General features: G+C 35.7%; 4 protein-coding genes across 6 annotated transcripts in view; 2 read left to right on the top strand and 2 right to left on the bottom strand.

Moving 5' to 3' along the window:
- Window positions 1-3,937, bottom strand: part of LOC145595409 (translation factor GUF1 homolog, mitochondrial-like) — a 17,839-nt gene extending 13,902 nt beyond the window's left edge. For both annotated transcript variants that reach the window (XM_081651818.1, XM_081651819.1), the window contains exons 1-2: window positions 3,542-3,937; window positions 1,348-2,098 (exon numbers count right to left, since the gene is read on the bottom strand). In XM_081651818.1, the coding sequence (XP_081507944.1) occupies window positions 1,348-2,098; window positions 3,542-3,868 (1,078 nt within the window). In that variant the 5' untranslated portion in view covers window positions 3,869-3,937. The remainder of the gene's footprint in view (window positions 1-1,347; window positions 2,099-3,541) is intronic.
- Window positions 3,938-22,540: 18,603 nt separating this feature from the next.
- LOC145595408 (uncharacterized) lies at window positions 22,541-44,070 on the top strand. 2 transcript variants are annotated; one of them, XM_081651815.1, is made up of 11 exons: window positions 22,541-22,599; window positions 28,027-28,075; window positions 28,166-28,405; window positions 30,068-30,231; window positions 30,706-30,804; window positions 30,963-31,031; window positions 31,114-31,254; window positions 31,333-31,422; window positions 41,684-41,851; window positions 43,453-43,525; window positions 43,693-44,070. In XM_081651815.1, the coding sequence occupies exons 1-11, from the start codon at window positions 22,579-22,581 to the stop codon at window positions 43,863-43,865; spliced, it is 1,287 nt and encodes a 428-aa protein (XP_081507941.1). In that variant the 5' UTR covers window positions 22,541-22,578; the 3' UTR covers window positions 43,866-44,070. The 2 variants fall into 2 exon arrangements, with proteins under 2 accessions (XP_081507941.1, XP_081507943.1); XM_081651817.1 differs by having other exon boundaries at window positions 43,619-43,881.
- A 3,250-nt stretch (window positions 44,071-47,320) lies between these two features.
- On the top strand, window positions 47,321-52,301 carry LOC145595407 (uncharacterized). The gene is made up of 5 exons (XM_081651814.1): window positions 47,321-47,645; window positions 48,515-48,564; window positions 51,008-51,131; window positions 51,256-51,363; window positions 51,533-52,301. Exons 1-5 carry the CDS (start codon window positions 47,408-47,410, stop codon window positions 52,156-52,158), a joined length of 1,146 nt encoding a protein of 381 aa, XP_081507940.1. The 5' UTR covers window positions 47,321-47,407; the 3' UTR covers window positions 52,159-52,301.
- Window positions 52,302-71,205: 18,904 nt separating this feature from the next.
- Window positions 71,206-72,000, bottom strand: LOC145594324 (DNA repair protein XRCC3 homolog). Its single transcript, XM_081650657.1, has one exon. It carries the CDS (start codon window positions 71,998-72,000, stop codon window positions 71,206-71,208), a length of 795 nt encoding a protein of 264 aa, XP_081506783.1.
- Window positions 72,001-72,089: the final 89 nt, after the last annotated feature.

The raw sequence follows: 72,089 nt of genomic DNA, 5'->3' as shown, positions 1-72,089 counted from the left end.
TCTTCATGTTATGGCTTTAAAGGTCAAATTTGAGCATATAAACTCCAAAAGGAAGAGAGAAGGGGTGGCAGCAGGGGTAGGGGTGGGGGTGGGGGTGAGGCCGTGAGGGTGTGGCTGCATTCGGCAAGGTAGGAATAGGAGCTGGGGGCAGGTGTCGGCAAGGAGTGATTGAGAGACGGAAGAGAAAATGCTAAACAACATATTATATCAATGGGAGTTGTTGTCCATTATTCTCCTTTTGCTTTCTAAAACTCATTCCCTTGACCTATGACGAACCAAATGCCTCCTTAGTATGTTCTAATATACAAAAGAAAGAATTTAGTTTGAGAGTACTAAGATACTATAGAGTATAGACCCGCAACAATTTCAATTTCCCTTTCCTCCCTACCAAGTTTCTTCTATCTATTTCTCTAAGACTTTCCTCTCACCCTTTTTCACACCATTTCTATCCATGTCACTCAAATTCTTCGTTTTACAGCAAATAACCATTTTCCAAAATTTGCCGCTCCCACGTGGATATGGGCACTCGACAAATCCTTTGGACCAAAAACAAGTCAATTTTTTTAAAATCTAGAAAGTCCGACACTTGGAATGTGTCAAGACACTGACACTAGTAGCAACTTTAGCAAGACTATGTAAAATATTTGTATCCTTTTTCTCTTCAACTCCACACTAATCATTAACTCATGGGTAGCACCTCAAACCCTTCCATTAAAATAATATGAACTGAGGATATTATTGTCAGAATGATTAATGGGAGGGGCCAGAAATCTAATATTGCAAAATATAACATAGTACAGATTGTAACTAAGAGGCCCTACAAATCTAAATGATAAAAAGCACTTTCTAGAATAATTCAATCCCACATTTTCTACCAATATATTCAAGCTGAAAGTTGGTGTGTTCCTTGAAGGAGGTTATTACTATGTCTACTTCGATTGTTAGTTGATTGTCTTGTTGAATTCCACTATAGCTTCTTGTAGAAACTCAAAAGTGAACTCCATCCCCAAAAAATTATAGATTCTATACTCTTTTGGTCCTTAGAATGATGAATAGATAAGATATAACAATATCCCCCTTATACAACATTCGTTTCCAACTCACCAAAATCTTCACTCTATTGTCCAAACAAATTACAAAATGATCACGTTCGTTCATTCTTATCTCAAATATACTAGTATTTCTTCTACAGCCCCAACTAAAAGCCTAGAGAAAAAAGAGTTTTGGATAGATTTAACTAGACTAATATTAGGACTAAGCAAACAATAGCAGGATGTCAATTGTTGTTCCTGTGCTTACTAGCAATGCAAGAACATGAACCAAAATTTATAATAAAGTCATGTTTACCTGGAAGAGGCTCAACAACAGTGCGCACATGAAACAAGGTATCACCAATGCGTGCCTCTTTAGTAGAACGCATGCCACTGACCACATAACCCACTTGGCCGGTGAAAAGCATTCCAGTAGGAACTAGCTCAGGATGCATGAACCCGACATCTGAAACTTCATAAGTTTGTCCAGTTGCAACAGATGAAATCTTGTCTCCTTTGCGCAATGTGCCATCAACTATAGCCACATGGCATATAACTCCTTTGTATTCATCATAATATGAATCCAACAAAAGCATACGTAACGGAGAGCCAGCCTTTCCAGGGGGAGGAGGTATCCGTTCTATCACTGCAGGAAGGATGTGCTCAAGACCCTGCCCTGTTTTAGCAGACGTGAGGAGGGTATCTTTTGGTTCCAGATCAAACATGGACTTAAGCTGGGCCATAACACGGTCAGGATCAGCTGTAGGTTGATCAATTTTGTTTATGACTGGGATTATTGACAGATTTGACTCAAAAGCTAGATAAAAGTTGGCAACAGTCTGTGCTTGAACACCTTGAGCAGCATCAACAACTAAGAGAGCCCCTTGGCAAGCAGCTAACGATCTTGATACCTCATAGCTAAAATCAACATGACCAGGTGTATCAATCAAATTTAGTAAAAAATTTGAGGGGTCTTCTGTACTGGCAATTGTTGTTATCTCAGGGTCGTACTTGTAGAACATAGTAGCAGTCTGAGCTTTAACAGTAATCCCTCTTTCTCTCTCCACCTAAGAGTACTCAAATGTAAAACATTATCAGCTAGGAGAACAAGGGTAAGAGGGTGAAGAAAATAAAAGGTGAGCATGAGAACGAAGGCAACTGAGTGACTGACAATTGATGATAAAAAAAAATATGCTTTTTTTTTACTGGAAAAATATGCTTTTAAACTAATCTGATCTGTGCCATACGAAAGATAAAAACAGATGATGCTTACAATAACCAATGACCACCGCAGCAAAGAAATAATATTTGACTTCCATTTGAAACAGTAAACAACAGCACAAGGCACCTTTTTTATTATTAAATTTCAGTCTTGGCTTAGCAAATTATTACCTTTCAGAAGTTATACTAGCAATTCCGTAACAGCAGAATCCAATCATGTATAGTAAGACCAAATTCGAATAATAATAATAATAATAATAATAATAATAATAATAAGCATTCCCGTAAAATCTCACTTACTCTAAAGTGGGTTTTTTTAAGACCTTAGAGACAGTACTTAGATTGGACATGCTACCAAGAACAGCATTAGCATAAAATGTCACTAACAAAAAAAAAAAAGAACTCCACCAAACCCTAAAAGTGGACATAGAAAAACACCACTGGCAGGGCTAGAAAATTTCAAATTGTATGCAGTCTTGCCCCTATTTTTTAACCAAAACGCAGGAAACGTTTAATTATAGGCTTATAGCAATGCCAGTTCTAAAGCATATCTCACAAAGCCACAATCAGGTTCCAAAATGTGCACAAATCAATTAGATAATCAACAAAAGATATATTCTTTAAAGACAATATAAAGCCTATTTGGAGAAATATGCATTTTCAAAAAGAATTTGCCCAAATCCTCATAGGAAAATTTTTTAAGTAGGCAAATACTAGTAGGTTCAAAGAAGAATTTTCTAATTATGCAATCTGTCTCAATCCAAAATGTACCCATGAAAAGGCTCCTTTTTATCATAAATCCCCAAAAACTCTCCCTACAGGTTACTCTGCGAAATGCCAAAACGCGATGCACCGAATTAACAGGGCAAATGTCATAGAGAATAAAACAAAATTAACCCCTAACACACAGAGAGTTTAGTCTCAGTAACAATGATTAGGTTACCACGCAAAATGCCAAAATTCAATGCACCATAATTACGAGGCAAAAGTCACAATGTAGAATACTAAATTGATTAGAACTTTCGAAACAATAATTCGGTTATCACGCGAAATGCCAAAATTCATTGCACCATAATAACTAGGCAAAATTCACAATGTAGATACTAAATTGATTAGATATTTAGAAGCAATAATTAGGTTATCACGCGAAATGCCAAATTTTGACACAAAACTAATCTCTAACATTCATAAAGTAGTTCCATAAACAACAATAACAAAATGCAATTACGACGAAGGCGAAAACAATAGCAACAAAGCAAGAACAAGAATGTAGAGTGAACCCCCCATACCTGAAGCTTGTCAAGGTACTGAGGTTGACCATGGCCTTTCCTAATAGTCCCAGTAAGCTCCAACAATCGATCAGCAAGGGTTGATTTACCATGATCAACATGAGCAATAATTGAAAAATTGCGGATTTTTTCAGGTGGGTATTGACTCAAATCTAGGTCATTATCTTTCTGGGAATTCCTAGATTTTGTACAATATGAACTGGTTAATTTCAATCTACTCTCTACTTCATTGTTGGGTATTCTTGTTGAAGAGATTACTGGGTTTTTTAGGGTATGAAATTGTTTGATTAATTTTCGAGTTCTTGAGAGTCTACTGATTAAACCCATTTGTAGATGATTGTTGCTGGATCAAAAGGGTTTAGGGTTTTAGCAACATGGCTTTAAGGCTAAGATGAATCAATTTGTTTGGAAACTCAACAGCAAGGTATGCAACAAAACACTTAAATGACAACGGAACAAATCTTCGATTTACTGTATTGTTCTATAATGCACTTAACCATTTTACACGAAAGATAGTTACTTAACCATCTAAGCCAATCATAAACCATGTTATAAACATAAAAATAAATGTATATAATTAATAATCACAAGGTCTAATTAAAGTAGCAACCGGTGCAACGCCCGGGCTACACATTAGTTTTAATTTTAAATTTTGGGTATTATCATATTGCATACTAGGTTAGATCCCGTGCTATGCACGGTGATCATTATAGATCATTGATAGATAAGTATTGTAATCATAAATTAGTCGAGGAATAATAAAAGTATGTGATATGTTAAATTGGTATTTGCAAGGCTAATTGTAGTTTTTAATACACAATTAAAATAAAAGTAGGCAAAAAATCCGAGCAATATTTTTTCATTTATAAAACAGATCACAATATATTTTTAAGAATACAATTTTTGGTTTATAGTTATCTAATTTTATTGTTTTAGAAAGATTTGTGAAATCTTTTTATTTTAAATATACTACATTAATATGGAATATGTACAACAAATAAAATTATTTTTGAAATTTATTTGTTTCCTTAATTAATACTTCCTCCGTTTTCTTTTACTTGCAACACACCTTTTAAGCACGCAGTTTTAGGAGATGAATAGTGAGGGTAAACGAGCGATTTTATCAATAATATTTTTACATGAAAGTTAGAACAGGGTTAAGTATCATTTGTAAAAATTATAATGAAAAATTTGTCCGTTTACATTACATAAACCCGACCTCAAAACACGTGCCACAAGGCTGTGTTGCAAGTAAAAGAAAACGAAGGAAGTAGATTTTTTATATAAAAAATAATAACTAAAGACACACCAGGAGATGACACGTGTCATTGCTGGTGTGTCTTTTAGTATATAGTATTGATGATTAAAACAGGGGTAGGGTACATATATGCCACAAAACAGGAGAAGTATTGTCTTTTTAACAAAATTCCCCCCAAAATATTACCTCCTCCCTCTAAGTAATAAAATGTAGGGAATACAACCTAAATAGTCTCAAAGCTCATTAAGGGGGTGTTTGGTAAATGGGAATAGGGGGTGGGAATGGGACTATTAGAATGTGAGAAGGGGAATGGGAATATAATCAGGGGCCGTTTGGTTCGCAAAGGGGAATCGGAATGGAATGAAAGAGAAAGGAATGGATTCCCCAAATTTAGTCTTGTCGTTTGGCTATGTCCAGGAAACGGAATGAACTACTCATTGATTCCCTTTGTTACTGTTTGGTTCAAGCCGGAATCAAAATATGAGTTTTTAATTATTTTATATTTTTTCCAAAAACCAATATACACATATACATACATATAAAATCATAAATCAAGTTAAAAAAATTACACAAAATTGTTGTTAGTGCCTATTGTTCGTACATTCAAGAAACCAACATTGGTATATATAACATGAACATTAGTATATATTAACAATAAATTAGCATACATTCAAGAAAAAAAATAAATAAATTCAACAAATAACTATTGCTTCAATACTGTTCGTCATCCCCCCAAAATAAAATTAAAAAAATAATAATAAAACTAAAAATAAAAAATAAAAAAAATAAAAAACCACAAAAGCCTTGAAAACGAACAGTGAGTATCAATTTCTAACCACAATTCAAAAAAAATTAGGAATCCACCACAATTCAACAAAAATTAGGAATAAGTGTAAGGAAAAAGGAAAAATTGTCAGGAACTACCCACTTAACAGGTGTATTTGGAAACAACTACCCACTTAAAAATTTTATCAAAAAAACTACCCCCCAATTTTAAAAGTTTGGGTAGCACTACCCCTTTCTTATTTCCGGCGAGAAATTCCGGCATGTGGGGCCCAGCAGTTAGTTTCCCTCCAAAAAGAACACCTTACAATCGTATTTATAACCCCAACCTCCCCTGCTTCTCAAAAACGCACTTCCAAAATCAAAATTTGTCTAAAAATTGCAAATTGAAGAAGGGAAAAGAGTATTAGTCTACAATTCACAGGTAAATCGCATATTTTACTCCATTATTTATGTATTTTGCAAATAGGGTTTACAGATTAGCAGAAACACAAATTTAGGGTTTTAGGGTTCTTATAAATTGGGGGTAATTTGCAATTGGGAGAATTTGTTGATTTTTATTGAAATTCGCTGTCCTAGTGTTGCTAATTGGGGGTTAATTGTTGTAAATTATGTGATTTTTTGTCAATTGCAGAATGTCGAACACTTCTTTTCACTCAGCTCACCCTTACCCAAGCAAATGCTATTGTGGAATTCCTCCAAAAATGGTGACTTCCTGGACAAGCACTAATCCTGGAAGGAAGTTTGTGGCATGTAAGTTCTACGATGCTACAACTGGAAGGCGTGGATGCAAATTTTTTGAGTGGATTGATGAAGATGTTGTTGAGTAGCAGAGAGCCGTAACTAATCAATTAGTGCTAGAGAAGAAACTGATGAAGGGTGAAATTGCCACCTTAAAACAAGAAGTCAGCTTGCTCCAGGGTCAAAATTCAAGGCTAGTGCAGCAGAACCAGAAACTAATGAAGAAATACAAGGTGGCAACCATGGATTTGAAGAATGGTGGTAATAAGATAGCTTGGGAAAAGCTTGTTTATGTTGCAATTGGATTGGTTGTTATGTATGTGGCAAAGACTTATGCAATGTAGTTTGTTTTAGGGCTATGTAATTGTAGTAGAGTTCCAGTTAAGGCCATGATTAGCTACAACTTTTTTAACCACATTTTGGCTAGCATACATGGTGTGGTTTTGTTATGTATGCTTTGAACAAAGAAATGAAAATGCAAGCTTTTTTAAGATCCAAAAGATTCTTGTTCATTGATTATATATTAATTGCAGGAAATTAGTTTTTCATTACAATTACAGCTCAAAAAAAGGGTCTCTTGCTCTCATTCACCATGTTAATCATTGTTTGTCAACACATGACAAAAAAGAAATATTTTTCTAAGTACCTAAGGTGCAACAACAGCTTGAAGTTTGACTAAATAAGACACTACAACAACTAATTAAACTACACTTTCCATTGAGGTTTGTTTTTGCCTTTAGACTTGCCAGGCAACTTTGGTTTGGGGGCTGCTTTTTTCTTCCCTGCTTCCTTCCCTACAGTGCTTGTTGATTGTTGAGTCGCAGATTGTTGTTGGGATGGTTGGGTACTTTGACTTGCAATAACTGGGGCAAATTTATTGGCATGTAGACTAGACACCACTTGTGCATCTTGTTCCTGCATTAAGAGGATATTACAGTGAGTAAATCCATTAAACACAAACACAATCAAAAGTATAACTTCAAGTGCATATTACCTTCCTAAGTGCCCTGTCTCTGTTCTTGTTCCTCCTTGCAACTGACCAGGCATCAGTTGAGTATGGCCTACCACCTAAGTCTATGTCTTTGGGTGGGGCTGGAGGATTTTTGCACTTGTTTGCATAGTGTCCTGTATTTCCACACTTTGAACACTTGTACACTCTCTTTGGCCTTTTGACAGCTCCTGCATCTGCACCTTCTCCCTGCTCCTTCTTTCTCTTCTTTAGAGAAGGTCTACCTGGCATCTTTCTCATCAGAGGAGGTAGGGGTTGAACCATGTCAGACCTTGCCCACTGTTTCATCCCTGGCATAGGTTTTATGCTAGGTGTGTAAGCTTCTAAGTAAGTGGCCTTGGTGTAGCATTCATGGACAAAGGCCTCAGGTCTTTCCCTCTTCTTTATGATGCAAGCCCAAGCATGGGCACAAGGAATACCATTCAGCTCCCATTTGAAGCATGTGCAGGTGTTTTCATTGAGGTTCACAACAAACCTGTCAGAATAATGATCCACTTCCCAAATATTCATTCTTGTTGGCACAATTGAGCATTTAGTAGCAGATTCTGCCACCCATTTGAACACCTTTGTGATGTAAGGAATGAATCTGCCCTCATGTTTCTGAGCTTCCTCCCATTTCTCAGCATTCCTTCTCATCACATATCTTCTAATCCACTCTAAACAAGTGATGACAGGTTTATCTCTTGCACTCCTCAAAACAGAATTAAAAGTTTCACAGATATTGTTTAGGACCATGTTAGATTTGGATGTGGTCCTAAATGCATGCCTAGATCAATGTCTTGCTGGGATTGCATCCAAATAATTAAAAGCATCTTCATCTAACTCCCTAATGCATGCTAACTCAGCATCAAAATCCACCTAGGTCACATGACAGATATTTAGGAAAAATGGACATGATCTACACTTGAAATACACTAACTGAAAATGTGTTAAATTAGCATGTTACCTTTGTTGTTGATTTAGCAGCCCTCCAGAAATGTTCTTTAAAAGTTGAGCCACTAAATTGGAGCTTAAAGTTAGCCCAAATGTGCCTTGCACAGTACCTTATCTCTGCTTTGGGCACAACTAATTGAAATGCTTCAAGAAGCCCCTACAAGCCAAAAAGTAGATCATGACTTAAACATGAACTGATACATCAAAACTTGCAATACAATTGGACAAAATAGTTTACCTTTTGTCGATCTGAAATAACTGTCAGCCCTTCTCCTTCTTCAAAGTCAATGTCCTTGATTAACAATTCAAGAAACCATGTCCAACTGTCCTTATTTTCTGCCTCCACCACAGCCCAGGCAACTGGGTAGATGTTATTATTCCCATCTTTGGATACTGCCACTAAAATCATCCCAGGAAATGCACCCTTAAGGTGACAGCCATCCACACCAATTAAAGGCCTGCAACCCTTTTTGAAACCAACTTTGCAAGCCTCTAAACATACATATATCCTCTTAAAAAATGGTGGAGGCCTCTCTATACCTTCTATGACAACTATGGCAGAAGAACTTGGATTGTACTTTAAAATTGCAAATCCATAATCAAAGATTCTAGCATACTCCTCAGCTGAATCACCATACAGAATCAATTTTGCCGTAGCCCTTGCAAACCATGCCTTGTAATACCCAATATGCACCCCTAAATCCTTATACACCCTTTCTACAAATCTAGCTAACTTCCAAGAAGGATCTGATCTCCACTCATCCAAGTACCTCTCAGCTAAATACTCTGAACTAACTTTACTGCTTGCATGATAAAAGCCACAAGTGTGAGTTAGGTTCATGCTCTTAATCTGCATGGTGTCTTCCCCTGGTATTTGCCTTATGCAGATCTTAAACATACACATTTTCTCAGCCTCACACATACACTCCCCCCTCAACTTTCCATGTTTACTATCCCAAGGACAACTACTGCACCTGTTTCTGCAATACACATACACTTTCTTTCTGCTATTATGCAACAGATAATAATCATATGAATTCTCAATTCTATGTGCTCTAATTGCTTTTCTAACAATATAGACATTAGGGAATTTTAGGCCTTTAGTTTACCTAACTTTAGTCTTAAAGTCAACATCTGGATTAAAAGAGGGATAAGGGTCTACCTCTTCATCTGATCCTTGCAAGCTCCTCAAATCTTCAGAGTCATAGTCAACTTCCTCAAAATCCCCTAAGTTTGCAGTTTCTTCCCTCACTTGCTCTGAATCTGTAGCCTTTTGTTTTTTGTTACACTTCAAAGCTGAGCTTGTACCCTCCTCAGGGTAGGTTAAAGCCAACTCACCACCTTCCTCAGCTAAGATATCTTCTTCATCTAGCTCAAAATTAACATCACTCACATCATCATCTGAATCAGACCACTCCCCTTCCCCACTGCAATCTGAATCTGCACCTAAACTGGTCACCCATTTCAACTTCTTTTGCTTCACTGGTTTCCCAGCCTTCCCTTTCTGAACTCTCTTCCCCTTCTGCAACCCCTTTCCTTTCTTCACCCCCTCCCCTTTATGCACTCCCTTCCCATTCTGAACTCTCTTCTTTTCTTCAACTCCTATTTCTGCCTGACCCCCCTTTACTGGCTTCACACTACTAGCTGAAGGAATGAAATTCTCTGAGATAGGGTTTTCAAGTGGAGATAGATCTGTGGAGTGAGGTGCAGCTGCAGATGTTGTGGGAAGGTTGTGTTTGAGGGGGGTTTTATCTAGACTAACATGTGACAAGGGAGGAGTGTTTAGTTTGCCTTTGTTTTTTTTCTGCCACTTCCCTCATGTGTCTTCTAAATTCATATGGGCTCACTACAACAGCATCTAAGTCATCATCTTGTACTACAGTCTTCTGTGGGGACAACCTACTGCTTCTTCTCACTGGCAACTTTTCCACTTTAACTGGATTTAGTTTAACAGGTTGTGGATTTGGTTCAGATTTTGCTATTAAGTGCTGAAACTGGGTTGGGGTTGTACATGCAGGCCTAGGTGGGATATAACTTTGGTATTTGGATCTAACACTTTGTGGGATAGTTGGTTCCACTAAGGCCCGGATAATAACCATGTCATTTAAGTCCCTACTATGTACCAAGCCCACCAAGTCCTCCTCTTTTTCAATTTTTCTCCTACCATCTGTCAAGCTTTTCCCTGCCATCTTATACCAAATACTAAAGTTCATAGGAACCCTCTTCATCACTAAATCATAAGCTTGAATCACTGACTTCCTCACAGTACTACAAGTCATAACATGAATAAAGCAATGAATTTTCATAAACATCCCTCCCCCTTTATATTCAGTTTTCCCCTTTTCACATACAAACTCCCCCAACCCATATGTTCATGTCCACGTATTCAGGAGGAGGCCTACAGTGATTGAAAAGTATATCAATTACAAAACTAAAAAAAAGCACATGAATTGAAACTCAAACTTAATTGTTTAATTACAAAGTGATTACTTTATAAATTAATTTTAGTCAGTCACATGGGGTTCTATTTCACTGTCAATCATACAAAAATAAAATCAATTTTAAATTTAGGGTTCTGAAAAAGAGGAATAAAAAATTAGGGATTACACATGCAACCACATATTTCACAAGCTAAGAGTTACGGAGTGAAATTTAAGGAATTGTACCTTGTTTTTTCCTCTTTTTCCATGTTAAATAACTGCATCTTCTGTAGCTTTCCCCTTTTCACCATCGTCCAACTGGGTGTTGTCCATTTTAGCGAATTTCAGTACCAATCACACTGACAATGACAGAAATTGGGTGGAACTAATTGAATGCTGTTGTTGTGTAAGAAAGAGAGAGTAAGAGAACTTAAGAAAAACAGGAGATTGAAGGAGAGAGATGACGAAGAAAGATGATGAATGGTGGTCATGCATGTAGAGAAAGAAAAGCAGGGGAAGGAGAGAGAAATGACAGAGGAGAGGTGGTTGGAGTAGTAAATGAAGATAGGGGTAGAATAGTCTTTTTAGGTGTTCTTTTTGGAGGGAAACTAACTGCTGGGCCCCACACGCCGGAATTTCTCGCCGGAAATAAGAAAGGGGTAGTGCTACCCAAACTTTTAAAATTGGGGGGGTAGTTTTTTTGATAAAATTTTTAAGTGGGTAGTTGTTTCCAAATACACCTGTTAAGTGGGTAGTTCCTGACAATTTTTCCAAGGAAAAATTAACATTTACTACCAGCGAAAACACCCCGTGTCACATTTACTACCCGTTTAAAAAAAATTATTTTGCTACCACACAAATCCCTAAAATATATATTTCACTACCAAATGACTTTACCGTTACTGTTTCTGTTAGTTGGGTTTAGCCACCATTCAACCACCTTGCAGTCACCCATCCACTTCACTGCCACCTCCTCCCCCCTGTTAGCGCTGACATGACCCCACCCCCACCTACGCAGCCAACCCCCCTCCCTTTTCCCGTTCTTGCTGCCCCAACCCCCACCCCGAACCGGACTTTCCCTTTCGCGCACGGGAAATCGCCCCTCCCCTTCCCTTACCCTTTCGTCCATCCCTAATCCTAAACCACCAGCCCCAAACCACCCTAAACGAGGGTTTCAATTTCGGTGGTTTGGGGCTGGTGGTTTAGGATTTCGATTTCGAATTTTAGGGTTCGAATTTCAGGGTTTTGATTGGCTGGTTGGCTACGTAGGGGTGGGGGAAAGGTCGGGGCGCCACCGATGAAGAACTTGGTGGAATTTCGCGGCGGAGGTGACGGTTAGCAGCGGGTGTGGTGACGGTTCAACAAGAAGGGGTTCGTGGTGCACCGACCACAAGGTTAGGGTGGTTGGCAGGAGGGGAAATGGAGGAGGTGGGGTTCGCCGGCTTTGGGGAAATATTTGGCCGCCAGCAAGGGGATGGTGGCTGACGCGGGATAGGGGAGGGGGGAGGGTGGCTGATGCGGGACAGGGGAGGGGAGGTGTTTGAGATTTTTTTTAAAGGTTTTTTTTATATAATTTAAATTATTATTTAATGAAATATGGGGCCCACTTAATGGAACCTTAACGGATTCTGTTTAGTGGTAGCAAGTGTTTTCGCTGGTAGTAAATGTGAATTTTTCCTAAGTATAATTTCCCCTATAATTCATGAACACACACAAAAAAAAGAGTTGATTAAGGTAGAAAACGTGAAAACAAGAACAAGAACATGTCAGAAGATTGTCGGATATCGTCACCGGAGGACGTACTATGTCAGATTCTATCGTATATAGTCGCCGATGCACGAACTCCGGTGGCTGCCGTGGTGGCCGGAGCTTCAGTGTTGGGTGACGGCTACTGGATTTGTTAGGGCTTGTGAGGAGAGAGAGAGTGATGGGTGATGAAATGGGGAATGAGAATGGAAAAGTCTTTTGGGGGGGGGGGGGGGAGGGGGAATCAATGTGGAACATATTTGGGTAAACTCAAAAACAAAAATGGGTAAAGGGAATGATAGAAATTGACAAACAAACAACAACAAAGGGAATTGGGCCTTCTATTCCCATCAGAATGATACCAAGGGGGTTGGTATTATGAGACGGGAATTGGCCGGGAGGGGTGGTAAAATAACTATCTTGCCATTAATGGAAGGCAAATTTGTCAAAAAAAAAACCTTTTAAAAGCACCATTTTGCAAAAGAAAACCTTTTAAAAGCTTTGTTGTAAAAGAAAACCCAAACACTCTTAATTTTTGTTGAAGACAACCTGGTACCTCTAATTCACGTAATTAAGTACTAATTACTTCTAATTATCCTTTAACTCTATTTGATAATAACATTAGTTTATAAATAATAAATAAAAAAAACCACCATCCCCAATTCCCCACCACCAGCCACCCACCCACCCCCTTTCCCCATCCCCTGACACTCTGACAGCATCCCCTACCACAGATTAAGCCACCTGAATCGTTGCCAGCCTCCAGAACCGATTAAGCCAACCACAAAAACCACCCCAGCCACAACCTACCACCAGCTAGCCTACTCCCGTCGTCAACCACCACCAAGAATTCCACCTTACTCCCATCACCAACCCACCACGAAACACCCACGCCCCAGAAACATCAACTCGATCCGACCACAAATTCTCTTCAATTGCAGGTCGAGTACAATAATCGTGGCGGACATGGCAGTGAAGGAGGAGAGAGAAATTCAAGGTGAAATTGAAGTCTTCAATTGATAAATTAGGGGTTTTGTGAGATAATTTAAGGAAGTTGAAAGGGAGAAGCCATTGCTAGCCATGATTGAGCTAGGAGAGAGAAAGATAAAATTAGGAATTTTTGGAGGAAATTGATGAAGAAGATGAAGAAGAAAGGAGGGTGCGTGTAAGGGGGAAAGGGAGGTGGGTCGCCGGCGGTAGGGGTGCAAGCGGCGGCTCAGTTGTGGGAGGGAATTGCTACCGAGGGAAGGGGAAAGGGAGAGGGAGAGGTGGTTGGCTGGTGGTGGGGGTGGTGGTTCTTTTTTTTTTAATTGTTTTTATCTATAAATTAATTTAATTATTATGTATTAAAATGAGAATTAGAGGTTAATTAGAAGTAATTAGTAGTTAATTAGGTAAATTAGAGATACCAGGTTGTCTTCAACAAAAATTAAGAGTGTTTGGGTTTTTTTTTACAACAAAGCTTTTAAAAGGTTTTCTTTTGCAAAATGGTGCTTTTAAAAGGTTTTTTTTGACAAATTTGCCTAAACAAAAGAAAGAAAGAAAGGTTTGGTAAGGACATTTTTGTAATATTGTTATTTAATCCCTACATATTCTCACTCAACAACTAAACAAAGACTTGGCTTATTTTTATGAATTTCCATCAACTTATTTCCAATCCCCAAACTCTCATTCCCACATGTCAAACGCCCCGTTATGGTAATAATTGACACGATACGATAACACGACCAGAATTGGTATTTTACCTATTTGGCAGTTATTTTATTTAACAACTAGCTTAAGTCTCATGCCATGCACGGGTTTACTAAATTTGTCGTAAAAAATTGTATTGCAACAATTGTGTACCTAAAAAATTACGAAGCATATTTTAAAGGAAACAAAATAGCTTGATTTATAATTTATATCTATGCCAAAGATGTCAAGATTATTGATGCAAAAGAATTAACAAATAAAATAAAATAAAAGAAATTTATGGACTATGAGGTCTTATACTACCCCTTATAATATAAAAATGAAAATTTTAGATTAGCACCCATAAGATACACATATACATGGATATACACTTCGCCCCTAATTTGTTAACATATTTTGTTCGACACAATGTTTTATGCAAATTTATTTGACTTTATTTTACTTTGTGATATTAATAACCAATTTTTTCTATTTAAAGATATTTAGTTTTCGGGCTTTTTATGTAACATATGAGTAGTATATATAAATTTGTTACATAGGTTATTGCAAACATTATTATGTTGAAGAAGGGAAGGAAAAATTGTATTCCCGACAAACTTTATGGAGTATTTTTTATAGATTAGTTAAGATTATATGTATTATATTATTATAATTTTCTTAGTTGAAAATATTTTGCAAAAAATTTTGACACATGATATTATTAATATGAAGAGTAGAAAATTAAAGAATACACATTTATATATGTTATTAAAATATTTTCTTCTTTAATTGAAATAGACTTTATTGCCAAAATTAATACAGTGGGAGAAAAAGAAAAGAATAATCATACACCTTCGTCCTTGGCTAAAAATCTATTCTAATTATATAGTTCCTTAAATATGGAATGAAAATATTATAGTTATCGAGTTTGACCAAAGGGGGAAAAAAAAGAAAAAAAAACGGAAAAATAATTAATCAGAAGATGACACGTGTCATTTCTGATTCGCCTTTAGTCTATATATATACACTAAAAATATAACCACTGATGTCGTCATTGCCTACGTGTCACTTTTTTATTTAATTTTTTCTCTCCAAAATACAAGGATGATGTCATATTTTTTTTCCGTTTAAAGCTATCCTATTTAACATAGCTTTGAAAATATATTTCATCTTAATTTTAAATTTTGGGTTTTCTACACATATTATACTATTTAGTTATTTACGAGTTGTTAACAATAGTTAATAATATAATTTAATTGAAATTTCTTAATTAACAATGAAAATTATGGAGGACCGCCAAGTTACTCATTTTGAGTAACTTGAGTTGCACGCAACTCAAATGACACGTTCATAATTAATTGCTTTGGATTTCGTACAAATTGAATACTTTAATAGTTTGTGTAAAAGTGGGTGTTTTAACGCCGTCAGTTCTTGTTTTGAGGGAGTGAGTTTTGAAAATGAGTTCTTAATCTGTTTTGATAAGAGAGAGAAGGAGAGAAGGTTGGACATCGGGAGATCGGATTTCGCTTTACACATAGAAGACATCGCTCCTTTGTCAATGCGGAGAGAGAAAAGATGTCACTCTCCTTAGTGATTGCGAAGAGAGGGAAGACGGTGTTGCGATTGTGTGGTATTTACTGCGACCGGAGAACAGCGTACGTGGTGGCCCAGTTTCTGGTAAGTATTATTCCAAAAGTTAGCTATTATACCAATCAAGAAGATGAAATTGTATGAATTTGGAAAAATTGGATTGTCTAATTTGTAATATTGCGATTGGTATGAGTTTATTGTTTCAAGTATTGTAGCTGCTCTAATGTGGTAATCTAGCTAGTATAAAGTGGTGATTTATATGAATTTGTACGATTTGTTGAGATGATCTGGTAATGTAGCAGGTCTAAAGTGGTGATTTGATTGAATTTGTACGATTTTTTGAGATTGGCTAATGATTAGCTTGTCTGATTTGTATTGGGTGGGCTTTGTATTGGTTTTGTAACTTCTAATTTGGTGATTTATATTGGTTTTGGTTTGTATTAGTTTTATAACTGCTAATGTGATTGGTGTGTGTTGTAATTGGTTGTTATTACTGGTCGTTCATTTTTGGGTTAAGCTGTAATTGCAAGGTTTGTTTTATAATTGGTTGTTAAGGTATAGTTAATTGCTTGTTAGGGTATATTTTTTTATTAGGTGTTCTTTTCATTGGTTGGTTGTTCTGTTCATTGGTTTAGGCTGTGTGGTTAACGTTGGGAAGGGATTGTTGCTATGGAAGTGATTGTTGAAGAAGGGGTTGTTGCTATGGAAGGGATTGTTGATGATTCTCCTCTGTATCATAAAATATTAGAGCTAACGTATTGTGACTATATAATAATTAAATTATTATAGTATTGTTTTTTATCATCCTACCTATTTTAATAACAACACTAGTGAGTAGCCCGGGCGTTGCCCCGGGTTGTTACTGTTGTAGAAGTGCAATCGATACTTTTTTTTAAGTCTTTTTAAAATTGTAGTTCATGGTCAAACTAAAATTGAGTATTTTTTTTAGTATTCTTTTTCTTAATTGAACCTTGTTGTTTGCACTTATATAATTTTTTTTACATATTAATTACATACTTGATAATTGGCTAAGATGGTGAAATAGTTATTGTTGTTATACGAGGTCGAGGGTTCGATCATCCTTATCCTTATGTTTTTAAATTCAATAATGTTGGTTAATTGGGTGATGTGTTGTTGTTTGAGTGATGATGTGTCATCACAATATAATGTGGCGCAACAAAAAAAGGACTACGTGGCACATCGACCTTCTTAGGAACGCCTTTTAATATATAGTATAGATTCCAAATGTATTACAATAGGATGTAGGAACTCAGCATCATGAAAATGAGAGGCCTTGATGTGGTGGAAGTGGACATTGACTTTTGTTTAAAGTTGATACTACTACATTCTTATTCTCTTATAACAATTCAAGTGCAGTGAGTATGCCTCTTATCTTTTAATTGCATGCACTGCCAAATTGTACTTGTCGATAGCAAACATCTTAACTTGCATTATATGTTGTGAATAAACCGAGTTTTTAAAATCAATTTAAGAGGTTGCAAATGAATGTGAAAAGTTCTTTCTGAGACAATAGAAATCAGCGATAAAATTATGTAGGAAACGCTTAAAAGATGGTGAAACCATTTTTAATTATTTAGCATTATGTACATGAGAATCTTACACAAACTTAAGGATTATACTAGGACAATTTTTTACTAGACATGCCTTATTATGAAGAGCATAATATTTTGAGCCAAATATGCTCGAAAGCCTTAATAATAACAACTCTTTATAGTTTAGTGAAAGATAACATGCTAAAAGGTCTTCAAAATCTTTAAACTCTCTTATGTTGTTTTCTTGGATCATCTCCATCATAGACTCCTTGAAATCTCTCTGAGGATCTAATGACGACTTAATTAACCTAAAAGGTTGAGCTTCACCCAACACCTAGCAAGTAGACTACTCACAACTCATGTTTATCAACATGCAAACAAGTATTAGGGTTCTAACTTCTTCAATAATTGGGAAAAAGTAATTAACAACTGAAATAACTATCATCCAATAACAAATAATCAAGAACTAAAGAGATTCAAGTAACATGCAAGAACAAATAAAATCAGAAATTGAATGGAGAAAAGTAGAAGGAAGTTACTAATTGAAGCTTGAAAATGTTGAATACAAAGTGCCAAATCTTGAGAATGAACCTTGAAACCAACTATTACAATGATTAATTTGATGAAAACTAAACTAAATTAGCTAAGATTAATGTTTCAAACTAAGAGGAGCTCCTAAAAACCAAGTTGTTTCCGTCTAGGTTACAAATGAACTAAAGGGAAAGTATTTATACTCCCCTAAACACATAGGGAAATCCGTCAAAAGAATACGGATTCCCAGCGAGGAGCGACCGCTCCACAATGAGGAGCGCCCGCTCCACAGTCAAGAGCGCCCTCTCCAGCTGGCTTCAGAAAATAGACAGTTTTGAAAAGTTAGGGAGGAGCGCCCGCCCCTCACAGGGTGCACGCCCGCTCCTCACAGGCCAGGGTGCACTTTGGAAGAATGTTGCAGAAGATTAGGAGCGCCTGCTCCTGAAGAGTTGCACGCCTGCTCCACCTGGAGCGGGCTCTCCTTTCTTTAATTCCTTGCCTCGAACACAATCCATGCATCGAATGCTTGCCAAATTGAGTCAATAAACCTGCAAAACATGGACAAACACAAACCAAGAAGGGGTAAGGCCGAGATAAAACATTTTCATACAAAAACGAGTTAGAAAGAGGGAAAATGAATGCAAAACCGGGTTTAAATTAACACAATAAGTGGTCAAATAAACCACTTATCACAGAGCATGTTAATTCATCTGATCAAGGGATTTTGACATTCCTAATTGAATGTCCCACTGAATTTATTATAATCTTGTGCATCATTCCTGTACCAGGATGACCCAAACGATCATGCCATGAAGTTAGCAAATTCTTATTATCTAATTTCTGGTTAGATGTCAAATTTATTTCAACTGGTTGTATATCTGTATGATATAACCCTGAAGAATATGCTGGCAATTTCTCATATATATATGTTTCTTGCCATGTTTTTCTGCCGTGAGGCATAAATATTCCATTTGATCCACTATCATTGTTTCTAAATGAAAACCATTCTGACGCACGTCTTTAAAGCTTATAAGATTTCTTCGAGATTTACTCAAATATAAAACGTCATTAATGATTAATTTCGTTCCATTTGGGAGTATTATGCAAGCTTTTCCAGAACCTTCTATTAGCTTGGCTGATCCAAAAATGATATTAACATTTGCTTGAAACATTTTTAATTTTGAAAAATATTTTCTATCCTTCAAAATAGTGTGTGTTGTTCCACTGTCCAAAAAGGCATTGAAATTTGGAACCAACTTCGGGCATATCCATATCTTCATAAAATAATAAGTATAAGATTAGTTTAAGATAATTATATTGGACTTACTTTATTAATGATGAAAATTAAAAGTACATAACTCAAACATAAAAAACTTATAAGAAAAGTACACATAAAGAAAAACATAATACATATTATAGTAATTGTAAAATTATCTAAACAAGATTATTTTCTCCAAAGATAAATTCACCACCAGTTTCAACATTGTCTATTACGAAATCAGACACATTAAGGCTAGTTTCAGGGACATTTTCTTCATTAACATAATTTGCCTCACATGTTTTTCTTTCCCTTTAATGGATGCCTGGTATAGTTCTACCAAATGTTTGGCCGTACAACAAGTACGTCCCCAATGTCATGCCATGTCACACCAATAACATATGTTTTTTCCTTTTGTGGTGGCTTGATTTTTGTCTCCTTGTTGATGCCCCTTTGAGTGTTGTTTTTAGGGGGAAATGACCTCTACCATGGCCATGACCACGGCCACGTCTGCAGAAATTTCCACGACCTCTACCACTGACCACGGTTATTATATTTTCCACGTCCACCTCTACGAGCAACATTTGTCTTGGGTGGATTTGAGCTTTCTACAACATTTGTGTTCATTGAATGCTTGAGACATAGTTGGTCTTAGGTTGTGATTTTTCAGCAGAAGATCATTATTCTTTTCAGCAACCAATAATGTAGACATAAGCTCAGAATATTTTGCAAAGCCTCTCTCTTTCACGGTATTGTTGTTGCACTACAATGTTGTTAGCATGGAATGTAGAGAGTGTTTTCTCTATCATTTGCACTTCAGTGACTGGTTGATCACAATATCTCAATATTGATACAATTCTATATAGTGATGAATTATAATCACTAATAGATTTAAAGTCATGAAATCTCATATTTGTCCACTCAAACTGTGCTGAAGGAAGGGGTACCCTTTTTTGGTGGTCATATCTTCCATTCAGGCTATCCTACAGTTCTTTGAGATTTTCCACCATTAAATACTAAGATTTTAAACTGTTATGTAAATGATGCCTTAAGAGAACTATAGCTTTTGATCTGTAGGAATTTTAACTTGAGCAGGGGCATCTTTTTCGTTTCCTGGGATGGTATTTTCTTTGATTGTATGTTCTAATCCCTAAGCCTTTTAAAATCATTTGGACATCAACTGTCCATTTAAGATAATTATGTCCGGACAAGTCTAATACGACAAATTGTCTTTTCATCAAGTTTCCCATTTTAAATACAATCAAATAGATAATTATTATTAAACCAATTAAGCAAGTGATAATTAAAGTAATCAAATTATAATCATAATAATAAGCCATTTAAAACATATTTTGCTTCTCCCCCTTGGTTATTATTGTGATTAAGCTAAAATAAAGCATGATAATTACATTAGTTAAACAACAACTACGATAATAACACCAATAAAGATAGTATTAACAATAAATACTACTACTATTACTACCTCACCGACAACAATAACGACAATAATAATAATTTAATAATAAAAATAATATTAATGACATACATTAATGATAAGACAAAAGGAACACTTATTATAACAAAATGCACTTTTTTTTTTGAAAAGAACAAAATGCACTTATAATCTACTTAGAAGACAAAAAACTTGAAGTACTATAAAGGTTACATGCATTAATTCCCTTTGTCGAAAAACCAAGCACTACTTATGTAAAATGATGAAAATCATCATTGCCATTAATAAAACTACTAGGGCCATAATTAAAACTAAGTATAGCTTTAATTTCCTTAAATATTCTTCAAAGGTAAAGGGGTTTGGTGGTTGTCAGTTGTCGACGGGGAACATGGTGTGTGGTCGGAGTGAATGGAGGAAGAAGATGAGGAAATAATTTGGGTAAAAGTGAGGAGGGGATAAGGATTGTATGGTGAAATAAGGGGGGTGTAATCCGCTTTTATAGGGAGTGAATTATCCATTTCAGTTTTACACAACTGTAAAAATATCACACAATGTTCTAGTAGACTGGTAAAATAATTATAATCAAACTACTAATATTTACAAACGTAAATAAGTATCACACTGGGATGCAAGCCGTAGTGGTCCAAGAACTCTAATCTATCCATGAGGTCAAGGGTTCGAAAACTGAAAGAAACATAAAAAGTGTGTAATATAAAATTAAATAAATATAAAGGCTGCATCATTTTCCCTTTTTTACATTCCTGTTTGTTAAATTACACGGGAATTAAGGAATTAAGAATGAAACAAATAACAATAAAACAAAATACAGTGGGAAGTGCAAAACATTAAATGATGTCTTTGAGTAAAACAAAGATAGATTAATATTTAATGATGTCATGTCATTAATCCTTTGCAAAAAAAAAGGACCAATAACATGCTCCTATTGGAAAATTAAGAACCAATCATATTCATCTAAATTTAGGCACAAGGATTGATGAAGGAGGACTGAGAATATAAGAGTGAGAATATAAAAGTAAGAGTGAGAAAATAAGAGTGAGCATTAATTACAATACAGAAAAAGAGAGATAATTTGGAATATTTGGAAAAAAAAACTTATTTAAAAAGGAAAGGAGGAATGTAATTTTGGAATACCCAAAAAGGAAAGGAGGAATGTAAAAAAGGGATGGAGGGAATACTTTCTATAACCATGCATGAGAATAGCCAAACTAAATATCATAAATATAGTATGTATTGATTTCCTCCTTTTTACCAAGATGACTGATTTTGTAGAAAAATATATTATGAGATTTTGTATAGAGGATTCCGTATGTGCAACTATAAAGCATATTCATCAAAATATATTTTGTGAAAGAAATTGAAATCTTTGTAAAATTAAATAATCGGTATAAGTATACCTGATTGAAGATGGTGCTGATAACGTGTTATGAAATATATAGAATTAGAGGATTAAGAGAAAAAGGTAATAAGAGAAGTAAAATTACTACTTATATACATTACTCTTGGTAATATTTTTGTGTGTATCATACAAGTGACATAACTATCTATAGTAGTAAGAATTACTATTACATTGTGAGCTATAAATTTCGAGGGTGGCAATAAGGTTGGCTACTACATTAAATGCAATAAAGAAATTAGAGTGTGAACATTTACACCAAAAGTCCAAAATTGATGACTTGTTTGGCATCATTTTTGGTTTTCAGTTTCCTGTTTTTTTGAAAACTAAAAACCAAAAACATGAAACAAGAAAAAGATGTTTCCACTTTTTTGTTGTCAGTTTTCAAAATTATTATGATTTTAATAAGTCTAAATATTTTTTGATCCATTATGTGACATATATAATATACTTTTAAAAAACAAAAAACCAAAAAACAGAAAACCACAGCGATGCCAAACGGACCCATTAATTAACCCTTAATAAAATTTAAATAAATTAGATATTAAAAATATACACGATTTATAAACAAATAATATATTTTTAATTGATTTAAAAATATACAGGATAGAAAAATATCTCGGGCAAAGAACTAATTCAGTGACTTTTCTATCCTGCAAATTAAAAGTCTCAAAGATATGTCTTTCCCGTTGTGCGCTGATACGACTGGACAGATTAAGAACTTGATTTAACCTCTAAATTGAGGTCAACACTAGAAATGGTGATTTCAGTATTATCAATGAGATTATTCAGAAGGGAATTAAGAGAAGAGAAGAGAATAGAGAGGGAAAGAGAGAGAGAGAGAGAGAGAGATTAAGAGGGAAGGTGGTATTTTCATTGATATCCCATCCAAGGATTACAGGGTGTGGCTTAAATAATCAGCTCACTTAATTACAACTAAGCATAACAAAATAACAACTTAGAGAATAATCTGTAACAGAAATATTCCCTCATACATTCCCTTTTCCCTCTTCCCCAAATAACAGATTCTTAGAGCTTGCCAGCTCAGCAATGCCAATTCCTTCCTCCAGCTCACTAGCCATTGCCTCCATAGTTGCAATGTGCATCATATTTATCCTTGTGCTTGTATCAATGCCCCCTTCTCGAGAGAATCCTTGACCCCAAGGATCAAAATCAGGGAATCTCTCTTCGATGACAGCTGCATCTACCCAAGTAGCATCAGCAGGGTCAGAGTCAGACCAATGAATAAGCCATTGAACCACAGCATGATTGGACCTTTTAACACTTCTCTTGTCAATGAGAGCTACAGGGAACTTATCAGCAGACTCAGTTGGAATACTAGGAACTGTACTAGTTGCAGGAGGAACAGGACCTCTATACTTTTTGAGCTGAGAAACATGAAATGTTGGGTGGATTTTGGAAGTTGCTGGTAACCTGAGAGTGTAAGCTACCTTACCAACCCTTTTAATCACCTCAAAAGGCCCAAAATACTTTGCTGCAAGTTTTTGATTAGGCCTAAGAGCAACAGATTGTTGTCTGTAATGTTGGAGTTTCAAATAAACCCAAGCCCCAACCGAGAATTCCCTGTCACTTCTATGCATGTCAGCTTGTTGTTTCATGCGGTTTTGAGCTTTAGCCAAATTCTGCTTTAGTAAGGTGATTGTCTGCTCTCTTTGATGCAGACTTCTATCAACACTATCAACAGAACTTAACCCAGGCAAATAAGGAATGTGCACTGGTGGAGCTTGACCATATAAAACTTCATAGGGGGTGGTCTGGATTGCTGAATGGTAAGAAGTATTATACCAAAATTCAGCTAATGACAACCATCTAGCCCAATCTTGAGGAATCTCAGTACACATACATCGAAGATAGGTCTCTAAACATCTGTTCAGAACCTCAGATTGACCATCTGTCTGAGGATGATAGGATGTAGAAAGTTTCTGCTGTACCCCTTGCAACTTCAACAGCTCACCCCAAAAATTGCTGATGAACACCTTGTCCCTGTCAGAAATTACAGCTTTTGGAAAGCCATGTAGCTTAAACACAAAATCCAGATAAGCTTGGGCAACTTTTATAGCAGTGTAAGGATGAGCTAAAGGAATGAAGTGAGCATACTTGCTCAATCTGTCTATAACCACTAAAATGACTTCTTTGCCCATGGATTTTGGTAATCCCTCGATGAAATCCATAGTCACCTCTTCCCACACTCTCTGGGGTATAGGGAGAGGCTGCAGCAACCCAGGATAGGCACTATTGTCATATTTACACCTTTGACAGGTATCACACTGTTGTATGAACTCAATAATGCTATTCTTGAGGCCAGACCAATAGAAAATACATTTCACTCTCCTTAAGGTAGCTTCAATACCTGAATGTCCACCCACAGCAGAGCTATGCAGCCAGAATAAAATTTTCTTTCTCAAATCCACATTGTACCCCACCACTAATCTTCCTTTCTTTCTCAGCTGTTCATTACTCCATGTGAATTGCTTGTGAGACTGAGAATCTCTTTCTAAATCTTCAATTATTTTTTTGGTGTTTGGGTCATCCTGCCAAGATTTTTGAATTTCTTCCAGCGGGTCAGAGTGAATAGTGGAGACCACCATATTCATTAATTGAGACTCACTGACCCTCGACAATGCATCAGCCACCTTGTTCTCAGCTCCTTGCTTATATTCAATAGTGTAAGTCAGTCCAGCCAATTTAGATAGCCATTTCTGATGAAAAGGTGTGGCTATCTTCTGATCAAGGAGATGCTTGAGGCTCTGCTGATCAGTCCTTATTATAAAAGGAAAAATCATGAGATAATGCTGCCACTTCTTCACTGCAAATACTAGAGCTAACAGCTCTCTTTCATAAGCAGACAAGTGCAAGTTCTTTTCTGATAAGGACTTGCTTATAAAGGCAATGGGGTGTCCTCCCTGCATAAGCACTGCACCAATTCCCGTGCCTGAAGCATCAGTCTCAATGACAAAAGGTTGCTGAAAATCTGGAAGTGCCAGGACAGGTGGAGTTGTCATGGCTTTCTTCAGTTGATCAAAGGCTAAAGTGGCTTCTTCTGTCCAAGAGAAGGAATCTTTTCTCAAAAGATTAGTGAGTGGCCTGCAAATTTTTCCATAATCTCTCACAAACCTTCTGTAATATCCAGTCAAACCTAAGAATCCCCTTAGTTGCTTCAAGTTCTTAGGAAGTGGCCAATCTAGGATAAGTTCTGTAGTAACCCCTGCCTTTGAAATAATATGACCCAAGTAATTCACCTGAGTTTCCCCAAAGGTGCACTTCTTCAAATTTGCATGAAGAGAGTTATCTTTCATAATCTCCAAAACCAGATGCAAGTGATGCAGATGCTGTTCCCAGGAAGAGCTGTATACCAAGATGTCATCAAAGAAAACCAGGATGAACTTCCTCAAGTATTGCTTGAATACTTGATTCATGAGAGACTGGAATGTAGAAGGAGCATTAGTCAAGCCAAAAGGCATAACTAAATACTCAAAATGCCCAAAATGTGTCTTAAAGGCAGTTTTGGGGATATCATCTTTACTCATTCTAATCTGGTGATAACCAGATTTCAGATCAATCTTAGAGAAAAAAGCAGATCCTTGCAATTCATCAAGCAATTCCTCTATTATTGGAATGGGGAACTTGTCTTTTACTGTGGCTTTGTTCAAAGCCCTGTAATCCACACACATCCTCCAGCCCCCATCTTTCTTTTTGACTAAGACAACTGGAGCAGCAAATGAACTCTTGCTGTTTCTTATCATTCCCTGATTCAACAATTCCTGAACCAAATCTTCAATCACATTTTTCTGGGTGACAGGATACCTATAGGGTCTAATATTGATGGCATTAGTACCCTCTTTCAAAGGTATTTTATGGTCAAAATGCTCTCTGACTGGAGGAAGCCCATTAATTTCTTGAAAGACCTCAGGATAAGAGTTTAACAATTTCTGAATATCTTCAGAGTTAATACTCTGGTTCTGCAGCTTAGGTGTCCAATCATTGGTGGATTGTACCACCTGTAGCATGGATAGCTCACCTGAGTGTTGCATAATTTTGGTCAGTTGCTCAGAGTTGATTTCTCTTATTCCCTTCACAGCTGAACCTCTAAGTTGCACCTTCTTCCCATCATGCTGAAATTCCATAGTGAGATTCTTAAAATCCCATAATATAGGTCCTAAAATAGAAAACCATTGAATTCCCAATACTACACTACTACCACTCAATGGTAATAGCAACATGTCTGCTTTGAACATATAGCCCTGCATCTTCCAAGTAAAGTTTCTGATCACAGCATCACATTTAATTTGTCCACCATCGGCTACTTTTACCCACATAGGGGTGACTTGCTCCACCTTACACCCAAGTTTCAAAGCAGTAGTGGTGTCTACAAAATTATGTGTACTACCACTATCAAGTAAGATGTGCAAGGGATATTTTCCATGTTGCCCTCTCAGCCTCATAGTATGGAAATGGCAGTTTCCATCTAAGGCATGTAAAGAAATTCTGGGGTCATCTAACTCATCAGTACCACCATTAGCTTCCAACTGCTCACTGACTTCCTCTTCCTCCTCCAACTCATCTTCCACCTCAATATGAAACACTTGAGGTTTCTTTCCCTTACACCTATGCCCAGGCTCAAATTTCTCATCACACCAATAGCAGAGATTCTTAGATCTTTTCTCATTCATTTCTGCTGCAGTGAGGGTTCTTCTGTTTGTGTTTGGTTTATAGGTGTTTTGTGGGTAATTTCTCCATGGTTGTGAATTTCCAGTTTGTGGTAGAATGTGTTTTGGGGTAGGTAAAAGAGGTGGTAAGGATCTGGGTTGTGTTTTGGCTTTTCTAGCTTTTAGAGTGGCTTCCTGCAATTTGGCTAAGCAATGAGCCTGTTGCAGAGTGGTGGGATTAAACATTCTCACAGATAGTTGGGTTTCTTCCTCCATTCCTCCAAGATAACAACTCAGCAGATACTCCTTAGACATACTCAGTCTGCTAGCAATGCTATCAAAGGCATCATGATACTCTTGCACAGAACTAGTCTGTTTCAGAGCTTTTAATTCAGCCATTGGGTCATCATATAAATCACCAAATCTACTGGTAATATCCTGAACATATTGACTCCAAGTTCTGGGTGAATTAATTTTAACATAATTTTGATGCCATAACAATGCCTTCCCTTCCAGATGTATAGCAGCAAGTTTCAGTTTCTTACTATCATCAATATCATCTAGCTCAAAAAATTGGTTACACTTATATAACCAAGACTTCAAATCATCCCCATTGAACCTTGGAAATTCAATTTTAGTCAGTCTGGTCGAATAGTAATTGTTTGATTTGTTCATTTCACCAAATTTCTCAGCCGACTTCTCATTAGAAGCTCCTACCACTACTAGATCATCATTAGTTTTGCTTTTATCTGCAACTAACTTAGTGATTTGTACAGATAATCCTAGCAACATATCATTAAGTTCAGCAATAGATTTAGTATTTTGAGCAATACTAGCATTGTTATGAGCATAATTTTGAGTAAGTGTCTTACTCTGTTCTTCCAGCAAGCTCTTAAGAGTTGTTTCCAGCTTCTGAAGATTTGCAGCAGATGCTGCTTCAACCTCCTCTGTATGCTGATCGGTGTTCTTCTTAGGAGGCATCCCGGCCGAGGATCAACCTGGCTCTGATACCAATGATACGACTGGACAGATTAAGAACTTGATTTAACCTCTAAATTGAGGTCAACACTAGAAATGGTGATTTCAGTATTATCAATGAGATTATTCAGAAGGGAATTAAGAGAAGAGAAGAGAATAGAGAGGGAAAGAGAGAGAGAGAGAGAGAGAGAGAGATTAAGAGGGAAGGTGGTATTTTCATTGATATCCCATCCAAGGATTACAGGGTGTGGCTTAAATAATCAGCTCACTTAATTACAACTAAGCATAACAAAATAACAACTTAGAGAATAATCTGTAACAGAAATATTCCCTCATACATTCCCTTTTCCCTCTTCCCCAAATAACAGATTCTTAGAGCTTGCCAGCTCAGCAATGCCAATTCCTTCCTCCAGCTCACTAGCCATTGCCTCCATAGTTGCAATGTGCATCATATTTATCCTTGTGCTTGTATCATGCGCTTCCTCCGTTCAAATTCTAAAGTTTCTCCCACTTCACTCTTCCATCTCAAGTAAGCTACTTTCCCTTTTAGTTTCAAATTCAAATTTGTTAACGCTTTTTAATTGATTTTTAATTCCTGCATTTGGTCAATTAATCGTAGGAAAATGGGAAAATTGCAGATTAAAAACTGGGATTTTCTACCCATTAAACAATTACTCCAGAAATTGTAAGAAATTCAGTTTGCAATTGAATTGTTGTTCAAAAATGGGTTCAAATGGAGAATCGAAATTGGTTTGGATATGGACTGAGAACAAGCAAGTAATGACTACTGCAGTTGAAAGGGGATGGAATACCTTTATTTTTGATGTCAATTCTAAAGAGCTTGCCAAAGATTGGTCTTGTAAGTTTGGTTTTAATCTTGAATCTTTCTACATTTGCTATTTCGTATCGTAATTGGTTAATTGTAAGTTTTACGGCCCATTTGGTAGGCGATAATAAATGGTTGTGAGTATTATTTTGTTTGGAGAGCCTCATGCCTAATGGGTTGTTAATTGTATTAGTGGCTTGCAAGTTGTAATTGTGATTACAGTTCGTTAGTTTTTTTTGTCTGAATTTGGTAAATTTATTGGGATTTCTGTTAAAAGCTTGGTTTAGGTTTTTAGGATATTGAGGACACCATTTTTTTTTTCTTTTTTACTTCTAGTGTTTATATAATGACAGAATCAATTATTAATCGGTTGTTATTCGTATGGATTATAACGAATCTACATAAATTGTGAATAACACGGTCTAATGATTACTTGTAAAACAAGGTGAAAAACATCTTACTCTAAGGAGAGAGTCGATATACTCCAAGAGTTGCTAATTGCACTTATCTTTGTTTGTTTTAAATTGGAATAATGTTAATTTCTAGTTTGGATTTTTGTCAAAAAAAAATTTCTAGTTTGGAGTATGTGGGAAACAGCATTTAGATTATGGTGATTTTATCTACTTACCCCAAATTTAATAAAGCAAAACAAACCAACCTTTCTTTAAGACTGTAGCTTTGTGCAGTGTGCACAAGATTGATGTTTCCCCTTCTATGTCCCTTTTCAATAGACAAGTTTCAAGTGTTTGAGAATTAATTTGGGAATTTCATGCCATTGTTTGCACTTTCACGTACTGCTAATTCTGTGAGAATGACGCTAGGTTTGTTTCTGAAATCACTTGTTTAATAGGTGTTGAAATGTTGTCTCTTCTGATCGCACATCAAATAGTTGTGTATGTACCTTGAGTTCTTTAGTATTGAATAGTTTAGTGGAAATAAAGTACTATCGTATAAAATTTTACATCAAATAGAAGACACAAAAAGTGCAGATAATTTGGAGCTATTGTCTAAAATTGATTAGGAATGTAATTGAAAGATGAAAAATGTAAAAAAAAGAGAACACTGAAACACTGCTTTACAAAAGTAGGAATCGTGCAAAAGTTAGGTATATGGTTGTAGAAGTTTACATTAATCTTAAGTGAATAGCTTTAAAAGTTAATTATATCAATTATATGTTTGTGTATAATTATGGTGTGATAATTATACAAAAATAAGGGCAATCAGTATAAAGCAACATGAGAATATCAAGTGTCTGAAAGAAATTATTCCTCCATCATAGGTTTTTTATCTTAAATATTATCAGTGCAACAAAGGGCAAGAGGGCTGGTAGTTGAAGCAAAGAGAGTGTATATTAAAAATTGCTTTCATGGATTGAATCTTGATTATGAGTTAACTCATCAGTATTGGGAATGGTGGCCTGAAGGGGCAATAAAGAACAAGTGTCTCGTTTTTGCATTGGGTAGATCTAGGTCTACATGTTCTCATAAGAAAGCCTATGTTTTTTTTTCCATCTGTTATCTCATTTGTTTAAGTACGAAGCCAAGTTGGTGAACCACGTTAAATTTGCGTATGCTTGCATTTTTGCTCTATTATATCTTTTCTCACAAAGGAAACATACTTTAGCTTTCACAATTCTGTTCATCTTCTGACTGTTTTGATGATTACTGTTCTAAGTCTTGCATATGTATCATGCAGCAATTGCATTGATAAATCCTGTGTACGCCAAAGACGGAGCACTGTTAGACCCAGAAAATAGAAGTGTAGCTTCATTATTGGAGATACCATCTCCTCAACAGCTAGACCAAATGCTCCTCACAGATTTGTCAGAGAACACTGTCATTCATTTACTAGATTGGCAGGTATACTCACTACTACATAACGTTAATAGCTTTATATCTATAGAACATAGATCATATGCAGTTACTTCCTGATTCTCTAGGACTCTTATTAGTGGGTGCGTAAGTGCGTTGTCATCAATCTTATTAGTTATTGGCATTTGTTAAAATTTAACATTGTAATGCTTTAATAAGGGCATCTGCCTGTCTGGACTCCCACCTTTCCATTTGTTATATCAGATGATTACAAAAGGAAATTTATTTCAACCCCTCTTTTTTAATAATTGATAAAATGAACATGCAATATAAGATCTCTATTATGAAGGGTTTCTAACATATGAATTATATTGGAATTGTGCACCCTATTGTTAGCACTTTGCTACAATGATTCTAGGATGCAATGGTTGATTATCTCTGAATTTCAGTTACTTGACTGTCTTAACTGCTTATGTTACCCTGATTGATTTTGTTTTTAACCTAGCTGCTTTGCTTCTTTAGGTGATACCTGCGGAAAATATCATTGCAGCTTTCCAAGGAAATGACAAGCGAGTTTTAGCTGTTGCCGAAACTTTCATAGAGGCCCAAAATTTCCTAGAGGTATAATGCCAATGTTCTACAAAGTCAATGCTTTGTCTTGCAATACTCATCCATGCCTTCAAAGTGCAATTAAATGATACTTCTGCTGTTTATTAATCCTACTTTTTATTTTTAGAAAAAAAGAAACTTAACTCGAAATTATTGAATGTGATTTTTAGGCACTAGAACATGGTCTTGGTGGCGTTGTCTTAAAAGTTCAGGATATTGACCCGGTTCTCAAATTGAAGGTAAGTTTGCTAGATGTAGCTGCAAATCTGCAATGCTATCAATTGTGTATTTTGTACGCAATATCATAATAATAGTTGTCAGGATTATCTTGACAGGAAAAATGAGGCCAGAAATTCCTTGACACTAATAAAAGCAACGATAAATCAAGTACATATGGCTGGAATGGGGGATCGTGTTTGTGTGGATCTCTGTAGCCTTATGAAACCTGGAGAAGGACTTCTGGTCTGTTCTTTTTCTTGTTCTCTTGTTTATTAATAGTTTTGCTTGACATTCATACTATGTTCTGAAATTTTGTCTTAGGTGGGTTCTTTTGCTCGAGGACTTTTTCTTGTGCACTCTGAATGTCTGGAGACTGATTACATTGCTAGTCGGCCTTTTAGAGTTAATGCGGTGAGTCTTGCATAATTGCTTGTGGTAGTACATTATCAGTATTTGCAATTTTGCAGTCTCTTGCTTTTTTTTTTTTTTTTTTTTTTTTTTTTTTTTTTTTTTTTCAGTCATCAAACTTCATGGTTATTAGTAACGATAGGATCTTGCAATTTTGTTAAAAAATACAATCTAAGATATGCACGCTATGCGTGTACAGTATAAGAAATATACTAATAAATTATTATATGTTCTTATGAAAGTTGAAAAACCAATTGTCTAAAGCTAAAAACACACTACTTGTACATACTTGGAGATAATGAAATGATCCTATGAAATTAACTTTGCAAACATTATCCTTTTGAAACGACAAACGTATTTTTGCTGCTTGCACTTTTTTGGTCTTAAAAAGATTTTATTAGTAATTTAAGGCATTTATAACAATAGCTATGAAATTAGGTTATAATAAATCTAAACGTTGTGTATGTAGAACATTAGGGAAAATAAGGTAAGAGAACTTCTTTATGAACAACATATATAGTGAACTTCTCAAGCATGCTTTCATAGGTAGGCATGTAAGCTCTAAAGTCCATCGACTAAAGAAAATACTAACAAATCGTCACAATCAAGAAACAAGCTATAAGAAAAGTACATGAGAACAGTCGCTCATTCTCATCAATGACTTTTCAAATTTTAATTTCTTGTTCATTTATTTGAAACTTCCTTTACAAATTTGTTAAGCATTTTAGATTAACCTAAGGCTAATAACCAATTTGTGACGCCCCCTCCCAAATTTCCAATTTTTTTAAAAACATTCGCAGAAGCATAAAATAGTAGATTAGGGGTATTAACACCTCACTTAGGGCCTGTTCTCATTGACTGAACGGAACTGAAATGAACTGAAATGAATATTTTACAAGAGAAGGAAATTAGAAGATGAACTGAACTGAATTTCAACGTATGAGAACAGTCCCTTAGACCACATTCTTAAGTGATAAGGTTAACTTTATATAACCACTAAACCAATATATTCAAGAGCCATGTATGCATCATAATTAAGTCGTAACTTGATTAAACTAAGTATTACAAAATGTCTAGCTTTGATCTTGTGCGATTGAAGTTGAACTAATGCCATTGTGTCACACTCCGACATCGGATCGTGCGGCGCGCTCTTGTTTATTGACGATAAGGATGCAAGCCTAACGCGGAAAGGGTACGTGAGCACACAGCAACACGGACCAAGGTTATCTTAAGGGAGCACCATAGTATGAAAATGCGGTTTCGGTTTCGGTCGCGATCGCGGAAACAATCACGTGATTCAGTAATGGAATTGATGCATTGATCGCGGAACTTATCGCGGTTGTCGCGTAAGAATTTAAAATAATATTAAAATTTTAAACTCTGTATTTTTATAATGGTTTTTCTCTTAAATTTTTAAAATCTTATATACTTATAGATGTATACTGTTGTATTTCCCTTTTTACTACTCCACTATGTATTTACACTCCTCTTTATTCGTACTTAAAATTAAAATCTTCTTTTTAGTGTGGGGCCCTAGTAGTAAATTAGTACATTAATTGAAAAAAGGGGAAGAGAAGGGGTGGGGGGTCAGGGGATGTGAAATAAGAAAAATGCAGAAGGATAGAGAAGTAGTGGGGTCAGGTCAATTTCAAAAGGGAATAAAAAGTGATGTCTGGTAACCGGTTGTACCCCATTTTATTTAAAGAAAACTCGACTTTTATGGAGAATTCAAAACCCCTCACTACAGAGCTTTAAAACTCGGTGTTTTTTCTTCGGAAGTTGTTGGTAACGTTTGATGTGGCCAAATTTTACTTTAAAACGGTCGTATCGGCCTAAATCGCAGAGTATTGTAAAGCAGCGTGCTATACCGTTAAATATTGGAACGACAGCTTCAAAATCCGTTACGTCTCGACAGATTCGCGACGTAACGGTCGAGTTTTTGAACCATGGGAAGCACACGTCAACAACGAGTGTAGAGTCGGGGCTTGTGATGATCGATATTAAAGCGGGCACAAGTAGGACCGACGACAATGTTTGTCTTTTGAGGGTCTCTTGGTTTGGAGGGGATGCTTTTAAAAAGCACAATATCTATAAAGGCTTGAACAACACATAAGTCTTAAAGCAATAAGGAACGAGGTTAGGAGCTTTCGGCCTTTCGCTCCTTAAAGAGCTTTATATTGAATACATGAGAATTACTAGTAAACACTAAAACTACAATCACACAATAATTCTACCTAGAGCCTAGAGAGTATAAAGAAAGACTTTAAAGACAATACATAAGGGAAAATACAAGTAAAAGGGAGAAGAATACATAAGAAAGGAATTGGATTATAACACATTGCATCTCGGTACTTTTGATTCCTTTATCTTGGACTGTCAACAAATTAATGTAATTTTTCTTTTTAACATTTATTGTAAGTGATTTTGGGTTAGTATCTTCCATGATACATATATAAATTATAACTAAAAATAAAATTAGAAAATTGTTTGTACAGATCTACTTGGATTGAGTTCTTCCGCATCCAAACAATCTTGTTATGGTACCTAGATGGTCTTGAATCCATCTAAGTTATTGTCGACTTTAAATCGTCGGAATAATCACCCTGCTTTTTAAGATGATGGAAATGACTTGTAGACCTATGCAATAAAAGGCATCTCCATAAATGTGTTCTTAAATAATAGAAAACTATTAAGATTATAGAATAATATATCTCTAAATATAGAATGCTATAATTACCTTAGATTATTGAAACTATATAGAATTGCAATGTGTTCGATGCGGTCTAAAGAAAACAATAAACTATACTTATCTTATATCATAGAAGACTATACTTTTTTTTTGAAAAACATCATATGTGTTATTCCTATTAAGATTAGATTGTACACTTTCGAAATTCGATTATGACTAACTTCATACTTATTGAGTTATTGTCCATTGCTCTTTTAGCTAACTATTACTTTTACCTTGCATCATCGAGTAGGGAACTATTATAAAGCTATGAGTTGCCTGAGATAGATGTATGCACATGACATATTTGGTTCTAATTTTGCTGGATGATCTTGTCGACACTTATTGGTTGATGCCATTTTCATATGAAAGTCGACCATTATTCAGTTACTTTATTGCCTTACTCATTGTTTATATTAAAAATTCATTATAATGTAACTATAATTTACCAAACCCCGAATCATTTTGGGACTAAGGCTCGACATCTCAATGATTAGTACATCTCCATATGCTTATGAACCAACTCTTGCTAATGATTAGTACATCTCCATATGCTTATGAACCAACTCTTGCTAACGACAATGGCCTCAACTACTCTCAAAATCACCATATAGAACTAGAATATCTATTACAAGGTCAAGGCATAAAAGAAATCTAAGATTGTTTGCAATTGAATCCTAGTTTGGATATATTACGATGAAAATTAACCTAAAGAAAGGTTGTACCCATGACTTAAGTTACAAACAAAACAAACTCGAAGCAAAAATGTACCCACAAGCATATAAATTTATTTCCCATGGGGTGGTCATCTATCATTCTTTTGCCTTTTCTTTTCATTTACCCTCTATTTTTTTTTTAATAGAGTATTCGTATAAGATGCTAGTAATTTCAATGAACAAGGAGGTAAATGACTAAACTAAAAGCCAAAGAGCCTTTAACTTGCTAGCTTGAAAAGTTATCATACAAAACAATCTTTATTTCTAAAATTAGTTTAAGCTGCAATCATGGGAGTTTGGACTCAAGTTCTCGATCTAAGCACTTAACCAAAGCCTTGCCACTCATTCAACATGTAGTCGGCTATAAAAAATATAAATTCTCACTTATGAAATACTGTGGGATCAATTACTACCTTTCAGGGTTTAAATTATTTTGAGATGAGCGACTCCTTACCACAAACTCAGACTTTGGGTTTCATAAATTTGGAGAGGTTATTTTCACACTGATCTAAACTTTTTAATTCTGTGTTCAATCAATGGTATATATTCCATCCTCAAAATCTTATTGCCAAAAGAAACAAAAATTCATCCATATAAAATTTAATATCATCATCGAGGACTTCTTTATAACAAAAAAGGGTTTTCAAATTTTAATTTTTCATTCTTTTTGCTTTGTGTGTTTGTGTGTGACTAAGGAATACAATGTGAAAACAAGCATACAATCCACAATTTTAATTTTTTTTTTTTTTCCATGAGAAATAAATACAAGATTGTGGAGGAGAAGTTACAATTGACTTTGGTGTAGTGCCTCTTAATTGTTTAAGATGGTAAAAGAAGATTTGTTAGTATTGAAAAGTATTAATGGAAACAAACATGATCATAAGTGAATCTCACGAATAAGATCTCGATCTCATTACACCCTAGCGTGATAATTGCAAGCCGGTACTTATGAGCTATGTTACTCGGACTCGGGTACCCATGTCCGACACGAGTACGTGTCCAAGTGTCCGACTCGGCTATTTTGTGAAAAAATTCTATGATTTTCAACTAAAATGAAGTGTCCATGTGTCATACCCATGTCCGAGGGTCGAGGGTCCGACACGGGTACTTGAGGTAAAATGAAGAGTCCGAGTAACATAGCTTATGAGGGTGTAGCTAGGTTCAAGCTCAATAAACATTAGATTCACATTAGTAAGTTTTAAATCATCGCTTTTAACCACAATTTAGAGCTCTTAAGAGTCAACCAATCATTCCACAACCCATCCATGTACTAAAGTTTGCAAAAACTTAATACAATTAAACTTTATGCTCAAAATCAATTCCAATTTTACCATTGAAGGACAATCATACCACCATCAAAATGACTATCAAAATGACTATCAAAATAAGCTATCACTAGAGAGGAAGGGAGAGAAAGGAGTAAATTAACAATATAAATTTTGCATTTAGAGTTTTAGCTTTCAAAAGAAGCAAATTTGGATTCAATGGGAGCAAAACCATCAACCAAGGATCAAACATGCACTCACCATCAAGAACTGCCAACCATAGTATACCCAAAATCCAACCCTAGGCAAATGGAAGGATAATGGAAGAAACCTACCTATTCTCCAAAAGACTCTCAAACCCCGACAAATCATGCACCTAAGCCCATATATAGTTGAATTAACACACCCCTCAAACGGAGCATCGTCCTCAGAGATTGAAAACAAGAATGGGGGTAGGGCCAATGTATAAAAATGCTTAAGGCGCACTGAAGCGAGAGGGATTCTACCGTGCCTAGGTGCGTCTCTTTGGAGCGAGGCGCACTACATGGCCATTTGAAGAAGTTTGCTTCAAGTGCGCCTCGTGCGCTTAACCAAAAACGCTTCGCTTAAGCGCATACTCCTCTCGTTAGCCTCCCTACAAAGCCCCGTTCCTAGTTGAATTGGGAATTACAAACCCACCTACCCGTAGTGGTGAGGGCCCTCTACCCAAGTTAGAGCGTCATGTCCTTCACAGCCTACAAACTATCAAGTTCTCGGCAGTGTTGACTATAGGGGGAACCCGAATCACTTTTATGACCCAAGGAACTCATTGTACTTTCTGAGTGGTTTGATCTTCCTTCTGAGTGGCAACACGACCTAAGGATAACTAGGCCTTTGGGCCTACCCCCTTTCTTATTTGCATAATTCCGTACCAAGGATGTTGCCCGGTTCTGCTTTGAGGGGCGGTGCTCCATTTTTTGGGCTTAAGTGCATGATTAGTTGGTGTTTGGGAGTCTTGTATGCTGAGTAGGGTTAAGTCTTCTTCCATTATTCTTCCATTTGCTTAGAGTTGGATTTTGGGTAGCTTGTGGTTAACGGTTTGTGATGGTTAGTGGATGATTGATCCTTGATGGTTGGTGTACTCTTTGTTTTTCTTTAGTAATTTTATGATGTTGGATGATGAGATGTTGTGTTAATGCTTTTACCTCCCTTTGAATCCAAATTTGCTTCCATTGAACCCTAAATACAAATTCTCACAGTTAGTTTACTCATTTCTCTCCCTCATTCTCTTGTGATAGCTTATTTTGATTGTGGTATTAGTGTCCTTCAAATGTAAAATTGAAGTTGATTTTGAGCATGAAGTTGAACCGTGTTAGTTTTTGCAAACTTTGGTATATGGATGGGTTGTAGAATGATTGGTTGGCTCTTTAGAGCTTTGGATTGTTTCAAAGTGATGTTTAGAACTTGCTAATGTGAATCTTATGTTTGTTGAACTTGAATCTTGCTACAACTTGAATAAGAACCAACTTACAATTACCACGCTAGGTTGAAGTGGGATAAAGATGTTATTTGTGAGAATCACTTATGATCATTTTTGTGTGCATTGTTTGTAACAAATTTTCTTTGACCATCTTATACAATCAATTGACACCAAATCAAAGTCAGTAGTACCTTCTCTTCCTTTAAATTCTTGTATATATTTCATTTAGAAAAAGAAAAAAAATATGTGGCTTATATGCTTGTTTTCAACATTGTATCTTTTGGCTCTAAGGATGTGGGTACTATATTGCGGAATTTCACAAATTTTATTTTTTCGACCTAATGAGGATCAATATGCACAACACATAAGAATTACATAATAATATTTTTGAGGAAATTTTGCATTAAACCACCTTTTATAACCCTTTAATTGCAGGAAATCACCTTATAAATTTTTTTTTTGCAAAAACACACCTTAATCATAAATTTTTTTGCAATCACACACCTTTTCCCGAAAAATACCCATTGACTTGGTTTTCAGGGGTTGACTCGACCATGAGACGCCCTAAAACCGCTAACCCTCCCTTTTCCCCAGCCACCCACTTCTAGTGGCCGGCGACCACCTCCCTCCTTCGTCGCCGACGACCTCATCCCCTCCCTTTCCCAATTCCCCTCCTTACACCCAACCCTCAAGCCCTAAACCCAATTCTCGTACCTTCGTGAAGTGCAACATCCATGGCGGTTGACGAACAACGGAATTTGGGTCTGGGCAATAAATCGAACGATGACGCTTTGGGAGGAAGAGGAGGAGAGAGAATTTGTGGGCGGCGCTTTAGGAAAGTGGGTAGTGGTGGTGGTGGATCTTGGGTTCGGGTGGTGAGAGTGAAGGAAGTGATGGTGGTTAGGTGGAAGAGGAGGAGAGAGAATTCGTGGGTTGGGGGAAAGGGAAGGGAGCAAGAACGCCGGCGCTAGGGTAGGGAGGTGGTCGCCTTCGCCGGCAGTGGGGTGGGGAATTTGGTTGGCCGCCGGAAAAGGGAGGGTTAGTGGTTATAGGGTGTCACGTGCGAGGCACGTGGTCGAGTCAACCCCGGAATACAAGGTCAATGGGTATTTTCCGGGAAAAGGTGTGTGATTGCAAAAAATTTTACGATTAAGGTGTGTTTTTGTGAAAGTTTTTTTATAAGGTGGTTTCCTGCAATTAAAGGGTTATAAAAGGTGGTTTAATGCAAAATTTCCTATTTTTGAAGCGTGAATTCTACGTTACGATTAGCTATGAATTTAGGGAGAAATAGAGCCCCAAGCGTTGCTCCTTTACTTGGCACACTGGCTTTCAATTGAACATCCACCAAAACTATATAGGTTAGGTGAAAAAGGCAAACCACCACGATCACCACCTTTGATAGACAACCGGCCACCACTAAACCACCACACGCGTGTGAGGACGAGGGAGAGAGAGATAGAGAAAGCTAGGTTTCGTGTTTGCTAATTAGGGTTTGTTGAATGGTCACTTAATTCCAACCTTAGACACCTAATCTATATATAATCATATTATATTTAGATAAGGAGTAACCCCAAAACCCATCAAACTGCTCTATGTGGCCAACCACCTAGAGGGAGGGCCTATAATGGACATTTCCTCTTATGTTCAATCTAGGCCTCATAGTGTGACCTTATAGGATTTGTTCTAATGGGCTTTGACCTATTATACTAGCCCAAAGATCATTGAGACCTCTAGTTATGACATTACAACGACCTAAAAGAACAAACTTAATTATCTCCATAATTCGATCCCATATATATCTAGTAATTGCACTTGACGAAAACACAATTCCTTCATTAGGCACTCAAAAAAAATTGAAAAATGAAAACCCTTTTTGCCTAGAGTGGTTCCCAATGATGATATTGATTATTGTATTGTATGTGAATGGATTTTTGCTTTCTTATAGTAATAAGATTTCAAGCATAGAATAGATATCCTTAATAAAACATCGTAGCAAGTTAGGCTAGTGTGAAAATAACCTCTCCAAATATATAAGATCCAAAGTCTAAGTTTATGGTTAGAAGGGGTTGCCTATCTCAAGGGAATTTGAAATCCGAAAGGTATTACTTGATCCCATAATGTTTTCATAAGTGAAGTTTTATATTTTTCTTGCCGACTACATTTTAAACGAGCGACAAAAGGACTTTGATTAAGTACCTAGATTAAGAAATTGAGTCCCAACTCCCAAGATTGAGGCTTAAACTACTCGTAGAAGAGAGTTTTGTATGATACCTTTTTAAGCTAACAAGTTTAGGGTCTTCGAATTAGTTTTAATGGTTTACCTCCTTGTTCATTATAATTACTAGTATCTTAGCTTTATGCTCTCTAAATAAAAAAAGAAAAGAAAAAAAGTGATCAAAAAGAAAAAAACAAAAGAATGATCAATAACCACCATCCTTTCTATGCCTTAACCTTGTTATAAATCTTCTAGTTTTGTATGGTGAGTTTGAGAGTAGTTGAAGCCATTGTCGGTGACGGAAGTTGGTTCACAAGCATATGTAGATGGTACTTTTCATTGAGATGTTTACCTATTTTCTTCTAATTCTTTCGACAAGTCATGAGATGCTACTAATAGGGGAAATTTAAACTTCAGTAGGGAACACAGTAAGATTGGTTGAATGTGTCTATGTCGAGTAATTTGTAGGAAGGTTGTCTAAGATAGTCATGCCTGTGGTTGATCTTAAATATTTACCTCATGCTTGATTTTTATTGCTTAAGGGTTGTTATATTTATGCATCTGGTAAAGTGGAATTATGAGAATTACAAGGCACCAAAGTGGAATTATATTAAACCTCATGGCACTTAAGTGAAAATTTTCCTAATGACCAGATATTTAAAGAGAACACATGAGAAATGTGATAGGTTTTTGATAACCTTCACAAGTAATATACCATATGAAGTAAATTTCACTTACACAAATGTTTTCCCTTGAGATCGTAAAACCAATTACACTGCTAAGCATAAGTTAAAAGAGTTAATGTTGTTAAGTGTATATTTAACCATACTACCCCTATTTCCATTTGATCTTAACGTTTACTATTTGCATAAATTCTAATAATATCGATGAGTGAGTCTGTGAGTGGGTGGATGCTAGAAAAAAAGTGGTTCAAGGAAGAGAGAATGTAAAAAGGAAAATTGACACTACTGACATTTTTCGTTAAAAGGCCTCAATTATCTATTAACTCATAGCGGCCCCAACTTAGGGGGATTCTTCTTAAACCAATCCCTAACTTATATAACCAGGTACACTAGTTAAAATTGTCATTTACTAAAACTTAAGTGGTTTGTTTTATTGAAAATTAATGTTTTAAAGTGAAGAGAATAAACCTTAGAGGAAGGAGAGGGGTGATTAGAGTGGTGGAGGATTAATTTTTTACGCCTAACTAACAAGATATGTGGCACTATTTACTGGTCAAACAGGTTAAATATATGTAAGGGATCTTTTAAGCACTCTCCTAAAGTTAGGACCGCCATGAGTTAATCGATAGTTCGGACCTTTTAAAGAACACCGGCCATAGTTGTCCCGGTGTCAATTTTTTATTCATGTATAAAAAGTGAACCGGTTTAAGGAAAAAAAAAGGTATAAAATAAGAGTATGTGGAAAGGTGAAAATATTGTGGGTAAAGAGGTTTAACGTAGTAAAAGGGGTTTTGCTAAAAATGGAATAAATTGAAAGTGTTAAAAAACTTTTATAGACACGAAAATGGAAAGTGTAAAGATCATCAAGAAGCATAGGTATTTTCTTGTGACTCTTGCAGCCTTGCAGGTTTAGATAAACAGGTCTGAACTACACCTTTATGATATTTTAGAAATCTTTTTCTCGAAATATTGCTTACGATGAAGGTACATATCTGAATGATTTTCCCCCAATGACTGTCCATTATTAACCAAAATCCATGCAACATAAAACAATTTATCAGATAATAGCTCTATTAACTTCCTCATAGAGGGTGCATCAAACGAATAATCCAAACTGTATCTTATCCGAACAATACAATGGCCTTGTGTATTTGATATGGTATTTGTAACATACTTAAGTGTGCACATGAATTTTTAGGGACCTGTACATGCATATGTTGCTGTACCCGGTGGAAAGACATGCTACCTGTCTGAGCTAAAATCAGGGAAAGAGGTGCTTGTGGTTGACCAGAATGGACTGCAAAGAACTGCAATTGTTGGTCGTGTTAAGATAGAGACCAGACCATTGGTTCTAGTAGAAGCCAAGGTATGTGCTTGTCTTCCATCTGCCAAGCTTTGATCCATGTGTCTTTGTAAGTTGTAGTAGTGTTTTCTCATGTCTTCTACAAAACTAGTATCATAATTGTCATGCTGTATAACTGGGAAAGGGCAACTAGAAATTTTTCAAGTAACATTCTACTAAGCCTTCTCTTCTATGTTCAATAAAGTTGACTGAGTCATCGCATCTGTAAATTTTGCAAACTCATGTTAAATTTTGTGAAGCATGGAGATGAAAGGGCGGAGAAAATGGATGGCAGTTATTCTTTCCATTTTGGTGTGCAGAGGTTTTAAACAGTTTTCTGTACCTTTTTCCTTCCACAAGCTCAGACACCTTTGGGGCATTCTGTAAAGTATACAGCTATGAGCTATCCTCCACTCCTGAACACCCTAGAAAAGAGGACTAGGGAAAATAAAGAAAAAGAAATTGATGTTAGTTTTTACATCCACAAAAGGCTCTCCAAATTGTGCGCAATCTAGTTGTTACAGGCTGTGTTTAAGGAAAAAAGGTAGCTTCTAGGTAAGATTGTTTACATTGCTGAATCCAGACTACTCAAGAAACCGAATTACATTGCATGCTCTATTCTCTCTGCCATTCTGAGTAGAGTATTTTGAAGTACTTTACCTGGTGGATAATGAAGGAGACTACATTCTCTATTTTTATAGTTCCCATATTGACTTTTTGCAGTATTCATGTAATCCACTTTGACCATATATTTATTAACTATATATGAATGTGATTGTAATCATGGAATACGCTATTTATGTTTATTATATAATTAAATAAATAAAATCAACTTTTTAGTGTTTACTGTGTTCTACTTGTAACCTTATAGGTAGCAAAAAATATTACTCCGTAATGATTCAGTAGTACATTGACAAACATTTGAAGACAACATGATAAAAACTAAAGAAAGCGGTGGAAGTTTATGTTATCACTGATTACATCTTTTGCCATTTCAGTGTGGCATCCGGCAGAGATTGCTGAGATAGGTGAAATTGCTATCCTTTGTCAAAAATGAGCTGTTTTGCACTGACAAATACACTCTAATTTTTTCTTGCGCATGCTGTTTTTGCTCTAGTAGAGAGTATCAAATGATTATATTATGCCGAAAGGGGTACTGAATAGGGGAAGCTACTGAAAGTAACATAGTGCTGATATTGTGTGTTTATAAATAGAGAATGCTGCTATCTTGTATTCAACAGAACACTCTGTTCACATGATAGTGATTGGCAGAAAGGAGGAATTAAAAAGTCATTGACTGAGATGATATCGACAGTTCTATCTTTATTGAAATAGGGTGTTCATCCTAAACACATGATGAGGTACTTGGGGAAAACTTCTTAGGTGTTCCACCTGACACTAATTAAAAGATTAATCTGGTGACTGTTTCAATTTTTTAGCTTGGTGTTGCAAATCTTGCAATCTTAATACTCTAATATGTCTTTGATGTGCATCTGTTCAGTTAGTGTTGATATTTTTTTTTGTTTCTTTAGTTGGATTGTGGGTAAATAATTTTATTCTTTCATCTAATCACTGTGTTCTCTACTCAATGCACTTCTGCTGATGTCTATTGTTCTCGTTTGCAGGATTCTGATCAAAGTTCTTACAGTATACTCTTACAGAATGCAGAGACAGTTGGTTTTGTTTCTCCTCATGGAGGTGCATATTCAGATTCTCTTGCTCTTATTTTCTTACTCTTTTTTTTGTATTCGTTTTTGGAGATGGATTTATCCATGGATCACTTTACTGCAGGACATGGTTGTGTAAGAACTCCAATCCCTGTGACTTCTCTGAAAGTTGGTGATGAAGTTTTGCTCCGGGTGCAGGGTGGAGCTCGGCACACTGGGATAGAGATTCAGGAATTTATTGTAGAAAAGTAAAGAAGCTGCTGATGTCCTCCTTAGGCAGTTTTCGATCTACTGTCAGGAAATTAGTACCCCTATTATGTTGTTACCTAGCAATCATGAGGTATATGTTATTTGATTTGTTATTTTGGTAAGAGCTAGTGCACCCTGCGGCCTGCACCCAGCTTGGTGTGTGTATACCACATTGTCACGTGTGTAACAGTGGTGATAGGGCATGTATACATCATGTATCACGTGTCGATGCATGAATGAGACCTGATAGTCTAATTTGGAACTTTTATTGTCTATGCAATTATGCATGCAAGGGTAAAGATATCAATAAATTGTGTTATTAAAGTTGTAAAAGATGTATTTTGTTTTTTCCTTGTAGCATTGTAGGTTGTAAATTGCACCATCGCCCCTCCCCCTACCCTTAGCTGCACCTCCCCTACCCCTCCGCCCCTCCCCTCCAAAAGCCCTCCGCGAACAATTTGAGTAATTTTGGCGCTAGGTTTTTTTAGTTTAGTTATAAGGTAATTTTAGTTCAGGACACTTTGGATATCGAGTCTGTTCGGATCAAACACTTCTAGTCAACTTTTAGTCGGGTCAAATTTGAGTCAGGCCATTTTAGGTATCGGATCAATTTCGGGTCATGTACAATAGGGTCGGGTCAGTTCAGGGTCAAGATCGGGTTTACATTTTCGGGTCGGGTATAGATTAGGTCGGGTCAACTTTGAGTTTTGAGTCGGTTTAGAATCACGGATTGTATCATTCGGGTCAGGTCATTGGGTCAGGGCTAAGACTAGCTTAAACTAATAACCTCTGTATATAATAAACTTTTAAATATCTCTTGTACAAAGTGTGTAATTATATAAGGATATTGGACATTCACATACTTGTATATTGTCTGTTAGTGGACCAACTCAACCAAAAGCTTAAGCTGATGGTTGAGGCCCAGGAATATGTTTTATACTCTATCACGCCCCCTCACACGAGAGTTCGTTTGGGCTAGAAGTGTGGATGCAGCATGGGTCTCCCTCATACCCATCGCTTAATATTCCACTTGAAAGTGGGGGGTGGATGAGATTCGAACCCGTGACCTTTGTGTCACGCTGGCTCTTGATACCATGTTAGTGGACCAACTCAACCAAAAGCTTAAGCTGATGGTTGAGGCCCAGGAATATGTTTTATACTCTATCATTGTCTTTGACAATTTTAACTGGGTTGATTGATATCTTCATTGGTTACACAACTTTGATTCAGATGATTTATATCTTTTCCATGATTATAAACTACTTAATCAAGAAATCTTTTATCATTATTGGCTGTCAATCTTGTCATAGACAAAACACAATCGATACACATTGACAACGTACTCTCGCATATCAAATGATTATATTTCCTCACATAAGATATCTTTCTTTGATATTATATTTACATTGACCATTATCTCTTTTATCCTTTCTTCTTATTGATCATTTCCTTTGAGGTCCTCATTGATTCTCAACTCTTATTAGCTTGATAATCTTAATTAGTTGTTTTTCCTAGTATGCAAGCAATGAATAGGTTCCTAATTAACAAGATTAATCATGCTTTTCATTAAATACGGAGTATAACCTTTCAAAATTCCTAAGCTTATCTAAAGGATCTTACGGACTTTACTAGCTTAGTCTAGAATCTAACTTATCTCAATTCATTGCATTTGATCTGATCTTATTTTGTACTTATCCAAATTATGAACTTAGTTTTTATAAATAAAATAAATTTGGTTGCTTTTTTTTCAAAAAAAAAATAGTTTCTTTAGTTATGATAAATCCTTTTTTTTTTTTTAAATTTTTATTTATCTTATTTATTTATTTATTTATTCATTTTTGATAAGATATTAGTTTGATAAATCTTATTTGAGCTTTAAGTACATATACTTTATTGTTGCCCTAGACTATTCAAAACTCATTTGCTACGAGTATCTTTGATCAACTGATCTTATTGGTTGGAAACTTAATTTGTGTGCTTACGAACATCATCATCATTATTTAATAATCCATCTTTGACCAACTTACACATAATAATCCCAAATTTTAATTATTATTTAATGAACCAAAATTTAGGGTATTTGTTTTTTCTAGCCATAAAATTAAGGTGTGGGGCCACATGCAAGACCATTGACGATGAAAAGTCATAGAGGTCTTGCGAACTTGGTACCAACGTAGTAATACAGTCAACTTAAGTGGCGTATTTTTAGGATAAGACATCATTGTTATCAATTTTAGTTACTAACATCTAACTGACTTTGTTAAAGATTAGCTTCATAAGTTGGAGATAAATGTACGAATGGTTTAGGGCCTGCTCTCATTGACTGAACTGAACTCAGCTGAACTGAACTGAACTCAGCTAAACTGAACTCAACTGAAATGAATATTTTATAAGAGAAGAAAATTAGGAGCTAAACTGAACTGAACTGAATTTCAACTTAAGAGAACAGACCCTTAGTATGTTTGACGTGTTATGGGCTTTATCTTTAATTAATCATGTTCAAGGTTCAACTACAAAGTTTGTTTAATTTTTTTTATTATTATTTTTTATGATTTTATTATTGTTATTATTATTATTATTATTATTATTATTATTATTATTATTATTATTATTATTATTATTATTATTATTATTATTATTATTATTATATCTAGAATTATGTTATTCATTGTCAAATGGCATTAAAATGTGAATTTTTGTGTACGCTGCTTAATTCTTATACCTAAGCTAAGAATCATGTCGTTTTATTTTTAAGTAAACTAGATGAAGCCCGTGCAATGCACGTTTTTTTTATGAGCTAAAATTTATTATATATTTAGATAAAATTTCTAATATTAAAAAATAATATTTAATATTTAATTAATTTAAACTTAAAAATCTCATTCGCCAATTTTGCTTACGTGGAATTTGAATTATTTAATTCTAAAAGAAATTAATAATCTTTTATTTAATTGGCTACTACTAAGATTTATAATCCTACATGGCGCGCCGAGAAAGTTAGATCCTACGTGACTCTCTAAAAACTCGGGAAAAACTCCCCTTTATATATAGATATTAGATAGATTAGATAAATTAGTATTTTCTAATTTATACAACTGTTTCAAGGTGTGAGTCATTTTTTAATTATAGAATTTAAGAATATTTCTAGCGGTGATATGGATAATGAATATGTTATCAGCAATGATTTGAAATAGGTCAATAATTGGTATCATTCGAAATATTTTAAATTATGCCGCTTCAAATAACGTAAACAGCTTGGACTATTTTAGTCAACCAACCCAACCAACCAATTCGACAGATCTACTCATATCTCATAATCATCCATCACATTAATCCAATGTTAAAGCAGGCAAAAAAGATAATTTCTTTCTATATAAGTCAAAGTTTAAAACAAGGATCATTTCATCCATATTCTAACAATCTTTTTTATCCTTGATGATTATCTTATCTTTTTACTTATAATAGGTTTTATCTTTCAAAAGAAAGAGCCAGAATAAATTACGGAGTTAAAATCCAAACAAAAAAATATTCGTAAGTGGGACCTATATATATATATTCTATTAAACCTCCCCATTTTTTTTTTAATCTCACATAAACCTTTAACACCATAAAAGCAAAAAAATAAAATTCTTTAAGGTCGATTCTTCAAACTTGTAGCCTCAAAATGGCTAAAAACTCTCATTTCATTATTTTGTGTTTAACTCTGTTTTCTTTGAGTTTAATAAATTCAATTACAGCAACAAATAATGAAGAATCTCAAATTTTAAATCACCAACATCAAAAAAATCACTCAAAAAGTAAGCCTGAAATTGGGGTTTATGAGCTGAAGAAGGGAAATATCTCTGTTAAGGTCACTAATTATGGTGCTACTATTATGTCCGTCATTCTTCCTGACAAAAATGGTAATTTTTCTTATTTTCAACGTTATTTATTTTTGTTTTCATGATTTTTTTTTAATTGAGGTTTTCAAGAAGTGCTTTTTCTTTCTTGTTTGGGTATGCATTGTTTTGGGTTGTGCTGTTTTTGATATGTACGAAGAGTCGTAAAAGACAATGATGTATACGAAATTTAATGATTCCGATCCTTCGTGAATTTGGTTGGGTTTTCTAAGTCGATTTTATCTTGCATTGTGAGAGTTTAATTTGTTTTACAATTGTTTTGTAAGTGGTATAATTTCTATTTTTGGTTGTGAAATTTATGAAGTGTTGTCGTATTGGTAAGAAGAGAGGAAATTTTGGTATTTGTATTTGTTATCTTGGTTTTCTAGTTGCATTGGTATCCTGGTTGTCCACCTTGACAAATACTGAAAATAATCAATGGAAAAAAAAAATGAAAATTGGATATTAGTATTATTACTCTATCCGTCTTTAAAAGTTCATTAGAGCCGAGAGAGTATATACAATAAATTTACTCCATCCGTCTTTGAAAGTTCACTATTTAGAGGCGAGAGAGTATACAATTTGTATATTTAATTTTGTTTCTATTGACACATAAAATACGAGTATTAAAATAGAATTAAATTAAGATTTTAGAAACAAATTATTTTGTTGGTCATATAATTTTGATGTAAACCCTTCCATATAAGCATTAAAAATAAATGTAAATCATGTAATGATTTTTATTTTTTTTATCTATTTTGTAAAAATTTTGGTGATATGAAATCATGTGTTGATTAGTTCTATTAATGTTTGATTCACTATTATATTAATATTTATACTTTTCAATTCAAATATTGATACTCTTTATTTATCTCTAATTATTATAAATACAGGGAAGCTGGCTGATGTGGTTCTCGGTTATGACTCGCCAAAGGACTATGTGGTACGTTTATTATTCACCCAAATCATATTTTCTCAAAATAAATCAAGTTTGTTTTTTTCAACTCACAGGCCTTCAAATTGATTTTTTTTAAGGCTTATAAATGGAGATTTGGAATTTCTACAATGACCATGTTTTGGCCATTGAGCAAGTGTGTGAATTTATTAGTCCTTGTCGATTTAAACATACAAAATATTAATTAAAAATAAGTTAAAGTATAATAATTTATCTTTCAAAAAAAAAAAAAAAAAAAAAATAAAGTATAACAAGGAGTATTTGGAATAGTGGCAAAGTTTGTAAATAAAATTGATATCAGACTCTTATGTGAGAAACTCTAAAGATGGGGATTCCTTCCACGGAGTACATTCTCAAAGGGCCTAGCCTGTTAAGTTGGACCGAGTTTAGTTATGTCGCATGTGCGGATATTAGTCTCAATAGTGTATAGCTCCTTGACTATTATTAAAATTAAAGTGCGTCAAATAATAAGAGATAGATGGGGTATCGTCTTTATTAAACCATGGACCCATTGGAAAAGAGATCTTGAGAGCAATGATTTGGGCGTGAGAACCTGACATGATTTCTTTGCATCTTTGCACGTTGGTTTACTTGGCTAAATTACGTTGTAATTTACAACTTTGCACGTAATTTGCTTGGTATATATTAGATGTATATTTTTGTCTTTTTATTTTCTTAACTAAACAACACTTTTTCAAAATATTGTTCTTAATTCTTATGCATTACCACATTTTATTGCCAAGCCCACCAAATTAAAAATTAAAGAAATACCCGTCAAAAGAAAAAATATAATAATTATTAAAGAAATAAAAGGCAGATTATGAATATTTAACCAAGTCTAACTAATATTTTGTATGTAATTTATTATAGTATATTTATCTTTATTTTTCTCGTGATTTGTGACTTAACTTTCGTAAGTATAAAATATTGTACTCCGTATGTTATAGTGTACGAGTACTCCTCATCCTTGTGCATTTTAAAAGGGTCAATTTGTTGTATTGAGAACTTGATTGTGCCTTAAACAATTTATGTGACTGGGAATATTGTGTTTCCCAATCAAGTGTACAATAATGAAACCAAATTGGCAAATATTGATTTTTTTGTGATCCTCTTGAAAATTCAAGGTCTTAGTTACTTGAACGTTGTGCCGACATAATTTAATATAGGAGTTGCGTTTAGTAATTTTTTTTTTTTTTTTTTTTATGTTTTTTCTATTTTTATTGACAACATCTATATGTAATTAATTATAATTTGATCTTCTAACATGCAATCACTAAAATATGATTGAATTTTCTAACATGCTCTTCTCAGTTCTCACCAAGGGTGGGATAGGCATAACCTAACCTATTTCGAGGATAGGCTCCATCATAGTATGACCCAGCTTTGTTGGATCGGTGATAGTTAGATTATGACCCATCATCGAACCACAAACTGGCTGCCCAACCCAATTACCCCGATTAATTTATACTCAATTGACAATGAAGTAGCCCTTAATCCCTTATGGATCAGCCCACCACTTAGCCTGGTTACTCTATTAACCAGTCTCCATCCCACCCCACCTAGTGTACCTAAAAGACCGTAATACTGCGTATGTGTTAAAGATATGAGACCTAATCAATAATATCATTGTTAGAGATATCAGTCCTATATAAATATTAGGACAACACATTAACTGGAAAGTAAGAAGATTTTGTTGGTTAGCCAAGAGTCCAAGACCAACTGCATATTTTATGGTTGATACTCTTGCAGCTCTGCATGTGTACAGCACATTAATCACATGCATTGGAGCAACAAGAAGTTAGATGTTTTTGATACTACAATATAATTAATCGTGTTCCTTTGTCCACATTGTTGTCGCATTATTTAAGAATTCAGACTTGCATAGGTGAACTATGTGTTAAAACTAAAATCCAACTATTTATGAAGTATATGAAGCTGTTAGCTGTACTCGTTTTATGTATATACTAAAAACTCAGAATGTATTTATGTAGATTATGAATAAATACTTGATAGTAGTTCTTAATGAACTTCTGCTTTTAAAACAACAGTACATCAGACCTCATGTAACTCTGATTAATTGTTCGAATATATCAGATAACCCCGTACTCAAAACATATGAATGTTGCATTTTAGACTAGCGAAAAATTGATCTAGTTCAAGGACAGCTGCGTGTTGAAACAGAACACAGTAGCCAGTGAACAAAAATAAACATCCTGATATTTCATAAGATATTTCGAGTTGACATTGTTGAAATCTTGGATCAGCCATTGTATTGTTGTGGCAGATGTTTTTAGTTGTTTGGGTGTAGAATGAGGGTGTTCAATTTCAAGAACTTTCACTTTGCATTGTAGGAATTGTCTCATTGAAGCCGCGTAAAATTTGCAGAGAAAGCTGTATCATTTGTCTGATAATTTTTTTTTTCTTAATACAGAATGACAAAACATACTTTGGTGCTCTTGTTGGCCGAGTTGCTAACAGAATTGGTGGTGCAAAATACACGTACGAAGGGGTTACCTACAAACTTGTTCCAAATGAGGGGAAAAACATTCTTCATGGTAAAACAGCCTTCTCTGTTCAATAAAAATACAGCTCATCTATATATTATTGTATTGTTAAGTTATGCCAAAACGAAAACTTACGCTGTATTTCAGCTTCATTTACATTTTCTCATTGTTACAGGTGGCCCTAAAGGATTCAGTACCGTCGTCTGGGGGGTAGATCAGTACTACCCGAAAGCTCCTTCTCCATATATTAGGTTCAGTTACTTCAGTAAAGACGGGGAAGAAGGTTAGTCGTTAGCATTTCCATCATTTTTAAAATAGCTTAAGATATGTAGGTTAACTGATTAAAGACTTTGATTGGATGGTTTATGCTTAAGACATTCAACATTATATCGGTTTGGAGCAGTCTTGTTTTTTTACATATGTAACGTAAATGGTACCACGAAAACTTGCAGGTTTCCCAGGTAATCTCAAGGTAAAAGTGGCATACAAGATTGTTGATGGAAAGCATCTGTCTGTCTCGATGACAGCAAAAGCTTTGGACAAGGCGACTCCAGTTAATCTAGCCCAACATACATATTGGAACCTTGGAGGCCACAACAGCGGCAACATTCTAGCAAACGATGTTCAAATCTTTGGTTCCCAAATCACTCCTGTTAATGATCAACTCATCCCAACTGGCAAGCTCGAGAAAGTTCAGGGAACACCATATGATTTCCTCAAATCCCATGCTGTAGGAAGCAAGATTAACGAGCTTCCAAACGGATATGACATAAATTATGCTCTTGACATTTCTAAGAAAACAGGACCTATGAATCGAGTTGCTATCGTAAAGGAAAAGAAGTCAGGAAGGGTGATGGAGTTGTGGGCAAACAAGCCTGGAGTACAGTTCTATACCGGGAATTTGTTGAAGCATGAGAAAGGTAAAGGAGGAGCCGTATATGGACCTCATGCTGGTTTGGCTTTGGAGACTCAGGCGTTCCCTGATGCAGTGAATCACCCGAATTTCCCATCAATAATGGTTTCCCCTTGTGAACATTACAAGCATCATATGCTATACAAGTTTTCAACCACTAATTAATAATCAATAATGGTTCATGTCTTACAGTGTAACTGTGTTTTTTAATTACGAATTCCTGAGCTGGGTGCCTAATGTTCATTTTGATAGGCCATTTTATTCTCCCTTCAATAAAATTGGCATTTCTAATAAAGTTCATCCCTGCATATTTTAATTTTGGTGAGGCCGAAAATAATTTGATTTCACGTATATCTTGCAAAACTATCACAGCCCTGAAGTTCAAAGACGATGTTGAGGCAACAGTAGAGCTGTCAATTCGGGTAAATGGGTCGGGTTTGAGTCGGGTTTGTGTGGGTTGGGTCACTATCTTAGCTTATCTCAAACTCACTCGCGTTGGGATTTAGGTATAGGCTAGACATGTAATCTCAGAAGTCACATAAAAGCCCAACAAAATTATTCCATAAAAGCATTACCTTAACATACCCACTAGGAGTTAATTGAATGAGACTACTAATAAAAAATCAACACTATTATTGTACAACTATTATTGTACCTGTTATTATAGTAACTATGATAATTCTCCTTTTTTATTTTAACTGGTATATTTGCTTGGGTACATGTTAGTTTAAACCTATACAAGAATATCCTATACCTTTAAAAATCATATGTTGATCGTCATTAACATTACAGGTTTCGTGGGCTCCCATTGCTGACAAATTTTTTTTTAATTTAATTTAATTTTTTATTTTAGGGAAGCTGACATTTGTTCCTATCTCAAAAAATGATTGCATATATAGGAGAATTCTCTTCTTGAAAGTCCACATTAATATATCTAAGGATAATAGGATAGATGGTACTTGTAGTTGAGTTAAACTATTGTACCTCTGTTGTAAAGTTGTCCAAATATGATTAAAATTAAAATTAAAGTAATTTATTTATTTTTTAACAGCAAAAGTAATCTATACTTTATCGATATAGTTACTTTTTTTTTTTTTTTTGTACAAGAGAGCAAACAGAAAAAAAAACAGAAAAAAAACAACTAAAAACTAAAGACAACTTAATCCGAAGACCTCAACGGAACCTTCCTAGCCCAAGCAACTCCACTCAAATCATCCAATAAAATAACAAAAAGATCCTTCGGGATCCCTTCAAGAAAAATCAACCTTTCCTCCGCACCCACCCATAATTAGCCTCTTTAAATGAATATAGTTACCCTTCTTAAATGAATATAAATCAAATCACAATGAGTGAAGTCAAGAATATTACTCCTATAAAACTTATTCCATTGTCTATATATTTTGAGATATACGAGCTTTGAAATTATTTTAAACAAGATTTGAAATGTTGCAATTATATAAGCTTTCAACGTGGTATCAGAGCAAGAATCAGTATGGAGTGATGGACCGATGAATTCATGTCTTACGACGTCAGGGCCGGTGATGAGGATGTGCAACCAACCCCACCGCACAAGACCCCAAAATTAAAAGGACCTAAAATCTAATTATATAGGCTGCATCAAAATTCCACTAAATTTGTTGTAGCGTAGTGGTAGAGCGGCACATCACAATAATGATTATCACCCACCTAGAGAAGCAGAGTTCGAATTTTTTGATGTATTAGATCCAATTAATTTTCTGAACTCTGAATATCTATTTATTTTAAACTGATTCAAGTCTTGATATATAGTATTTTTTATCTTTCATGAATTAACTATATCTCCTATCAAATCAAAATTCATCCTCGTGTATAAAAATTCACCATTATCCTTAATGCTAAAACATTTTACGGTTTATATCACATACGTAGTACTATATAATCATTTATATTAGCTCCCACCTTCGAAATTAAAATTTGATATATTATTTTATACTTATCGTATTTTATTAGCTTCTTATTTAGTTGACACGTTTCCTTTTAGAGTAACTTTTTTACCTTGCATTTACAAGCTACTACACTTGCTTTTTTCATTTTCTCTCACTCTCTCTCCTCTCCTTAATATATGTGCCTAAATCAAACGCGTCAACTAAATAGAAACGGCGGAAGTATATAGTTATTATTTTCACCCAAAAAAAATATGTAGTCATTATTTTAGAAATTATTTTTTTAATAATGTAACTATTTTCCTTTTTTTTTTACTCGTATATTTGCTCAAGCACATGTTACTTAAATCTATACAAGAATGTACTATACCTTTAAATATTATGAGCAATTCTCATCCTCAACTAAGTTGAGGCATGAGTGACTTAACTAAGGGCAAATGTGGAATTCCACATTTTGCCTCTGAAAAGCTTCAAGAAAGTGTGTGGTCCCCCACTCCCACCCACACGTTTTGTTTATTAAATAAAAAAAAACTTCCAAAAATTTTGAAAATATAACCTGTAAAAGAGGAGAGAGAAAACCAGTTACAAACAAAACCCATTGAAGGAGTGAGAATGGGAGGCGAAAAAAAAACCGCTAAGAAATTGGAAGGGAAGAAGTTCCGAATTAAGCGTCGACTTGGGTTTCAATTGAAGCAAAAATTGGAGCATTCGTCTGTGGGTTTGTGTAGCAGTTTGATTTTGTCGCTCTTTCTAATGTAAGTATGAACCCTAGTTTTATAATTTTCGAATGAAATGTTGTTTTTGTTTGCTATTTGGACATCTTGATGTTTGTCTGTGTAGTAGTAGTATTTGCTTAAATTTTTGTGATGATATTGTAAAAAGTTAGGGTTTGAATTTGTGTTCAATTTGTCAAAATTTGTGGTTTTACTTGAAATGCTGCCCTTTATTTGTCGATTGTAGTATCAATTGTTGGGAAAATTGTAATGCTTGTTTGAAATTGTTGTGGTGTTGTTTGAAATTCTTGAATTGTATGTGAAATTTACATGTTGTAAATTGTTATGGTTGTTTGAAATTGTTGTGGTTGTTTGAAATTGTTGAAAGAAATTGTTGAAATGTATGTGAAATTTACATGTTGGGAAATTGTTATCTTTTGTGAAAATGTCGAAATCTATGTGCTACGGCATTTATAGTGTTGTGTTTGATGGGTAAAAGTTTTTGATATTTTGTTTGGGGAAGTTACATGCATTTCAATTGATTTACTCATGATAAGTATGTTGGTTGATATCATAAGTATGTATTTCAACTGATTTAGTCAGGATAAGTATGTTTGCTTGAAGTTTAAGAATTTGTTGAATTCCTCTTAGAATGTATTATAAATTGGTTGAAATTGGTTGAAGATGAAGTATTTGTAGTTGTTTGGTTGTTTGTTGATACCAAATAATCTGTTTTTGATACCAAAAGTTTATATGTTTGATACCATTATGAATAGACTTGAGATACCATGTTGTTCCTTGTTGGTACTTATTTGGACGCATGTATAAACCATTTTGAAGCATTTTGATACCATTGAACTTCTAGGTTTGGTATTCATGATGAATTTGTTTGGTATGTAGCTACAGAAAGATAAAGAGTTTTTTTCCCTCCAAAGTAGTACATTGATTCAGGTTTTTTTGTCTGCGTGTGGTGTAATGTAGTTAGTGATGTCGGAGCAGTTGAATGAGACTTCTGTAGGATGCAGAAGTAATTGGGGGGTATGTAGTTAGCATGTGGTTGATTTCAATTTAAGCAGTATATATGTAGAAGAAAAAAAATGTATTTAATTGGCTGTGTGTTGTATGGATTTTGCAGTGTACTCTGAAGCATATAATGAGGACTAGAAGTGGTACGCCTGCTGCTTCATCTAGTAAACAAGCAGAAGAACAAGTGGAAAGCAAGAAAAGGAAGCTGAAAGCGCCTGTTGTCGAGGATGTCGATGATGAAGGAAATGACTACGACGAAGTATTCAGTGGAGGGGGTGATGATTCGAATGATGCAGACTATGAGGTGGAAGTTGAAGAACAACAGTACGCTGAGGATGATCTGTTTGGTGGTGACTATGAGGTGGAGTCACAATATTTTGTTACTGAGCACACTGATAAGAAGCGAAAAATCGTTTCACAGAGACCCCCTCTTAGACCCCCACCACCCCCTCAGCCTAGAGTTGTGAGAAGAGTGCAGAGGCCTTTAGTGATTGAAGAACAAGATGCTACGATGATGGATGAGGTAATTGAAGAGTTATTATGTAAATGATTTGTCCTGTTACTGTCAGTTGGGCTGTCAGTTGGTTACTTTGTTTTTTTTTGTTTGTTTATTTGTAGTTTGTTGTTGGAGGACAAACGGGGCAGACGTTAGGTGAGACTGCCCAGAAAAGAGGGCTGTTAGTTGCAACACAGCTGAGGAATTGCAGTTGGAAGGTAAAGTTTATGAACGATTTAATATGTTATTTAAATATATGCTGGAATTGTGGTTGTTGAAGTGTACTTTTCCAAATTGTTGCAGCCAGCAAACTTCAATTGTCGAGTCAGTGCCTTTGTTGATCTTATAAAGTCAATGAAAATAGATGAGAAGTAAATAGAGTTGTTGCAGGATTGTGGGTTTGGGACCTTGGTGAAGCTGCCTTCAACCAAGATTGATCGGAGGTTCTGTTACTGGCTTATGGGAAGGATTGATCCCGAGAAGAAGGTTCTCACTGCGGGAGATGGAAGGGAGCTACCGTTGTGCCCTGAACAATGGAGGTGCATTTTTGGGCTTCCTCGCGGAACAAACCAAGTTCCTGTTAAAGTAACAAATGCTGTCATGCAATCGAGGGTTGACGCGATAGTTCAGCACTATGGTGAGGTGAAGACAGATGGTTCATGTCACATTAAGATCCAACAGGCAGTTGATGAGCTGCCTTTAATGCAGATTAACACTGAGCATGAGAAGGATGAGTTCATGAAGGCGTTCTTGGTAGCGATGTTGGGACTACTGATATGTCCGACAACCAATGGTCAGAGCTTAGCTACTTCATTACTGCCCGATGTTTCAATAGGTGATGGTGCGCAGTATTTTGATTGGTGTGCATGTGCACACAGTTGGTTGATGACTTGTGTAAGAGATTTTAGGAAGAGGCTTAACAAGAGAGGGTTTTCTGCTGGTGGTGGTGGATGTGTGTTATTCCTCCAGGTATTATGGTATATAAGTTAATTGTAAAACCTCCCTTGTTTTTCTATTGTTGTTTAATGTGCATATTTTTATTGCAGAATTTTTACTTGGACCACCTTGCGTTGCCTCCTTTGAGTTGGGGGCATTTTCCTAGATCGGAGGTGTGGACTGAGAAGAAGTTTGTTGCTGCAATCCAAGCTGATTTGCCACCATCACTGGACTATGGGAAAGTGAAGGTGAATGTGTTATATTTTCAATTTATTTAATTTGCAATTGTGTTGTGTGAGCAATCTGTTTAATAATTTTATTGTGAATTCATTGTAGACTGTTGATGTAGCATATGGGGAACGGCATCCAATGGTTGGAAGGGACTCATGCCAGCCGCTAAAAGTTCGTGTTGCAGATGAGGTAAACATTGTTGCTGTGTTTGGTTATATAGTATGATAGTTTTGTTTGTAAACTATTGTTTTTATGTTGTTTTGAAGGTATTGGATATGATCAGGCTGATGTATGATAGAATGGAGAAGAAATTGGAGAAGAAAATTGAGAAGATCTTTGAGAAGAACATGGAGAAGGCGTTTGAGAAGTACATGGAGAAGAATATGGAGAAGTTGCTGGAGAAGAATATGGGGAAGGTGATGGAGAAGAATTTGGAGAAGATTTTGAAAGCAAGCAACAACGTACCTACGTTTAGGGGTGCGCCGAAGGAAAGGTATCCTGTTCGTAGTTCCCGTTCCCCTAATCCAACCGGCTCTGGCTTAAGCTCAATCTAAGAGCGAGAGTTGGACAAGGGGGAATATGGAAACTCTGTTTCTGGTACTTTTACTAAGTTGGATGACTTTGTTGCTGTTGGGACTATGTCAATGAAGGTTTCAGAAGTGCTTGAGGGTGTGACCTCTAAGGTGTGTTATGAATTTATTGATGATGATGATGATGATGATGGGGGGAGTGGTGGGAATGGGAGGGACAACACTGTCCTGGATCATAATGACGGGGCTGTGCCTAAAGCTACTGCAGATGATGATGGTGGGAAAGAGAGGGACAACACAGTCCTGGGAGAAAAAGCAGGAATCATTGGTAAAGAAAGTGAACCTGAATCTTTAAATGAAGGAAAGAAAGTTGAAGATTTTTTTGATGCGGAGTCAAATGAACCCGAAGATGATTTTGATGGGCAAAAGGATGATGGGGCAAAGCAACGTAACCGTAGTGACAACAAGAGGACATTGAAGCCTTCGCTGAAGGTCATTTCTGGTGAATTTGTGGGGAATCGAAGGGCTAGATTGTCTAAGCTGAAGGCACCTAATCTGAATCTTTTGAAGTAAATTCGATTGGGATCCTCTGGAAGTGCCAGGTTTGTATACGTTGATAATTGAAGGAGTTATGTCTTCGTCGTGTGCAATTACTAGATATATAATTGGATCAAATTATGGAGATAATTAAGTCCGGACATTTGGGTCGTCGTTTTGCCATAGCTAGAGGTACTTACGATCTTTGGACTAGTAAAATAGGCCAAAGCCCAATTGGACGGATCCTATAAGGTCACACAAAGGGGCTAGATCGAGCATTAGAGGACGAGGCCCATCATGGGCCTCATCACTCTAGGTGGCCGGCCATGTAGGGGCTTTAAGAGGCTATTGGGCTTCGTGCCCTAGTCTAATTATAATGAGATTATAAATAGACTAGGTGCCTAGGTTTGCAAGTAAGAAGTTTACTGATCATTTAGATCAAACCCTAATTAGCAAACACGAAACCAACCCCCTCTCATACTCCCTCTCTGAAGTCACTCTCCTCCTCCCGGCGCCGGTGGTGTCTCGTGGTGGTGGTGGTTCGTGCGGTGGTCGGTTGTCCGAAAAGGTGGTGATCGCGGTTTTCCTCAATCACTCGACCAATCTAGTATTGGTGGACGGCTCGTTCGAATCTCGTGGACTAAGTAGAGGAGCAACACTTGGGGCTCTATTCTCTCCCTGATTTGCCTGTCGAATAGCTTCGTGGAATTCACGCTTCAAAGGTATGATTATGTGTCTTGTGTGTTATGCATGTGATCCTTGGATTAGGTACTTTATTGAATATGATTCATATATGTTATTTCCGCTGCGTAGTACCTATAAACTCCTACAGTGGTATCAGTTAGCCTCTTGCATGAACGCGCTAGATCATAATAATACGATTATTTGATGTCCACGTTAATTTTATAATCAATTAAGAGGGAGAAATTAATTTAATTTTGGTTCGATTATTATATTTAATGTGATTAAAATTTTGGAATAGATTAAATGCGATTTAATTATGCTCAAATAGCCATGAAGAGGACCGAATTAAGCCCTAATATGCTCGAAAATTTCGAGCCCTAGATCCCTAATTTCGAATAATTTCGAAAATTCCAAGCCCTAAAATATGATTTTTGTGCTTGATTTTGATTTAATTCGATTTGTTTTATGTTTCATAATTTTAATTGGATTGATTTATGCATAAAAATGTTTTATGTATGATCATAGATTTAATTTTAAAAGTTAGAATTAAATTGGGATTAATTTTATGATGAACCCTAATTTTAGAGTTGAATGTGATTTAATTTTAATCTTATGGACTGATTTAATTTAATTATGATAACTGTTATTTTAATTAATTTAAAACACACAAAAAAAATTATTTAAGGTCGGCAACCGCGGCTGGGTGGCGCAGCCACGGCGGCTGTCGACTAGGTGGCGGTCCAAGAGGGAGGGGAAGGGAGGGCGGCGGTCTAAGGTGACTGTGGGCAGCAGCGTGCAACTGTTGCACGGCTGCTGCCGCGGCTGCCAGCTCCGATGTGCTGCTGCCTTGCGCGGCAGTGGCTGCTGCAAGGCAGCCAACCACCGTGGCTAGCCTCGGCTGGCCACGCATGGTGGCCTGCAGCCCCAGCAGTAGCAGCTGCACGCTGCTGCCCTTGCGGCAGTGGCTACTATCACGGCAGCCAGCCACCGTGGCTAGCTTCGGCTAGCCAACCACGGTGGCATGCGTTGGTGGTTGCGGTATTTTAAAAAAAAAAATTCTGTTTTGAAAAATTATTTCAGGATAATTACGAATTATTTTGGGATAAAATCGGTTTTATTTTGGATAAGTTAAAATATTTTCAAAATATGATCTTTTATTTTAAAAGATAAAGTTGGTTTTATTTGGATAAAATCTTTTATTTTAGGATAAAATCAAATATTCAAAAGTTGGTTATATTTGATATTATCCATATTTATGTTGTTAAATTGGTAATTATCCTAAATTAAAGTGGTTAATTATGGATAAGATTGATTAGGATATTCTGAGCATATTCCAAAAGGATAATAATTGATTTAAATAATGTGATTATCCCATAATTAGATTAGGATGTAATTGATTTTAAAATTATTTGATTGACTAGTAATTAGGATAGAATCTCCTAAATTAGTAAGGATAACCATGGAAGATTAAATATGATTTATCTTTCTAGATTAAAATATGATTTGATTCTATCTCATGACTAAATTAAATATATGATATTTTATGAACCGTCATGAATAATATATGATATTATCTAATTATGATTAAAATATAAGATATTTTAGGAAATGCGTTGACTTTATTATGAACATTCGATGTTGTAGTTTAGACAAGCATGTTGAGTGATTTATTATATGGCACTTTTCTAATATATGATATTATATTGCTATATATTGACTAGTATGGCCCATAGATTCTTAAATACAATCTGCGCATCGTGATGTATTTTTGTAATCTAAATACGGTCTGCGTACCGTTAAGTATTTTTATAACTTTTATTTAATGTAAATAGAATAGTTATTTAAATGGTGTTAGCCCAAAAGAAGCCCATGAAGTGAAGGCCCAAAGGAGCAAGGTGGATGAAGATCCATGGTGATTCAAGTGGGAGCATTTTTCATTTCTAGTTTTCTTAGGACTAAGGGGCCATACTACGTCATGTTTATTTTATTGCATTAGTAGATTATGCATGTTTAGGTTTATTTATGTTGATTGATGATGCGCTAGAGTTCACTAAATAATCGCAACATAATAAATCTAGATCCCAGTAATATTGATGCATCTTTTCCAATTGAAAACCCGACGAAAACCTTGATCGTTTATGATGGGTCAGCCCTCAGCAGAGCATCATAATATATCTTGGGGAAGTGGGGGTAGGACCGCATATCTACACTTTTAATTGGTTATGTTCAACAAGGTTACCTAAAGCGTTTAGAACCTTGAAGCTAAGAGTAATAATTAAACATGCGATGGTTAATTATTCAACCAAGAGTTACAAGAGTTGTAATCAGTAAAGAGTTTACTCACCTTGAAAATGTAATGGTTGATTGCAGGGCCTCACTCTGGTTAATTATTGCACAAATAAAGGATCTTGGAATCACTTAAAATTCAATTGGGATCATTTAACTATTGAATAAAGTGTTTTAAAGTTACCAAATGAATGCGTTTTATGGTACTTTAATTTTATTAAACATAATTTTTAAACTTTGCCTTATTTTGACATAGATGGGTAGCCGTAACAATGATGACTATAATTCTTTACCACCAACGATGACAACAAGGCTTAATTTTCTTAACTTCAACGATTGGGAAGGCGAACTTAGAAGTGTTCTAAGGAACGAAAATCTTGATTCTCATTTAGACTTACCAATCGAGGGTAGATCTAGTCCAAGCATGACTCCTGAGAAGCATTTGAGAAATGTTTCAGATTCTAAGAGAGTCGCGCATGTGATGTTTTCCTCTATCCCAGAGGATTGGGCTAGAAGATTCATGGACTATGAACCTTATCTCTTATTCAAGTGCTTACGTAATGTTTGCTATGGAATTCTGAATTCCCATGTTGATGGAGAAATGGATGGAAACGTCATGGAAATCATTAATATGGTTCCCAAGAATGACGACTCCTGGACTGGAAGTATTAGGTTTGAAACCTACAGGCTCAATGGTGAGATAATTTCAAGAAAACTCTTGCCAGGCCAGTCAGTACAGATTAATGTGGATACGATGGTTGATCTATTTGACCGCATGAGTATGTTAGGGAGACCATATAAAGATCAACATGTTCATGATATAATTCTGCATTCTCTACATGATGGTTTTGACCTCGAGAAACTTTGTCAAGATGATGAAGATTCTGCAGTCAAACTAGTTGATTTACTCAAGAATCATGCAAAGGATTACCTGAAAGAAGAATAAGCCAGTGCTTGAACAAGGATGTTCCCACTACGATAAGTAATAAGGTAAGAGTTACCTAATACTATATGAACATTTTAACTTTCACTAAGGTATGTGATACCAAGTTGCAGAGCTTAACATTATGATGTTGCGCAGGAACTGCAAACAAGTGAAGCTAGCATGGAGATGGAGCTTGAAGGTGCACTAGGAGTATTTAAGTGGCCAGAGATAGCTTCATAGTTTTATTTTATGATTATTTTATCATGACATTTAGAACAATTTCCAGTTTTTTGATGAGACAATATTTCGGTTTTCTTGTTTTGAATACTGATTTGTTTTTACTTGGCTTGGACAAATGTTGATCCATGACCAAGGTAATAAATTGTTTTCATTTTGCTAGATATGAGTTAATTTATGACATTGATATAAGTAGATCACAAAAGTAAACTTAGATGATTCAAAGCAAACTTACTTATAACAAAGTAAGGTTAGGTCACATAAACCATTTGCACATCCAAAGTTATGGATGGACTCTTACTCTTATATGATTATGAATCACTTGAGAATTAGAAGTCATGCTTGATAAGGTAAAATGACCAAGTTACGTTTTAGTTGAAAGGGTAAAAGAGCTAAAATGACCTTTTGGAACACAAACATATGATGTGAGTGTACCATAAATTCAAAATTAGCAAGAGATTTAACTATTTCATTTCTCTTATTAACGATTTAAGTAACTATGTCGATAATCACTTAATGAAATAAAAGCTGGAATCATTGAAATGTTCAAAATTCCAAAATGAAATGTAAAATCAAGTTTGAGATTAAAATTTAGCACCACAATATGATTGTTGTGATAAATATTTAACTCAAAACAAATGATCATCTAAAGGAATTGTTGAATTAGTTCACAATCCAGGAACATTACAATTAATATGTATGTATAAAGTAGGAATCAAACTTTGCTTGCCATGGTTCGATCCAAGATTTAATGATTTACAAATATCGTTTTGAGGATATGCATTAGAACAACAACAATTGCGAATATACTAAACATAAACTTAACCAAAGCAGTAGAAAAGATGTCATAAATGTTATGGATTGGAAATGTTCCAAAGTAATCTTTTCTAAACAGGATTGAGGGAGTATGAAATCTATGTAAAATGTTTACAAAGATGACATAATAAACCCTAAAATCAGAGGTATTATTACTACAATCGCGTTAAAACAAAATGTTTGTTGCTCGCGATAGTGTCTTTATAGAAAGAAATGTCTTCCTACAAAGCCAAGTGGGAGTAAAGTTAGATCTCGATGAGATTCGAGACGAGCAACAAAAGGATGTGGATAACACTACATTAGAGACGAATGCGCATGAAATCAGATAATTTGATAAAACATGTGTCGAAGCAAGCTAATTCAAGTAGCGAGACTTCTATCGTCCTACTAGAATGAAAGGCTTCAAAGAGTTGAAGAGAATAATTCTATTGTCGCTCATACCTATCGTAGGTTACTTAGGATTAAAACAAACAGTTTGTTGGAATTCTAGTAAAAGGTGGATTCTAAAATTTTTCTATTGGAATGGTTGGAATCCATACCTACAAGCAAGCTTTGGACAAGTGCCAACTCAGGAAGTGGCTTAAAGCCAAAAAATCCAGAATGGACTCCATGTCTGTAAAGATGTGCTAGTCCATGATAGTCTTACAAATAGGGTCAAACCTATTAGTCATGTAAGCCTATTCGGATTATTTCTAGTTATGGAAATCAAAATCACTTTCATGAAATGTTCTTGATGGATGATATGTATATGATACAAGCTTAGAGTTTTGAAATCTAGTAATTCCTAGAAAGTTTTGCAAACTTCAGAAATTCATTTATGGATTGAAGTAAACATCAGGGAGTTGGAATATTCATTAGGAAATCAAACAGTTTGATTACCTTGGAAGAATGAAAAGGAATCTTGTAGAGACAAGAAGTTTAGTGGGAGCAATTGGTCTTCTTAGTCTAGTGTGTAGTTGACATACAGTTCATATGAAATGATATATCAATGCTTGAATAAGTTAAGCAATGGTTAGAAAGATTGTTTATATATGGGAGACTTAGGAGATGTTGAGTACATATTGGGAATCAAAATCCACAAGGTGAATCTTGAAGGATGACTGGACCTAATCAAGAGACTTATGTTGATAAGTTTCTTGACAAGTTCAAGATGCAAGGTTCTAAGAGAGGATCTCTTCCCATGTCTCATGGTTTTACACTCAGTAAAACTCAGTGCTTTAAAAGCTAGTAGAGTTGAGTTGTAAAGGTAATGTACCTTATGCTTTTGCAAAAGGGTCCATTACATGTGCCATGAAATGTACAAAGCAAGTTGTTACATATGACTCGTGCATGTGTAGCAAGTTTCAAGCAAATACAGAATAAGCATACGGAAAGTTACCAAGAACAAATCCTTGAGTACTTGAGAAGCGCTAAAGGAATTTTTCTAGTTTATGGTGTTAAAGGTAAACAAGTTGTCAAAAGGTTTTACAAATGCAAGTTTTCCAAACAGGCAAGATAATTCTAGACTTTGATCTAGATGCATATTTTGTCAGTATGGAGAAGTATAGTGAGCTTGAAAAGTTCAAAGCAGAGCACTATTGCATGCTCAATGTCAGAATATGTATATTAAGCTATAGTCGGATAGTTTTAGAGGATGTTCGGATTAAAATTTCATATGACTAAAGGGTCACCTTTTCCCAAGAACAAAGGAGCCAGGATCACATCACAAATCCAAACAAATGGATATGAGATATCGCCTCAGTTATGAGATCATTGACCAGCGGAAGGTCACGTTCTGCAAAGTTTTATTATGAGTGAGAAATCACTAAACCCCTTCCATAGACAAAGGTATGAAAGTCATATTAAAGTCTTGGATTGAAGCAAATTATGTAAATTTAAGTTGTGTATGTTTGTGAAAACATATTACATAAGAAAATACATCAATTTGCAGAATTATGTTTAAAATAGAAATTATTATTTCTCTTATTTAATTATGGTTTTGAAATTAAATAAAATGTCCAAAATAATTATGAATTGATGGGCTCACTAGGTTGATGACCTTTTGAATGGAACCCCACAGGTGAACAAAATTCATATATTATTTAAGTTCCTAGTTCGAAATCATTAAAATGGACATAAATGATTTCAATGAATGGACTAGCATGTAAGATTGATTGGATAGCGCAGTTTCATGGGCTATAGGGGCATAGTGATGCTCGGTCAATCACTTGGATATGCATGAATGATGCATGATCGAACTATTGACCTACTTTGAAGTTCAAGTATAGAGCTTCTGTATATATTAGTGGATTCCTTTGACATGAGTGGAACATTGTTTTCATTCAATGGATGTTATGGCTGTGGTACACTCAAACGTCTGCCCGTAACTGGAGATTATAAAGGGTGTTTCCCGGTCATTTCAGAAGTTGAGTGGGAGGATTGTTGCCACAAGATTGGATAGAGTCTACCTATTAAATTAGGAAATGTGTCATGGCCGCTTGAAGAGGGAGAATTCAGAAAATACGTGGCCGCGTTCAAATGCATTACTCAGTAATCATTTGGTTTTGTAATTCTAACTCAGATTTCAAGAAACGATTTGTAGATTAATATGATCTCGACATGTGATGCAATCATATTATCAAATCGACATATACATTGACTTAAGGAATTTGAATATTGCACCCTTGTCTCAGACAAGTGGGAGATTGAAGGAGTTATGTCTTCGTCGTGTGCAATTACTAGATATATAATTGGATCAAATTATGGAGATAATTAAGTCGGGACATTTGGGTCGTCGTTTTGCCATAGCTAGAGGTACTTACGATCTTTGGACTAGTAAAATAGGCCAAAGCCCAATTGGACGGATCCTATAAGGTCACACAAAGGGGCTAGATCGAGCATTAGAGGACGAGGCCCATCATGGGCCTCATCACTCTAGGTGGCCGGCCATGTAGGGTCTTTAAGAGGCTATTGGGCTTCGTGCCCTAGTCTAATTATAATGAGATTATAAATAGCCGGTGGTGTCTCGTGGTGGTGGTGGTTCGTGCGGTGGTCGGTTGTCCGAAAAGGTGGTGATCGCGGTTTTCCTCAATCACTCGACCAATCTAGTATTGGTGGACGGCTCGTTCGAATCTCGTGGACTAAGTAGAGGAGCAACACTTGGGGCTCTATTCTCTCCCTGATTTGCCTGTCGAATAGCTTCGTGGAATTCACGCTTCAAAGGTATGATTATGTGTCTTGTGTGTTATGCATGTGATCCTTGGATTAGGTACTTTATTGAATATGATTCATATATGTTATTTCCGCTGCGTAGTACCTATAAAATCCTACAATAATGTGTTGATAATATTTGGTTTGATAATATTTGGTTTTGATGATATTTGCTTTGATGATATTTCCTTTCAATGATATGGTTCAATTTAAGTGTGCATAGCTGTTGTAGTATTGTTTAGGTTTATTTGTATATCATCCATGTTTATGATACCATCCTGATACTTGATAGTATGCATTAGTGTTGGGGGTAGGATACCATCAACATCTCTTGTCATACCAGCGAGATAGTAAGATGGTATACCATTCATATAGTAGATTGCTCTTGTGTTATCATTTAGGTATGAATTGTTAGGACTAATAATAGGTATCCATTTTGTTGTTGCAGTCCTGTTTTGTTGGAATGTGAAGGGGAGTTTGCTGATAAGGAATGTTGCCTTAATGTTCTGCACGTTCGGCGTAGGGTAGGGACGGAGTATGTGGTTGTGGTATCCAAGTTGTATACAAAGGAATGGGGTATTAAGTATGATGGTCACAGCAAAAGGATCATGCTCCATCATGCGTTTGCCTTACGTAACTTTTCATTTATGAAAACCATTTTGAAATGATATAATGATATATACGGAATATTTATTCAATGACTTGTTGCAGATTAAGCTGGTGACAGACATGGAAGATGCTTCTACCCTGGCCAAAAAACATGGACACCCATTGCGTGGGGTGGATTGTAAGCAAGTTGCTATGGTAAGGACTTGGTTTTGTAACATGTACCTTATGAATATGGTAATTTGGACTGGTGTTAAACATGAAGTGTGTTTTTCTTTGAGATTATATTGGTATTGAATATTGTTTTGATATTGCAGATCTTTGTCCCTGTTCTAATGGGGGAACACTGGTGGTGTGTTGCGTTCTCCTTCAAAGAACAGAAGATATGGCTAATTGACTCCATGTACTCTGACCCTGATACGGGACATGAACCTTTCTTAAAGAAATTGGTAGAAACTTGGGTTTAGTTACATTATATGTCTAATTTTGATATCTCTTATTGAATAGAGTGGTCATTTGCTAATGCATTTTGTGTTACCAGGTTGGGGCGATGGAGGTGTTGATTAACACCCATGACAAGAATTGGGAACTGGGTAGTTTTGGAGGATGGGCTATCGAAAGCGTGGAAGTTGTGCACCAGCCTGATCTGTGAGTTCACCACTGCTACGCACATTATTCAGTTGTTTCAGTCTCCTATTTGTTTTGAATAACATTATTTTGTCCTATTTGCACAGTGTCAGTTGTGGGGTTATCATGTTGGCTTGCATTAAGGCTAGTACAGAGCGTTTTCAGACTAAGTTTCAAGTGGTAAATGTGATATTGTTCTCGTTTTAGTTATGTATGGACTCTGGCTATGAGTTGTTGATTGTTGGTGTTGAACTTAGTTTTTGGTGTTGTTATTGCACAGGAAGGAGGTGCTGATTCCCAGGACATGGAATTTGCCCGAGCTTCGCTTCTTATTGAGGATTTGCGCTCTGGTTGCAATGAAAAGAAGGACGACTTGGATGGATTAGTTGTTTTGTAGTTATGGAATATGTGTTCTGCCTACATAGACACTGTGTTGGTCTTTGGTTCAGATGTGATGTGTGGATTTGTGGATTTTATTTGGTTCGGGTGTGTGGATTTTATTTGGTTTAGATAGTACACTCTGTTTGAGTAGACAATTGCTACTGTGACACCCCTGTTGTACAACATGCAGTTTATTTTGTCTGTTTTGTTTTATGCTAGATAATGCTAAGGTAATGGTACTATTATGTTCTAATTTGATCTTTTTATTATAGTGTATACTATTATGTGATGTGTAATGGTATAGTCTTCACCATGGTATAGTCTTCTAGTGCTTAATGGTATAGTCAAATGGTGTATGTTGTTATAGGGTAGATGGTGTGTATTGTTATTGTCAATGGTGTTTAAGAAATATGAGTTATTATATTAATATTTTATAATATAAGTGCCATTACATTTTACATTTGAAATAAAAAAAAGTGCAATAATAAAGGTTTCATGACTTACTAATTTAACTTTGGCCATTACATTTTACATTCAGTGGAAAATCGAATGGTATAATCGAATAGTATACCAGCTTGAAGATACTAGTATACCATCTTACATTGCATGGTACACTACCGTAAAGTAAAAGGTATACCATGTTATAGTAAATGGTATTGAGAGTTGGGTTTAGATCGTATATACCTTATACTCTCATTGATTGATTGAACTGTTCTCATTAATCAAAACCTCTCATAAAAAAACCTTTTAAAACGATCAATGTTTTGTGTTTAATAAAACCTCCACCTTCTTTTCTGAGGTGTGTATTTTCACTCCCTGGTATTAATTCCCCCTTATTTCCACTCCTCTTATTTCCCATATATTTGTACTCTCTCTTATTTCCACTCCTCTTATTTCCCATATATTTGTACTCTCTCTTATTTCCACTCCTCTTATTTCCCATATATTTGCACTCCAGTTTCTGGCTAACTTTTTAGTATTTCCTTGTAGTTCTTTTTAAGTAGAATTGTAGTAGATCATTCTCTTAAAAAAAATAAAAACAAAGAAGTGGTAGATCATATCTACTAAACCGTTCCGGTGTTAAGTTTAAGCGTTAGTGGTACTAATATCTATTTGGAAATTCATTACATGTCTATGTGGGGACTCATGTTTCGTTTTAAATTGTGTATGTATCACGTCTCCTATCAAGTGTGTAACAATCATGTTTCATAACTTATTTTGCTTCCTTTGCGTGTGAAAATTATTAAATGTGTAACAATCATACCCCATTATCTATTAATTTTATTATAACATTAATTAATATTGTACACTTTGATACCATCCTGATGATAGATGGAGTGGATCAATTCCATAAACCTACCATCTGAGCTTGTAATAGTATAATAATTGCTTACCAAACCACGTGTCAGTCACAAACTTATAAATTAATGAACTACACCTATATTTGTACTTGCCAGACACCTTCACTTACTGACTCATTTATGTAAATGTTTACTTGCAACACCTATTCATTTACTACCTCACTTAAAACACTTAAACCATGACAGACATGGAAAATAAGAAGGGAAAGGCAAAGATGAACGACTTTGACATGGAAAATAAGTAAATCAAAAAAGAAGGGAAATCTTCACAAAGAATGCAAACAAGGTCCATGTCTCGACGCTACACATACGCTGAGAAGGGAAAGGCAAAGATGAACGATTTTGATATTTGTGAAGAAATGGGTGAATCCGGTGAAAGGGATGTAAAGGACACCATAGGCTCCCTAGCTCTTGAAATGAGATCAAAGAGTTTAATTATCTCATTTCAGCAAGCCGTTAAGAGTGGAAAGGGGTCGGAAGCCATTCATGGGATATGTTGGCATCCTACGTACCCTTACTTGACACTACTTGAACTGGGCCCACCAAACCAGTTCAAAAGGGAGGCATACTGCTTAATGTTTAACCTCTTAGACGTGTACAAGATGACTTTCATCTTTGACATGGTAAAGTTGAAGGAAACCCTAATTAAATGCAAGATATACAAGCGTCGGTACAAATGGCTTAAACAATTCTTCTGCATGTTTAAGCCATTAGAGGCATGGTGGGAGGATGTTGTTGGACGTCTTGAGGGGAATGTCACCCAGTCGGGGCAATGGGGTATGATTATTTTAGGCCGAAAGTTTTCTGGAGAAAGTGGTATAGGAGTTCATGTAGCCGACAAGATAAGCATCACATATGACTGGGTGAATTTCTCTGAAACCAATCTTAGACTTGATTTTCAGTGGCAGGTGGAAGATAACAAATTCCTCAAATTCAAGAACATGATTATGGAGGCTAACGGTGTGGATGTTATGAGCAACATGGAAATCCTACTTACAAACCCGTACTTAATAACTTTACACCCCGAAGAGTACAAGTTTCGTATAGATTGTGTTGTGGCTAAATTAGTTGAGCGTGATTTCTGTGACACAGATTCCAGCTCAGACACAAGCTTCTGCACCACCGAATCAGATGGGAGTGAATAATTCAGATCTAGTAACCTATATGCATTTCTCTGCTTTTTGATGGTATGATATTATACCATTACTTAACTAGATGGTATGGCTTAACTGTAGATGGTGTATCTTTACTCTAGATGGTATGTCTAACGTATATCATGTTTGTATGATAGATGAATGATGTGGTTTTTATTACGTCTGTATGATGATCAGTAAGTACTCCAACCAGCGTTTACTGTATGTTAATTGATCAATTTATTGAGTGTTTTTATGTTTTAATGATTCTTATAAGCTTCTGCAGTCACTGGACAAATACCCTAATACCATTAATATAGTTCACATTAATATAACAAATAAATAAAACAATAATATAGTTCACAATAATATAACGTTGCTGTGTCCAACAGCACACCCTAATACCATTTCATACCACCAAAATACCATCATCTAATACCACCCTAACACCAACAAATACCACCCTGATACCATCATAATACCATCTAATACCATCCTAATACCATCTTATACCACACTAATACCATCCTAGTCACAGTCAAGTCCCTTTATAAAATACACTCTGAACACTATCATTCAAGAGGCCAAGCCCGCACTTGTAATATTGAAAGGACATCGCCGGCCTTGCAATGAGATATTTGTGCTCTTTAACACCATCCATTCTCGGTACCAAGCTTTGTTTTTGCTGTCGTATTGGTTGGAGATAAACATCTTGTTTGGAATCATACTTTCCCACGAAGTGCCAAGCGAGGCCTTTATCTGTCGGCCAGAGCTGTATGTGCTTACGGTGGCCGCTACGCACCCCGGTTGGTTGTCGAATACATCAATAAGCTCATTGACCACGATAAACGAGAGATTATAATTACTAGCTATTTCTTTCATTTTCCTTGCTACTGCCTGTAACGTGCGTTTACGCTCCATAAAGCCTTCATATGTGTTGTCGTGCTCATGCCTGAACAAATACGCAATCGAATCAAGAACAACAACCCTAGTATGCTTGCATCCTTCATGGGATTTAAGAACCATCAACTCAACTTGGTTCAGAACTAGAAATATTTGTTCAGCGTTATCAATTTTTTTGACATGCACCAAGCTAAGTGGATTTTCATCAATTGACTGGGGAGGACACAAATGCACACTAAGATTGTGTAGTCGTTGAGCCGGGAAAACTGGACACGCTTGTATATATATGGATGATCCATAGAGACCGCCATCCCCCGGATACAAAAGACACGTCAATAGCATTTGCAGACATATCTGGGTCTTGCCCACCCCGGATTCACCAAAAATTTCGGTAACTTCACCAGTAGTAATTCCACCGTCAAGCATCAAGTCTATTCTTTGACATTTGGTTCGACATTTTTGTTTCATTTTTGCATAACTTTGTGGAATGAGGTCAATAATATTTATAAGATGAATGTGAGGTGGATATGTAAAAAGAATCTATTGGATTACATTAT

This window comes from Chenopodium album, chromosome 19 (genome assembly GCF_948465745.1).
Source record: "Chenopodium album chromosome 19, dcCheAlbu1.1, whole genome shotgun sequence".
NCBI lineage: Eukaryota > Viridiplantae > Streptophyta > Magnoliopsida > Caryophyllales > Amaranthaceae > Chenopodium > Chenopodium album.
The sequence above is the reverse complement of the archived record's forward strand: the minus strand, read 5'-3'. Positions and strand labels throughout refer to the sequence as shown.

Excerpts from the sequence above, each read along its gene's own strand:
- LOC145595407 (XM_081651814.1), top strand. The coding sequence starts at position 47,408 with ATGGCTAAAAACTCTCATTTCATTATTTTGTGTTTAACTCTGTTTTCT. Across the intron at positions 51,132-51,255 it reads GGGGAAAAACATTCTTCATG|GTGGCCCTAAAGGATTCAGT; the intron begins GTAAAACAGCCT and ends TCATTGTTACAG. Across the intron at positions 51,364-51,532 it reads CAGTAAAGACGGGGAAGAAG|GTTTCCCAGGTAATCTCAAG; the intron begins GTTAGTCGTTAG and ends GAAAACTTGCAG.
- LOC145595408 (XM_081651815.1), top strand. The coding sequence starts at position 22,579 with ATGTCTTTCCCGTTGTGCGCT. Across the intron at positions 30,232-30,705 it reads TTCATTTACTAGATTGGCAG|GTGATACCTGCGGAAAATAT; the intron begins GTATACTCACTA and ends TTGCTTCTTTAG. Across the intron at positions 31,423-41,683 it reads GGCCTTTTAGAGTTAATGCG|GGACCTGTACATGCATATGT; the intron begins GTGAGTCTTGCA and ends ATGAATTTTTAG.
- LOC145594324 (XM_081650657.1), bottom strand. The coding sequence starts at position 72,000 with ATGAAACAAAAATGTCGAACCAAATGTCAAAGAATAGACTTGATGCTT.